Genomic DNA, 72,089 nt, shown 5'->3' with positions numbered 1-72,089 from the left:
TCAAAGAAGAAAGGCAAGATTCAAGGATTCCTGCTGCCCCTCCATCAGAATTCTAGTTTAATATAATCATTTGGAAAGAATGGCTCTCAAATGGAAACCTCCCAATAAAAACCCAATCATTTTAAAATTTGGGGGTATTATTCTATGATATAAATTGGACTCATCAAATGTGACTGCTGGTGTGCCACAAAAACTAATACTGCTATGACACTAATTTGTTCTTTTTTTCTGAAATAAAAGTAAATGTCTTAAAGGAAAGCTACTTAAAGTATAGAAAAGCAAAAGAGCATTAAAAAAATGCACATTACTACTTGTTTGCTTCATTTGCTACATATGAAGTGTGACAGTGTTCTGCAGAGAGTGGGATGAATGGCTCAGTGGAACCTGCAAACCTCTTCCAGTTACTGTTGTTTCTTTTCTCTCTTTCTCACATTTTATTTCTAAACTTCAACTTCTGAAGTCTGAGACACCAGGAGATAGCAATCAGGTCGAATCTAGTTGAAGTGGGACCCTGGGTGAAAAAGTGTTTCATCTTATTTATTAAGCTCCCACTCTGGCAAAACACTGCACTCCCACCAAGTCTCCAACTCAAGGCAAAAGTTGGATGAAGAAGAAGGAAAATCTTTTATGTTAACTGTTCCTGAAATTTTAGCCTCAGAACTCCAGGATCAGACTCTTAGATATTCCAGGAAATTGTCAAATTGTGGTAGAGATTTGAACTCCACCTATTTGTGCCTTTGCCATCTTTTCAGACAGCCACCAGTTTTCCTAGCCCCTAGATCCACACTGGGAAATACAGGTACCTATTAATACACCAGCACAGAATAATGGATGCATTATACCCTGTCAGAGCTTGACATAGGAGGGGAATGCACTCTCAATCAATCAGTGGTATTTATTGAGGACTAAGTGTGTGCAGAGCACTATATTAAGCACTTGGGAAAGTACAGCACAACAGAGTCGGTAGACATGATCCTTGCCCACAATGAGCTTACAGTCTACAGGACCTAAGACCCAAACAGAGACTCAATGGCATGTTGAAATGATGAAATCATAAATAGGGGAGATCAGAAAAAAACTGTTTTGAAGACATGGGAAGACTATCAAGCTATCTTCCCTATTAGTGGGCAGTTGGGAGATAGTATCTTGGAGTCCAGAAATTAAAAATGGATTGATTCTCTTAGAACATCTGCTTCAGAAAGACACAGACACAAAAAGGAAGAAATAAAAATAGTACTATTGTAACAAAAATAGTAGAGCAGCAAGGGATTTCTCCAGTTTTGGTCTACAGGTAGCCACAGGGTTATAGAATGCTCTAATAAACAGGAACTTGAGCTCATAGTGGGCAGAGAATATGTCGATTATATTGTTGTGTTGTGCTCTCCTAAGTAGTGCCCTGCACTCAATAACTGCTCAATAAATACGATTGATTGACTGATTAACTTCATGAGGTCATCTAGCCCAGTCTCCCTAGCCACAATTTCACTTAAGCCACTTCGGGAGAAAGCTACATAACTTTTTCTAGATTATATGTACTCTACCAGTCTTGACTACGGGAGGGAGAGTCTAGCAGAGGCCTACCTATTCCATTCCTAGCTTGGGAAGTGGCTAGCGAGTGGAAGGCAATCTACTACAAGTCAAAACTCACCTGTGCTGGGCAGCAGCGGCATGGGAGAGAGTCAAGGGAGGAGACTCGGGCTTACTGCGCGGAAGGAGGCAATGGTAAACTACTTATGTATTTTTAGCAAGAAAGCTCTACGGATACACTACCAAAAAAAATTGCAGATGGAGGTAGAGCGTTCTGGGAGAGATGTGTGCTTGCTGTCGCTATGGGTTGGACACGACTTGACAGCATAAGACAACAACAAGCTCCTTGAGGGCAGGGATCTTGTCTTCTTATTCTACCCTAAGTTGCCAAGCATGCAGCACAGTACTCTGCACCCCCTAAGTGCTGAATAAATACCATTGATTGATTTAAAACACTTCTATTGGAGGGCAAACCCAGTTGAAGTTAGCATAACTGAGCCAAGTAGAGAAAGGGTCACAATTCCCAAATCCAAATAACCCACTGAAATTTTAAAAAAAAAGTTTATGAGTCAAGCCAGGAATGACTGGAACTACAAGCATCTCCTTCCCATGCCACATCACCTTCTGTTATATAAAGGTTGTAGATAATGCTTACTTTGGGCCCTGACTAGCTGGAACTTAGTCTTGGACACAGGAGGCTGGACAGTTCAATGCCCTGACAACTCTGGACTGTCTGGGTCATATACATGGTAGAGCTTTTCACTGCAGCTTGGAAGAACTTCACCACGTCTTTCATTGGAAAACAGTGTAACCTAGTGGAAAGAGCACAGACCTGACTCTGCCACTTGCCTGCTGTGTGCTGTGGGCAAGTCACTTTAATTTTCTATGCATCAGTTTCCTCATTTGTAAAATATTCCCTCTTATTTAGACTATCAGCCCCATGTGGGACAGGGACAGGGACTATGTCCAATGTGATTATGTAGTATCTATCCCAGCGCTTAGTATCTCTATGTGGATTATTCCCAAATCTATATCTCCAGCCCTGATCTCTCAACTTTCTCTGCAATTTCTTATTTCCTCTTTGCTTCAGGACATCTCTACTTGGATGTCTCACCAACACCTTGAACTTCACATGTCCAAAACAGAATTCTTCATCTTCCCACCCAAACCCTGTCCTCCCTTGACTTTCCCATCACTGTAGACAGCACCCTCATCCTCCCTCTCTCATAAGCCTGTATCCTTGGCATTATCCTTGACTCACCTTGCTATTAAACCCACATATTAAATCTGTCACCAAATCCTTTTGGTCCAACCTTCACAACATTGCTAAAACCTGCCTTTTCATCTCCATCCAAACTGCTACCATGTTAATCCAAACATTTGTCCTATTCACTGCATCAGTCTCTTTGCTGAGCTCCCTGCCTCCTGTTCAGTCCATACTTCACTCTGCTGCCCAAATCACTTTTAAACAAAAAAGTTCAGTCCCCTATTGTTTCCCTCTTCCTCAAGAACCTCCAGTGGTTGTCGACTACCTCCACATCAGAAAGAAACTAAGCACTCGATCACCTTTCCCCCTCCTACCTTAGCTGCATACTTCACTTTTATAATGCCAACCTACTCACTGTACTACCTCGATTTCATCTATCTCGCCACCGATCCTTTGCCCACCTCTTGCCTCTGGAACACCTGGAACTTCCTTTCTCTTCATATCTGATAGACAGTCACTCTCCCCATCTTCAAAGCCTTATTGAAAGCACATCTACTCCATTTAACCTTCATTTCCTCTTCTCTTGCTCCCTCTGCATCATTCTTGCACTTGGGTTTGCACTCTTCATTCACCCCTCCCTATGACCCATAGCACTTATGGGCATATTTGTAATTTAGTTATTCATATTAACAATGGTCTCCTCCTTTAGACTGTAAACTCATTATGGACAGGGAACATGTCCACTAATTTTGTTGTATTGTACTCTCCCAAGCACTTAATGCAGTAAGAGCTCAATAAATGCCGCTGACTGAATGATTGATTGAGCACTTTGTTCAGAAAACTGGCACCTGTGCATTTGGACAGACTTGCTCTAGAATATGTCAACTTTGTTATTCTCAAGTCCTTCCGGACAACTGCATCATAGTCTTGAAATTATTGCTCTAAAGCTCAGTCTCTACAAATTCACCTCTCAAAATCTCACCCATGAAAACACACTTTATCCCTCTTCTTTGATAATTCCTACTGTTAGAAATAGCTGAAGTAGCTGTCTTACACTTCCCCCTGCTGGATGAGCCCTAGTATGGCTTTGCTAAAGTCGAAGTGCAGGCACGGATTAATGATAATAGTAGAAATATAATAATAATAATAATAATAATAATAATGTTGGTATTTGTTAAGTGCCTACTATGTGCAGAAAACTGTTCTAAGTGCTGGGGCAGATGCAGGGTAATCAGGTTCTCCTACGTGAGGCTCACAGTCTTAATTCCCCATTTTACAGATGAGGTAACTGAGGCACAGAGAAGTCAAGTGACTTGCCCATAGTCACACAGCTGACAAATGACAGAGCCGGGGTTCGAACCCATGACCTCTGAATCCCAAGCCCCGGCTCTTTCCCCTGAGCCATGCTGCTTCTCTACTCCACTATCTCCACTAAGTGCCCATTCTGCAAAACACTGCACGAAGTCCTGGGCAAAAATGCAAGAGTGCAAGTAAGACACAGTTCCTGGCCCACAAGACACTCACAGTCTAAGAATTAAGGGGAAGAGGAGATTGGCAACAGACATATAAAGGAAAGATTGAACAGTAAAAATAAAAACAGTCTGAAAGACAAGGACATATGCATAGGAACAAAGGACAGGAAGCGAGAAGTTGAGTTAAGGAGAAAATCTGCAACTTTCCCCTACAAACTGAGTGGAATTCATATCTGCTTTTTAAGCTTTTCATAATCAATAGGAAACTACAAATCTGGTGGAGCTACCACATATTAATAATAATAATAATGGCAATTGTTAGGCATTTACTATGTGTGAAGCACTGTTCTAAGTGCTGGGGGAGGGGATACAAGGTCATCAGGTTGTCCCACATGGGGCTACAGTCTTAATCCCCATTTTCCAGGTAAAGTAACTGAGGCACAGAGAAGTTAAGTGACTTGCCCAAAGTCACAAAGCTGACAAGTGGCGGAGCCGGGATTAGAATCCATGATCTCTGACTCCCGAGACCTGGCTCTTTCCACTGGATAATCAAGTTGGACACAGTCCCTGAACCAAAAGGGGCTCACTATAGGGGAGGCAGAAGAGGTATTCAGTCTCTATTTTACACATAGAGCTCTGTCCCATCCCATGGCTTAATCTGGGCACCTTTCCCAGCTAAGAACTGATAGTCCAGGAAAAATCAAATCATGCTACCTATCCGTATCATCAACAACCCAAATTTCTGCAGATTTGAGTAAGAACAAAACCAGAAGAGAGAAATTGAAGTCATACTGAAAAGGGAAAGTGGTTCTATTTTGAAAGCAACTACTTCCGTTTTATTTTTTAATTATTTGCCTCTCTTCTAAGTATAATATCTGGAAATAAGGATATATATGTAATACTATGAATCAGGGAATATGGGAATCAGGGAATCAGGGAATATGGATCTCAGAGGCTTTCTCTGAGTAACGCTCGAGGTATTTGTTAAATTCTTGTCAAACACCATTCTAAGTTGAGGTAGATACAAGTTAATCAGGTTAGATCCAGTTCCTGTCCTTCATGGGGTTCACAGTGTAAGAAGGAGGGAAAACCCTCTTTGAATGTCCATTTTGCAGTTGAGGAAACTGAGGCACAGAGAAGTTGTGACTTGCCCAACATCACACAGCAGGCAAGTGGGAGAACTGAGATTGGATTTCAGATCTCCCAGCTCCCAGGCCATGCTCTCACTCAGTAACACTTCCTGAGTCGTCACCTCAGCATGCAGTCACTTTCTATTTAATTTGTTGTCTACTGATGTAATTTGTTAAGCATTTATCATGAGCCAATCTATCAGTGGTATTTATTGAGTGCTTTCTGTGTGTAGAACACTCTGACTGTGGTATATAATCAAGTTGGACACAGTCCCTGACCCACAAGGGGCTCACTGTAGGGGAGGGTATTCAATCTCTATTTTACAGATGAGGAAACTGAGCACAGAGATGTTGTCATTTACCCAAGGTCGCACAGCAAGAGAGCTGAAATTGGTACCCTGATTTTCTAACTCCCGGGCCCGTGTTCTTTCCACAAGGCCACACTGCCTCTTTTTGTACATATACACCTATGAATATTTCTTACTCTGAACTATCTTACATTAGCTCCTCACAAGAATGTAAACTCCTTGAGGGCAGGAAACGTGTCTACCAACTCTACTGTTTTGTACTCTCCCAAGCATTTGTACTCTGCACATCGTAAGTGCTGAATAAATACCACTGATTGATTAATTGATCTTATACTCGTAAATTTACGACTACTGCCCTCCCCCCTAAAAAAAGAAAAGATCACAGGCAGATATCACAGCTTTCAATTCTTTTGTATCCTTTCAGGACAGTACTTATACAGTCAGTTCTACCAATAAGTATGTTTGTATTATTGGCTAGAATTCTGTTAAGAAATTAGAAAACATTCTTCTGACAACCTGCTCCTTTTCTTTTGTTAAGTGCTTACTGTGTGCCAAGAACTGTCTTAAGTGATAGGGCAGACACAAGGTAATTAGGTTTAACACAGTCCATGTCCCACATGGGGCTCACAGTTTTAAACTCCATGTTACAGATAAAATAACTGAGGTGCAGAGAAGTGAAGTGACTTGCCTAAGGTCACACAGCACACAAGTGGTACAGCCAGGATTAGAATCCAGTTCCTTCTGACTTCCAGGTCCTTGCTCTTTCCACTAGGCTATGTTACTTCTTTCTGAAGGAAAGCTGAAATTAAGGGTCAGAAGAAACTGGTGGCACAATCACATGGTTTCAGGCATATTGTGAGTACTTCAATGCAATTTCTCCTTAAAGTGGGATTCTTCGAGAATACAGCCATTGCAGTAAGTAAGAACTGACTGTACAGTATTCATATAGTGCTCCCTTATAGTCAGAGATGATGACACTGACAGTAAGGTTTATCTATTAATAAATAATGAAAACTGTTCATAGCACATAGTAAGCATTTAATAAATACCATTATTATTATTAATGTGTGTGTGACCTAAACAACCCAATGTAGGGTCTTCAGGCCTTATCACAAATGCTGTTCTTTGCTGCGTTGTCATGGTTGGTGTTAGCAGGGCCCAGTGCTTTTTTCACTATTGGTTCCTTGACTCATGATCCACTTGATTATGTGTTCTGTACACATTAGGCACTCAATACTGCTGGCACTTATGTAAAATGATGTCCTCTACACTTCCTAAAATACCATTTTTGGACTCCCAGATCCCCCCCAAAAACCTGTTTTAATAATGCAGCTACTGCCCTGTGTTCCTTCTGATAGCCCTTATCCTTCCTTGTATTCTCAATCCTCAAAGTCAGTCACTGAATCCTGTATCCAGAAATGATATTCTGGAAACTTTGGCTATTTTGTTCTAGTTTTACTGACCTTTCTAAGGGAAACTACTTAGGATTAGAATTACGTGCATCCTATTCATTTTTATTGATGTTTTCCTATTGTTAAGCTGACTTTTTAAAACCCATTTTTTTTATCTTCTTTTGCTTTTCCCCTAATCAACCATATTCAAAGGCCCACTGAGCAGACCATCTGTATGTTACTTGGAACAGCAGATGAAACAAAGCTGCTAGTGTGGACTTGGAAATAAATTGTGTTTAATTCTTTATGGTATTGGTTTTCAGCATGAAAACTGAATCTTTCAGTTGAGTGAACCTGCCACTTCTGCTTATCATTTTCCAATTCTTCTTCCAGTGTTATTCCCTTGATCATTTGTGTGTTCATTGTAATACCAAGTTCTAACTGATTGGATTTTGCCTGGTTAAATCATAATCAACTCCTCTTTTGGAGGGGGGATTTTAGTCTCTTATTTTTAGGGCAGAAGTTTATTGCCTTGAAAGTTAGGCAAATCTTGACTTTGGATCATTCTCAGATTACAAAGAAAAGACAGAAGTTGTAATAAATGGATTTAGTCATACATCTGTTCTAACGTTTCTTCTCCAGATTGATTCTTAAGACTCTGAAGAAGGGCAAATGTGCTTCTGCAGGCTGATCCATGAAGCAGTAGTTCCCTTTGCACAAAGAGGGGACTAAAAGGGGAAAATAGAAATGTCCTAGAATTGTTCTGATATGACAAAAAGTAATAATAATAATACTAATGTTGGTATTTGTTAAGCGCTTACTATGTGCAGAGCACTGTTCTAAGCGCTGGGGTAGATCCAGGGTAATCAGGTTGTCCCACGTGAGGCTCACAGTTAATCCCCATTTTACAGATGAGGTAACTGAGGCACAGAGAAGTTAAGTGACTTGCCCACAGTCACACAGCTGACAAGTGGCAGACCTGGAATTCGAACCCATGACCTCTGACTCCCAAGCCTGTGCTCTTTCCACTGAGCCATGCTACTTCTCTACTATGTGCAACCTTGTACAGGATGCCCATTTTTTCCATTTATGTTTATACAGTTGAATGCATTTGAAGAAGACACCGCTGAAATATTTTCAATTTAACTAGTTTGACAAATAACCCTTCAACTCCCCATTTATATTCATTTAAATTGAGAACTGTATTCCAGCTCTAGTTAATGTTTGAAGTAAAGAGGACAAGGATTAAAGGAGTATTTGGAGCTAAAATTGTGGTTGGGCTAACCAACCTGATTTAGATCCTTAGTAGTTTTAAGTTTCCTTCTCTATAATGCCAAAAAATGACCATTTTACTATTAATCAACCAGCCTGCTTAGGTCAAAGAAGGAGATACTTAAAATTTCCTCTGAACTATTTTCCTGACCTTTAGAAGGAATTAGAGTATTCACTAGGTATCAAAAACAATCTTTGAATTAATTCTTGAACCTCCCAAAATGTACATTCATTTCGGCTTTCACCCTCAAGTTAAACAATAATATCCTTAATTCTAACCTATTGCAAATAAATTTCAAATTCGAATAAATGAAGGGTCTTTTCACATTATAAGATCATATTACCCATAGGAATAAGAACTGAACTAGATGCCAGAAACAAATTGCAATTCATTGTCTTCCTTCGACTTAATGGGAGGCCACCCCCTACCTCAAATTAATCCATCTATAAAATGGAGACAGAAATATCTGATACCACTTCACCTCTCCTGGGTGCTGAGGGAATGAAAATGAATGGAACCTTAAAAAGCAATGTCCATCAAGAGTGATGTTCATTTGAAGCCAACTCCTTTTCTGTCTCTCATTCTATAACATTCTATCACTAACTCTGAACCAACTGGCTGGTCCAGACCAGAGAATAGAAGTCTTTTCTAGTGAAAGCTGGCTCACCAAGGTCCAGAATTAAAGAGACGTTGGTATCATCGAGAAAATTAGACTTAGAAAGGGTTCTGAGAATCAACAATCACAAATCAACTCCAGAAAATGAATAAGGGATAAGTAAAGTAATAAGCATCAGTAGCTCTAGCAAGCCTAAGAAAGAACGTAGCTTTAGCACCATGGTTTCCCTCCCAGTCCTGTGCGCATTTCCCATGGACAAAGATATGTTATCCATTTCAGGACTTTCAAAAAAGAACCATGATTCATCTATGGTTTCTGAAAGTCAGGCAGGAGTAAACAGAGGAGATTTTCCAATTTCAAATGGAAAAAAGCCCAAGCTAGCATCAGGAATAAATATAAGTGAGCACCTTCTGATGAATGAGAAGTAGAATCTCCTCTTGTCCTTGTTGCAACTTCCTGGGAAGTCATATAGAGAGTAGAAGTAGCGGTCACTTTAAAAAACACAAAAACAGAGATAGGGAGCAGTCTATTGAGATTGTCAGTATGTTTAAATTGAGGAAGAGTCACTGAGATGACGTAGAGTCAATACTCAAGAAATAGTAGTGGGAACATGAATCAGTAAAGACTCCTGCTGTGAGGAACAATACATCCTATATATTTGGGGAGGAAGCAGCTATGATCCCACAGTCCCGCCCCCACCCCCAGCTCCCAAACCAAGAGTACTTTTCTACACATTTTTAAATTATATATTATGAATTGCTTATTACTTATTTTAATGTCTGCCCGCCCCACCCCCCAGACTTTAAGCTAATTATGGGCAGAAAATGTGACTGCTAATTCCGTTGAATTGTACTCTCCCAAACATTTAGAAACAGTGCTCTGCATATATAGTAAGCACTCAATAAAAGCCACTGATTGATTGTGACAAGTAGCTATAGGCCCAGAAGAAATTAGTTCATATATCTGCTTTGTATTCCAGATCTGAACCTGAGGCAACTGCTAGACACACGGTTCACTCGAATTCTTGGGGTTCTGAATGGGTATTAAACTCTTAATGGAATAATGAATGGCGATGGCTGAAATGGACACAAATGATACACCATTATAATCCCTAGGGAGTTAAAAAATAGGAGAAAAAAAGGCAGCGCACCTTTAGGTGTATGAGAAGTCTCTTCGTCAGGTACCCTGAGAGTTGTCTGAAGAGCATGTGAGGAAAAGGAAGTTACTAATTCTGAAAAAAAAATATTGGTCAAAAAGTTACACAACAGAGGAAATAAAATGGGGGGATTATAAAGGAAATGGGATAGTGTTTTTGTAGTGTGGGCACAGGACCAGGTAGATTTTTTGAAAAGAATTTCCCTTCCCAATTGGAACCCGTCTTCGTTTCATCAGCGATCGTTTTTGTTTGGAAAGAATTTCCTGTTGGATCAGGAACCATCTCTATTCATGTTGCAACCTTGGCATTATCCTCAAATTTTTCCCTCTCTTTTAACCTCCACATTAATGGAGATGGGCTGAGATCCACTCCATTCAACTGTGATCCTTGTAAAGAAGACTCAGGCTAAATAGAGCTGATATTAGATCTTTGTAGACTTTGTGCATTGCGGGCCAGGAACATGCCTAGCAACTCTGTTGTACTGTTCTCTCCCAAATGCTTAGTACAGCACTCTGTGCACAGGAAGTGCTCAATAAATACTGAGGATTGATTGTTATTGAAAGTTGGGTGGAAAGGAATTGGGTGGAGACACAGGGAGGGCAGCATTCCTAATCAACACCCGTCAAACAGCCAGAGTTTTGGACCAACCTGGAGAAACGAAGAAGACACTATCTCTTGGGGAATTTTGTTGTCTGCACCATCTTGTCATAATATTTTGGAGTCTTTCTGTGCTATGTGGCTTCGAAAAATAATCAGCATTCCCTTTCCCCTGCCTAATTTTGCTAACTCCAAAGCAAAGAAAACATTAGTGCCCTTAAGACTCATCCAGCTTCAGGTACACTTTTTAACCCGCTTTTCTAAAGGCCCTTTGCATGTGCAGTCACTAATTTACATGGTCTTAGAGTCAGTTGGAGTTACAAAGGTAATGTTAAAACGGAGAAAATTATTATTTAAGATGTTCAATTTCACTCATGGGAACTGAGGTCACTAAGAGATTGGATTGTTTTTATCAGCAAAAGTACGTGTTTCCATGCTAGCCACTAAGAGGAAATTGTGGTATGAAATCTGAAACAAATTCTCCCAACGATATAGACAAAGCTGAATCATAAAAGGGTTCATTGAAGATCAGAAAAAAGTCACAATAAGATCATCAAACTCTATAGTAAGAGATTGTCTAAAGAGACTGTGAAATCTGTAGATGTTTTTAAATGTAGATGATCCTGTTGAGATTTCTTCCATCTCTAAGATCCTTTAAGGGAATTATTGTGTAATTATACTCTCGAAAATAGCAATAGTGGAAACTGAATTTCTGGGAAAAGGAATGATCTGGTTATACGCTATACCTGGGTTCTAATCCTACCACCTCGACTTGTCTGACTTGTGACCACAGGCAAGTTACTTAATTTCTCTGTGCCTGCTTCCTCATTTGTAAAATGGGGATTAAAACCTACTCCTCCTACTTATCCCGTGCCCCCATGTGAGACAGCGAGCCCCTTGTTGGACTGTGTCTAGGCTGATTATCTATTATCTACCCCAGCACTTAGTACAGTTCTTGGTGAATAATAAGCACTTTAGAAGTACATGGCTATTATCATTATTTATACCTTTAGTAGAGAGGAATGTTTCTGTCCCCAAGGTAGCTGCGAAAAGAGCTGTGGTGATTGCCTGAAGTGTAATTGCAGTGGTAGGCTGAAAAGGAGTTGCTGTGATATTCTGAACAGTGGTTGCAGTGGTAATCTGAAGAGCAGGTGCAGTGGTCCCTTGCAGAATAGTTGCAGGGGTAGTCGGAAGAGAAGTTGCCGTGGTAATGTGACGTGTAGGTGCGGATGTCGTCGGAAGACCAGGTGAGGTTGTTGGCTCAAATTTAGTCGCAGTGGTCGTGTGAAGAGTAGTTGTAGTCGTTGGAGGGAGCGTAGTTGTAGTTGTTGGCTGAAGGGTAGTTACAGTAGTAATGTGACGTACAGGTGCAGATGTTGTCAGAAGAGTAGTTGAAGTTGTTGGTTCAAGGGCAGTTGCAGTGGTCGTGTGAAGAATAGTTGAAGTTGTTGGCTGAAGTGTAGTTGCAGTGGTCGTGTGAGGAGTAGTTGAAGTCGTTGGAGGGAGCGTAGTTGCAGTTGTTGGTGGAAGTGTAGTTGCAGTGGTGGTCTGAAAAGTAGTTGCAGTGGTGGTCTGAAGAATAGTAGCAGTTGTGGGCTGAAGTGTTGTTGGAGGGCAAGTGGTTGTGGTTGTAGTTGTCCTCTTTGTTGTGGTGGTGACTAAAGCAATCAAAAATAAAAGTTAACCAAGTGCGGTGGAAAATAGCAATAAATTCAAATATAGTTCAAATAACTTTGGAATTACAGACTGCTAGTGGCAACCCCTGCCTTCGGGCACATGAAGGCCTAAATTATCTTGCACTGCATTTGGCTATTCTTTCTAAAAAACTTTCAGAGTTTCACAGCTGTGAATTCATTAGATGATGCCACCATTTCCATCAAGAAATTCCTATTGCAATTAGTTATCATCAAGCGTGGCAGCAACACCTGGAAAGTTAGCTAGACTCATATGGTTCCCTTCAGAGTGCAGACTCCATTACGTCCTTCGGGAGCTGTGCCGCATAACACAAGGATTTTCCTCAGTTAAAGAAAATTAACGAGTTGGTACTACCAGAATGGCTTTTCCATCATATATCCTAATTGACTGACATTCTCACTGGGCAGGGATTGTCTCTATCTCTTGCCGAATAGTATATTCCAAGCGTTTAGTACAGTGCTCTGCACATAGTAAGCGCTCAATAAACACTGTTGAATGAATGAATGAACATTCTGACATTTTACTGACACAAAATTGGTTTCTACATGACAGATTTAAAATAATCCAGTTACTGCAAGACAATTGAGCAGTGAGCAGCCAGAACATTCCAGTCCATAGTAGCAATGGGATCCACTGTACACCTTCAAGTGCATTAAAAGAAATCAATCAGTTAATGGTATTTATTGAGCACTTACTCTGTGCAGAGCACTTCTCTAAGTGCTTAGGAGAGCAAAATATAGCAGCGTTGGTAGTCACGGTCCCTGTCCACAAGGAGTTTACATTCTAGAGGGGGAGGAAGGGAATGTGTCTACCAACTCTTCTACGTTTAACTCTTCTAAACTTTTAGTACAATGCTTTGCACACAGTAGTGCTCAGTAAATATGATTGATTGAATGAATGATTTGTGCTTTGGGGCTAAGTATGAGGTGAATATCAAAGTATTAATCTGAAAGAGGGGAGAAAATCCCAACTCCTGAACAGTAGTAGAAACTGGTTTACAAAATGGAAATGAGGATGCTGCCTGTCAAATGGAAGTGAATCTATTTCCTTGGTCCCACTGTGCTGGGAAGGTAAAGCAATCTACAAGATAAATGAACTGGGAACAAGTGGCAGCTTGGATAGCAGTTTTGGCTTAATTTTCCACTGCCCCTAAAAAATGCTGAACTCCATTTGGGGTATTATAGAATTCCTCTCCGCACAGAGAACATTCCACTTACCTTTCCTTATCTGCAGATGCACGTTATTTTTTATGTCATTGAACCATCCGGGGACTTCTATCCGGCAACAGTACATACCACTATCGCCTTCTGAGGCTTCCGTGATCGTGAGGTCCACGTTCCCTTGTCTGAGAGAACCTTTGAGTTGGTATTTCCACGACCTCCTAAAGGTCACCCTTGACCCATCGGTTTGGAGAAGTCGGTCACCACATTTCGAATTGGGACATCTGCCCTTCCCCCAGCATACTTCCCTTCTGCCATTTTGTGTTCTGTAGGAGCAGGGTAATTGTACAGACTGGCCCACGAAGCCTTTTACTAGTTTGTCTCGTTGGGCACAAACTGCAGGGAGAGGAGAGAAAATCAGAAGCATGTCAATTCCATAATGATGTCATACTAGGACCCCAAACTATTTGGAAACTCCAACCAGTTGCAGCAGCCCCAATTGCAAGTGACTTTTTTTTTAAAAAAAAACAAACCTTTTTTCTATTTACCAACTTCTTAGATGCATTCAGGCCTGGAAAATTGATCTGATCATTTTGGAAACCACATCTACAAAAATAGCAATAATAATAATAATAAAGGTGTAGTTCCCATAATAATCATATTGTTATTGTTATTGTTACTGTTTTTATCATGGGATTTGTTAAGCGCTTACTATGCACCAAGCACTCTACTAAATTCTGGGTTAGACAAGATAATCAGGTCCCACTGTCTAAGTAGGAGGGAGACTACTCAGTCAGTCAGGTGTATTTGCTGAGTGCTTACTGTGTGCAGAGCACTACACTAAGCTTGGGAGAGTACAGTCTAACAGTATAAGAGACACATTCCCTGCCCAAAACGAGCTTACAGTCTAGTACTCCATTTCAAGTCTAAATTGCTCAGTGTGTTTCTAGAATAGATGTTGAATCCCCATTTTACCAATGAGAGAACTGAGGCACAGAGAAGTTAAATGACTTGCTCAAGGTCAAGCAGCAGGTACGTGGCAGAATCATGACTAGAACCCAGTCCTCAGACTCCCAGACCTGTGCTCATTCCACTAAGCAACACAGCTTCTTGGTCTGTGAGCCTTAGACTGCTAGCCTTATGTGGGACAAAGACTGTGTCTATCCTGTTCATCTTGTATCAATCCCAGAGCTTACTGCAGCATTTGGCATCTTGTAAGCACTTACAAATACTGTTATTATTACTCTTGTTAGCTGTTACTTTTAAATTATTTTTATATATTTATTGATTTTTATATGGGCCTCTCTCCAGCCTACCATTAACCCCACTACTTCTCCCACTCATTATGTCAAGTCGTCTTAGTTTAGTCTGATGTCAGAAAGATGGACTTGGGAAGAGCTGTACTCACTAGTTAGAAAGCTAGACTCTCCCGATGTACAAAGGGAACAAGGAAGATGAATCTTCCCTCTCTCTGCCACAAACCCAGCAAAGCTTTGGAAGAACTCTCTGCTCACTGACCCAAGTGTGTTCCTGACCAAGTCAATTGAATATCACATGACTGGTTTAAGCAAGAAACCTTATCTTCACTTCCGAATTCGTGGGCTGAGGGCCTCCCTTTCTCCCTTTATCTCCCTCAACCGGTCCTTCAACCTCAGAAGAATAGATCAGATAACAACAATTTTGCCTGCTGGATATTTCCCTCTGATTCATGAAGTCTCTCAAAACAATATATCTCTTTCCTAGCGGGCTCTCAGCGGCTGTCATCCATCACAAATGTAGGAACCAGAATTAAACAAAATGGCTGCTGGAAATTAAAGAGGCACAGACCTAATGTGACCAGATACTTTGCTTTTGGTGAGGTGATCAAGCATTTTGGGATTCCACCCCAAATGAATAAGAGTTGGAAACCAATTGCATATTGATCTTCATCTAATAGAAATATTCAGATACAAACATGAGCCCTACCTTCATCTTTAGTCCAGTGCCCCACTAGCCAAGGGAAATAGAAAATCCAGGCAAATTACTTGGATGGCATTGATAACTGAATTAAGATTTTAGTCAATCAATCAGTCAGTTGTACTTATTGAACGTTTACTGTATCAGAGCACTGTACTAAGTGCTTGGGAGAGTACAATATAACAATACAATGAATACATTCCCCACCCACAACGAGTTTACACTTCAGAGTTTACAGGGATGTTACTAGAGACTAGATTTTCTACTTCCTAGTATGGACCAGAAAGTATTGTTTTCCCTTCTGTGGGTGTAAATGAAGGCTCCACTGAAACTTGATTCTACTCAGCCCCTCTCAAAACCAAGAAAGAAAATTGATGATGACAGCAGGTTTTGCCTAAGTATAACTGGAAACACACTACTGGAAAAATATTGCAGGAAAAAAAAATATTTTTATGAATCCTGACCTTTAGAATCGTCATTGGCAACTAGAATAATGGCTGTTTGAAAGTAACCTCCATTTTACTAATGATATCAGCACACTGATAAATTGTCTCCCCTGTACATCGCATTGCAAATTAAATAAAAGGAACTGCATGCCTTGAAGTGTACCTTCATATGTGTATGCTATATACTATAAAAAGTAGAGTATAAATTTAATGTAACAAGCCTTAAATTGAGAAAGGGCCCTGAAATACTAAGTAGTAGGTTTCAGATCATCAGATTTTTTTTAGAAAAAATCAAATCATAAACATTAGTGTAATGGGTGGACCTGGGCTGATTGAAGATGAAAGAGGCCCGAAGGCAGCATGACCTAGTGGAAAGATCATAGATCTGGGAGTCAGAGGTCCTGGGTTTTAATCTTGGTTCTGCCAATTGTTTGCTGTGTGACCTTGGGTAAGTCACTTTACTTCTCTGGGCCTCAGAGGTCTCCAAAGACTGTGAGCCCCATGTGGGTCAGGGACTGTGTCCAACCTAATTCACTTATATCTACTCCAGTTCTTAGAACAGTATTCAATATATTGTAAGCGCTTAACAAATACTATTAAAAGGCGAACCAGTTAACCAGCAGCAGGCACTGCATTCTCCCAACGGAGTTGACAAAGAAGAAGCCTAATCGGGATCCGTGTTGTGCTGCTGTAAAAAAAGAAGTCCCAAACACACCAGACCCCAGAACAAAATTAGAATCTATAAAACCTATCTCATGCTTTGCCCTCTGTTGTGCTTTGCCCTCTGTTGCTCCCTCCATCCCCGCACCAGACACAAACACACACACACACTCTTTCCAAATTGAACCTGCTGAATCCTTTTCTCAAAATAATTTCCTATATGTTAGCTAAATGAGAATTCTAATCTGAAAGAGAAACATTCCACTATAAAATTACCCACTTGAGGAAGCACCGCTTAAAAGCAGAAAAATTGAAGAACGATAAGGGTGATAGTAATTTTGACTCTCTAAAATGTTCTTTTGAACACAATAACAGTAAGTGACAAGATATTTTCTCTTTTCAATTCAATTTCACTCCCAGTTTATGTCCTGGTAGATCAGGACCTCTGATCTTACTGAAATCAAATGCCTTCAGCAAATCACAAAGGGAACCACAAGGATGACTAACGGCAAAGAGACAGGGAAAAGCCAATGATTCAAAACACCTCACATTTGGCCTTATCCTTCAGGAATCAATCCTTAGAACTATCTGACATTTTCTACAGAGATGGATCTGTAAAATCTCTGAACACTTACCTATGGAGAAGTGCCCCACGATCCACAGAAGCATCACCCACTTGGACATTTTGACTGGTCCCAGTTGCCATATGTTAGAAATTCCAAAATCAATTTCTTATACACAGCTGTAGTGCTGACTGCGCTGGACTCTTCAGTTTCATTTCTCTATTTGACTTTTACTCTTTTCCCCCCACCCTCTATGAACAATAGAGATTTTTAACTGCACTGTTGAAATTTGCTGAACTCACTTTCCTCCCCTTGGGGATTTTTTTTCTGCTGCTTTTCTTTTTCCTGTTTGTGTATTTTGCCAGCTTCCAGATTATTCAATGTTCTTGGAGGTACCATTATTATTAACTTCTATATTTCGGAAAGGGTAAATTGGTTCCATCTAGCATTTTGGACATTCCCATCTCCTTGATCCTTCATAATGACCCACTTTAATAATAATAACTGTAGTCTTTGTTAAGCATTCTATGTGCTAGAATGGTACTAAGTGATAGAGTAGATACAAGATTATCGGGTTGGATACAGCCTTTTTTCATATAGGGCTCACAGTCGAAGTGGATGGGAGAGTAGATATTTGAACCCCATTTTACAGATGAGGAGACTAAATCATAGAGAAATTAAGCAATTTACCCAAAGTGTCACAGCAGGAAAATGGAGGACCTGGGATTAGAACTCAGATCTTCTGACTCCTGGGTTCATGCTCTTCCACTAAGCCACATTGTTTTTCACTTTTAACACTGAGTTAAAACTGGAGTTTTTACTCCAACGTTGGAATGTTTAAGTCACTGGAGTGACTTGCCCAAGGTCAAACAGCAGACAAGTGGAAGAGCAGGCCACGCTGCTTCTCAATGTAACTCAAAACATCTTAAATTGATGACTGGCTATAGCTGAAACACCTTTGGTATAATGGACAACAGGACTGATCGTTATGGACTGACTTTTCTATGGCCAGAACCTCTCTAGGTGGCCTCAAATATTTTGAGAGCTCCTTTATATATCCCTTTTACCCATGTTAATCTGATTGCCCCACAGTCAATTTTTTTAATCCCTTGCAATTTATCCAAATTCCTATTCTCTCTTTGGTTCACATTAATGATTATGATGATACTAATCAAGTGCTTTTGTGCTTTTTATGTGGTAAGAACTGGGCTAAGCACTCCAGTAGATTCAAGATAATTAGGATGGACTATGTCCCATCCCATATGATCTAAACAAAAGTAACAGCAGTGATCTCATCCATATTAATCTGAGAAAACTGAGGCAAAAGATGTTGTGACTTGCACAAGGTCACCCAGTAGATGAGGGGTAGAGCAGGCACTAGAATCCGGATCCCCAGTTCTCCTGACTTGCAATTCTGTGCTCTTTCCACTTGACCATGCTGTCTCCTCTGCTCTTTTTCTTCAAAATAAAGTGGATTGTGCCTCAGTTACCTCATCTGTAAAATGAGGGTGAAGACTGTGAGCTCCACGTGGGACAACCTGATTCCCCTGTGTCTACCCCAGCGCTTAGAACAGCGCTCGGCACATAGTAAGCGCTTAACAAATACCAACATTATTAGTGGATAGGTCACAGGCTTGGGAATCAGAAAAACTTGGGTTCTAATCCCAGCTCTTCCACTTGTCTGCTGTTTGACCTTGGGCAGGTCACTTAACTTCTCTGTACCTCAGTTACCCCATCTGTATAATGGGGATTAAGACTGTGAGCCCCATGTGGTACAAGGACTGTGTCCAACCTGAGTAGTTTGTATCTACTCCAGCATTTAGAACAGTGCCTGGCACATAGTAAGGGCTTAACAAATATCACAAAAAAAAATGTCACCTAGGTGTCTAAATTTACAACTAGCTTCAGCTTTATAACTCATCAGTTTTGACATTACAAAATTACAAAATTACAACATTGCATTTTGACATTACTGTTCCTTGATACTAGTTCTGGGGGCATGGGCAGTGCTTGGAAGAGGCAGAGAGGTGTTATGGGGAAATGGAAAACAATTTTAAAAGCAGGCTGTGACAATGGCGAGAGAGGGAAGAGGATAAAAGTTTAAGGAGAAGTGGTGGACAGAGGAAAAGAGACCAGGGAGCAGAGAGACGGGGGCTTACCTAATCACCAGACCCACTCACCAAGGAGCTGAAGTCAGTTTCCCTTTTGTGGAACTTCACTGACGGTACAAATACATTCATTTAGATATACTTCTGACCTATAATTGAGCATACAAATTCTGTGTCATTTTGGTTAGAATGAGAGTATTCAACCTTGGTTCAAGAACCAATGCCCTATTTATAACTTAAAAGGCAGTGTGGTCTAGTGGGAAGAGCACAGGACTGGAAGCCAGGAGTCTCTGGTATTAAGCCCTTGGTTTTGCCACTGGCCTGTTGTGTAACCTGACCCAAATGATTTAAAGTCCCTGATCTCAGTTTCCTCATCTGTAAAATGGAGATAAGAGAGATTGTGAGTTCCATGTGTTTGATTGATATTCTGGTATCTAATCTAATGCTTATCACAAAGTGCCTAATGAATGTCATAATTATTATTACGACAGTTGGATAAAATGTTCCAATTTACAATGTTTTGACAACAGTTTTCAGCAACCAACCTTCATTCAGCAACCTTCATTTCTGAGCCACTAAATTTTACTGAATCCAATTATTTGGATAGTAGCAACAGAAGTCACGATATCTATTAAGTATTTACTGTTTGCAGAGCACTGAACTAAGCACTGGGAAAGAATATACAGGTGGAAATTAAACCCAGTACCTGGCCATCAAGGGCTCACAGTCTGAAATTATAAGCAGAGAGAAGGGATTAATGACAGACACATAAGAAAAAAGAAGCATTAAAACCCCAAAACAACCTGAAAGGCAAGGATAAATGTACAAAACTAAAAACAAGTCGAGCAGAATTTCAGCCTCCCTATGACTGCTCTTCTCCTTCCTGCTGGGGTGGAACATGGCAGGTCAAGAAGGAGGTACCTGGATGATGCTGGAGGGTTGTTGGTGGAGCGGAGGTGCAGGGGGACCAGAGAGGTGTTCCTGGGGAGGTAGCATGTTCATTCGTGCATTCATTCAATAGTATTTATTGAGTGCTTACTATATGCAGAGCACTGTCCCAAGCTCTTGGAATAACTAATGGCATTTGTTAAGTGCTTACTATGTGCAAAGCACTGTTCTAAGCACTGGGGAGGATACATGGTGATCAGGTTGTCCCCTGTGGGGCTCACAGTCTTAATCCCCATTTCACAGATGGGTAACTGAGGCACAGAGAAGTTAAGTGACTTGCCCAAAATCACACAGCTGACAAGTGGCTGAGTCGGCATTTGAACCCATGACCTCTGACTCCCAAGCCCGTGCTCTTTCCACTGAGCCAAACTGCTTCTCAATTCGGCAACAGATAGAGACAATCCCTGCTCAATAACGGGCTGACAGTCTAAACGGGGGAGACAGACAGCAAAGCAAAACAGAACAAAACAAAACTAAACATCATCAAGATAAATAGAATCCTAGAGCTTTGCACATCATTAACAAAATACATAAGATAATAAATAATATATACAAATATGCACAGTGCTGAGGGGAGGGGAAGGGAGAAGAGCAGAGGGCGGGAGGGGGGGAAATGGAGAGGGGAGGGGAAACAGAGGGAAAGGGGGGGCTCAGTCTGGGAAAGCCTCCTGAAGGAGGTGAGCTCTCAGTAGGGCTTTGAAGAGGGGGAGAGAGTTATTTTGGCAGACGAGAGGAGGGAGGGCATTCCAGGACAGTGGTAGGTCGTGGGCCAGGGGTCAACGGCGGGATAGGTGTGAATGGGGTACAGTGAGGAGGTGAGTGGCAGAGGAGAGGAGTGTATGGGGTGGGCAGTAGAAAGAGAGAAGGGAGGTGAGGTAGGAGGGGATATGGTGATGGAGAGCTTTGAAGCCAAGAGTGAGGAGTTTTTGTTTCATGCAAAGGTTGATAAGCAACCACTGGAGGTTTTTGAGGAGGGGAGTGACATGCCCAGAGCGTCTCTGAGGAAGATGATCCAGGCAGTAGAATTTCGAATAGACTGGAGTGGGGAGAGACAGGAGGAAGGGAGATCAGAGAGGAAATTCAATCAGTGGGGAATGTCCATTCAATGGGGAAAATATACTCTGTAGGAGTCCACTTTATTCAGGAAAACTAAAAATTAAAAAAACACTGAGAATTCTGGGTGGGTCAGACAAGAAAATTTCATTTTTTTTTCTTTAAAATGGCATTTGCTAAGCACCGGCTATGTGTTCTAAGTGCTGTTCTAAGTGCTGGGGTAGACACAAATCAATCAAGTCAGGCACAGTCCCCGTCCCACATGGAGCTCACAGTCTAAGTCTAAGGAGGGAGAAAAGGTATTGAATCCTCATTTTTACAGTTGAGGAAATTGAGGCATTGAAAAATTAAATGACTTGGCTAAGGTTTACACAGCAGGCAAGTTGTGGGAGCTGGGATTAGATCCCAGGTCTTCTGACTCCCAGGCCTGTGCTCTTTCCCTTGGGCGTGCTACTTCCCACTTGCGGAAAGTGAATGAGCCTTCGTAGATGGACTTGAGGAAACAAATCTCTACATGACCAGTACTAGGTTTTACACTAAAAGTCACCTCAAAGAAAAAAGCTTGGCTTTGAAGAGCTGCAGTGTCAACCATAGTTTACACCTGGGCTGAATTGAAGTGACCGCTTTTTCATTTTGGGTAGAGAGGTTTTTCCTCTCATCCCTCACTCTACACCTAAAGTCTGTGGAGTGGGGTGGAGAGGGGAGGGGGAGGTTTTCTGTCCACAAGGCAGTTTTCGGAAAGCTGCAATAGTTACCTGAAAAGAAGTTATAGTTGTCGACCAAAAATAACATCTCTTTCAATTTTAGAATTAGATTCTGACAAAAACATGTTATTCTCTACATTGTTGTTGCAGTTGAAGCAAATAAAGGGAGAAGATATCAAATACCAAGTTAAAGAGGTAAAAGAATATCAAATCTAAAATGAACCCATATTTCATCCCACAGAATGATATTTTGATCCATTTAAAATAATTCAAGAGTTCTGGCCACACAGGGTAAATCAATACTATTTTAAATCAAGGATTCTGAACATCCACCCCAGCATGTCTAGTTCCATTTTCACCAAACAGAAGGGCTGTGACATTGGGGATTTTGGTGAGCTCTAAGTTTGAGGACACCGCTTTAATTATGAATATTCTTCATTTTCACACACTCAGATTTGGGGATCCATTTGGCATTGGCCCCTAGCAGGTGCTCTTAAGCTTGACTGGTATTTAAAAATATATCTGACAAAGCCCAAAGTGGATAATGATAAATTTTGGACCTCCCAAACCATCTGTCCTTGAATAAACTCAGAGATCATTTCAAAACTCAGTTTGAGTTTACTTAAAATTTCAAACACAACTAAGAATGTAGACATGGCATTGCTAATTCCATAAGCTTATAAATACCTTTCCCCAGAAGAAAAGGGCATCAAACCAGAGAATCAGGTGGACCATTTGAAAATTTTCACCTTTCGGCCCTTGGTCACTTGCCATGAATGCGATCTCAGACTGGCTATAGGATCTTTATTTATGCTTTTGGAATAGTGGTGAGGGAGAATCTTTCACTGTGTGTTTCTGTTCTGTCAAAGGACTGGGGAAATTCAGAGTTCTATTTCTGTGTGTTTAATGCAGTTTTTTTAATGATCTTGAAAACAAATATGATGTACATTTTCAGTCTTTGGTCTACCTTTTTTTCTAAATCTTCCCTCTGGTTTCTGAACTATGTGCTGACCAGAGACACTGCATTGGTATATTTGCAGAGTTTCTTGCTCCAAAACAAGTCTGATCCCTTTGCACCTGCAGCGTTCTGCTCTTTTGTTTATCACAATATCATTCAGAAACCTCTTGGCAGCAGTACACATTGGAAACTCCATTATTTGCATTTACAATTTTGAGGATTGCATAGTCCTGCCTGAGAGAGCCAATTAAGCAATCATTGGTATTTATTCAGCACTTATTCTGTGCAGAGTCCTACACTAAGCACTTGAGAGAGTACATCAGACTCAGTAGACATGATCCCAGCCCTCAAATAGCCTACAACCTAGTTGGGTAGACAGACATTATAATGAGTTACAGATAGGGAAAGCAAGGGGGTAGAAAAATATGTAAATATGCGCTATTGAGGGGAGGATGGAGTGAATACCACAAATGCTTGGAAGTATGGATTTAAGTGCATGGGTGATGCAGAGGGGAGGAAAATAGGGTAGGGGGATTAGTCAGGTGGAGATGTGGTTTTAGTAGGGCTTCAAAAATGAGAAGGTAAGATAAGGAGTTCAGTTTTGGACATGTTGCATTTGAGATGTCTGCAGAACATCTAGAGTTGACCTGAGAGCAGGAGGAAATGTGAGATTGCAGAGAAGAAAAGCAGTCAGAGCTGGAGAAATTTGGGAGACATCAATGTAGAGGTGGTGGATGAGCTCCCTAGGGGAGCAGACGTTAATGGAGGTAGGATGGAGCTAAGAACTGAGCTTTGAGGGATCTTCTAGCATTGCATTTTCTGATACAATGAAAGGTGAGAAAAAGCCTTCTTTGGCAATTCCACTGATCTGTCCTCAGTCTTGAAAGTAATTCTCAGATTCAGATTCCCATCCAAATCTAAGATTCTCAGATTCCCAGATCCCTTCTGCATCACCGTTTCATTTAGCTTTGAACCCTTTATTCACCCCTCTTAGCCCTACATCACTTCCGTACATATCCATAATTTAATTATTTATATTAATGTCTGTCTCCTCATGTAGACTGTAAACTCACTGTGGGTAGGAAATGTGTCAACTAATTCTGTTAGATTGTACTCTCCCAAGCGCTTAGAACAGTACTCTGCACACAGTAAGCTATTAACAAATACGGTTGATCGATTCATTCAAAGATTGCGATGGCAGCAGTAGGATGAAACTGGCCAACCTGGGTGACCAGAAAATTCCGGTTATGTAGACAGTCTTAGTCCAGATGCGGTCTGGCTCAGAGCAACCTCTTACTAGCTCTGAGCTTGAAACCAACAAAGGGTGGCTCAGGGGTGGTTAAGACAGCAAAGGATGAAAACACAGGTATTTCTACTCCTCAAATTCCACCTCTGCCATCAGATCAACTCCTTTCCATAGAAAATTACATTGTAATCACAAACTGGCTCATCTCTAAGTGACTTCAGTTGAAGAAGAGATCAGCAGATTGAACTGCCCCTTGCCATTAAAAATAATACCACCAGCAAATATGAAAGAGATGAATTACCTGATTAAAGTTGAGGAATCCTATTTCACCTATAACTCGTCTAAATGTTTTCACGTGGATGAACAACTCACTGTTGTTTAAAAAGGTAAATCCCCAAAAGACAAATTCCCAATATTAAAATAATCAGAGGAAATGGTTTAGGTTTCAAAAACACTAATGAGGACAAGAAATGGAGGAAGCAGCATGGCCGAGAGGAGAGAGCACAAACCTGGGAGTCAGAGGACCTGGGCTCCAATCCCAGCTCTCCCAACTGCTTGCTGTGTATCCTTGGGGAAGTCACTTAACTTCTCTGTGCCTCAGTTTCCTCTTCTGTAAAATGTGAATTCAATAGCTGTTCTCCCTCCTACTTAGACTATAAGGATAGGGACTGAGTTCAACCTGATTAGCTTGTATCCACCCCAGTGCTCTTCACAAGAGCTCTTCAGCTCTTTCTGCTGATGTAAAGTTGATTCCTGTATTTTGATTCACAGGGATTGTGTCCATCTGTTGCCGAATTGTAAGTGCTTAGTACAGTGCTCTGCACACAGTAAGTGCTCAATAAATATGACTGAATAAGATATAAAGAGATTCATTGATTTTCCCAAGACAACCCTGCAAACCAAACAATCCCCAGTGATTCCAGTGTTTTCTTTGTTTTTAGAAAGACTCACGGGTGTTAGAGAGTGCTAGAAAATGCTTGAATCAACCAATCCGTGTATGTTTTGAGCATTTACCCTGTGCAGAGCATTGTACGAAGAGCCTGGGAGAGTACAACAGAGTTGGTAGACATGATCTCTGCTCTCAAGGAGTTTACAATCTATAAGATGCTAGAAAATACTAGAAGATACTTTCTATAATAATGTTGGCATTTGTTAAGCACTTACTATGTACCAAGCACTGTTCTAAGCGCTGGGGTAGACATAGGGGAATCAGGTTGTCCCACGTGGGGCTCACAGTCTTAATCCCCATTTTACAGATGAGGGAACTGAGGCACAGAGAAGTTAAGTGACTTGCCCACAGTCACACAGCCGACAAATGGCAGAGCTGGGATTCGAACTCATGAGCCTTGACTCCAAAGCCCGTGCTCTTTCCACTGAGCCACGCTGCTTCTATACTAGTAGTGGTCTTTAGTGGGGACAAAGAGAAAGAAGAGGGATTTGAGAAACAGCCATATTAGCGCCGGTGGGTCGATATCACAAAGTCACAATGAGGAAAATACTCAGAAGCAGTGAAAAGCAGCTTTATTTTTGTCACATATCAAGGAAGAGTGCTACACCTGTTGTGTTCCCAATAGATAAGGATGAACCTTTTGTAACTACTGGAGAATGCACACCAATCCACCCATCTACATAAACCCTCCCTCATTCCCGTTGGTTGTCTCTGTCCCAGCTGGGGATCCATTGGTCCTCCTGCCATCTGTGTCTTTCTGAGGTTGGTTGGTCGGATTGTGTTGTCCCCACGCCCGATCCTCTCCTCCAGTCAGTTGGGTGATGTATGATCCCTCATTCCGGCCTCTGTGCCTTGACATGGTTACACCTTTGTTGCCGCCATAAGTTTTAAGCAAACCTTGTTCCCCTGCCACCGGTCCCTTATGTTATAAATAAGGGATTCACCATTATGTAGAGCCTGGAAAGACTAGGTGTCCAAGCACTAACTCCCCATAAAGTATAGCCTAAAGTTAAAAACTACGCAGCATACCACAGCATACAATTGCAAAGCATTGTTAGTGCATACCCCTGCATTCCTTCATATTTTATTGTTGTTGTTTCTCTAGGTTTCCCTCTCACTCAGAACAACATTACCAGCCTCTTAAGTACATACCCCAACAGAAATTTAAAGAAACAACACTGACTGAAGGTGGAAGGGAAGACTCACACCAAAGAGGCCTCCACAAGAGAACCTGGGAATAGACAAGGGCAGAAACAGCAAGTTAATCTTTGCTAATTAACATGCTCAGTACTATTTTCTGCTATAACATATGTTTACATTTCATGTTTTGGGTACAACACAATGAAAGAATCAGGGGGAGAATTATTTCCACAGCACAAGTCTATTCTGGAGAAAAGTGATTCACAGATTGGTGCAGGAAGATTGGTTGTAGCTTGCCTCTGTTCAGGCCTAAAAGTGATATGTAACCTGCAGTTCTTTGGGTTCCTTTGCCTTACGCTAATTTACATTATTTAACACATTGAATTAACAATGAGTAGATGCAGTGGTAGTCTTCTCTGTTGCATTAGGAGCTAAATCAATCAAAGAACATGTAAATCAAGGGCAAATGAAAACACCAAGGAATTCAACAGTGATTCAAGGAATCTAGGAATGATACATTCTTAATGCCACCGCCTGCTTCTGGGCACATGGAGGCCTAACCTACCTGGACTTTGGTTTGGCTATTCTTTTCTTAAAGGCTTCCAGACTCTTATGCACTGCAGCTACTAAGGCATTTTGGTTGCTGCATCTCCCAGCAAGAAACTGCCTCTTGTAAAAATTAGCTAATGTCAGGCCCAGCAGCAGTTTCTAGAGTTTGTTAACCTGGCAAGGAACCCCTCCAGAAGTCCTGATTCCAACTCCATTGGCAGTTTTGGAACACAAAATTAGAATTTAATTAAATGAAACAAAGTTAATAAATTGGTACAATTCATTCAGTCATATTTATTGAGCACCTGTGCAGAGCACTGTACTAAGCACTTTGGGAGAATATAATATAACGATAAAGAGACACAATCCCTGCCAACACTGAGCTTACAGTCTATCAGGGAGGCTCTCCCACTAAATTCCCTATTTGGCAAAGATTCTGACATTGTGTTCATAAAAAAAGTTGTATTCACTTGTCCCTGATTAAAAATAGCCTAGTTATTTCCTTAATTCCACTACACTTGGAAGGAGAGATAATCTACAAGATCAACCAACTGGAAACAAGTGGCAAACTGGGTAGCATTTTTTAATTGATTTTCCACAGCTCCTTAAGAAGTCTTCCTTCTCCAAAATACCACAATTGGAGTATTACAGGGCTCTCCTCCAGATGAAGAACATTCCACTCACCTTTTCTTATTTGCAGATTCACATTATTTTTTATGTCATTGAACCATCCAGGAACTACTATCCGGCAGCAGTACACACCACTATCATCTTCATTGGCATCCATGATCGTGAGGGTCACGTTCCCTTGACTGAGAGGACTGTTGAGTTGGTATTTGGATGACTTCCTAGAGGTCACCTTCCACCCATCAGTTTGGAGAATTTGATCACCGCAATTAAAAAGAGAGCATCTGCCCCTCCCCCAGCATACTTCTCTTCTGCCATCCTGTCTTCCGTAGGAGCAGGGTAATTGTACAGACTGGCCCACTACACCTTGCACTAGTTTCTCAGATGCGGCACAAACTGCAGAAAGATGAGAGAAAATCAGGAGAAGCACTTCAGTTCCATAATGATGCTAAATCGGGACCTTAAAACTGTTTTAAGATTCCAACCTGTTGAGCAGCCCCACTTGCAAGAGATTTAAAAAAAAAAATTCCTCTTTTCTATTTACCAACTTCTTAATGCATTTAGGGCTGGAAAATGGCACTGATGGTTATGGAAGCCACATCTATAAAAATAACAATAATGATAATAGTAGATGAGTAGTTCCCATAATCATATTATTATTGTTATTATTACTTTGGGATTTGTTAGCACTAACTATGTGCCAAGCACTGTATTAAGAGCTGGAGTAGAATCAAGATAATCAGGTCCCACAGTCTACGAAGGAGAGAGAATGGGTATTGAATCCCCATTTTACAGATGAGGAACCGAGGCATAGAGGAGTGACTTTCTCAAGGTCAAACAGTAGGTACATGGCAGAGCCAGAATTGGAACCCAGGTCCTCTGACTCCCAGACCGATGCTCTTTTCTCTAGACAACACTTCTTCTCACTCTGAAAGCCTTAAACTGTTAGCCCTGTGTAGGACAGGGACTGTATCCAGTCTGATTACCTTGTATCAATCCCCAGAGTTTATTGCAGTGCTTAGCATCCAGTAAGTAGTTAACAAACATCATTATGACTAGTATTGTTATCTGTTACTTTTTAAATTATTTTTATATTTTTAATGATTTTTATACTGGCCTCTTTCCAGACTACCGCTCCCCCACCCCCACACGACTTCTATCACTCAGCATTTCAAGTCAGCTTAGTTTAGTCTGGTGTCAGAAAGGTGGTCTTGGGAACCGCTGGGCTCATTAGTTAGACAGTTTGCCTCTCCTGATGTACAAAGGGAACTAGGAAAATGGATCTTCCCTCTCCCTGTCCCCAGCCCGGCACTATTTCAGAAGGATTCTCTACTTGCTGACCCAAGTATGTTCTTGAGAATCACATGACTGGTTTAAGCAAGCAATCTTATCTTCATTTCTGAATTTGAGGGCTGAGGGGCTTCCTTCTCCCTTATCTCCCCTCTCCCAGTCATTCGAACTTGAAAGGTCTGTCCAGTCAGCAACATTTTTAGTTGCTGGATTTTTCCCTCTGATTCATGAAATCTCTCAAAACTATCTATTTCCTAGTGGGCTATCAGCAGCCACTGGAAACTAAAGAGGCACAGTCCTAATGTGATCAGATATTTTGCTTTTGGTGAGATGGTTAAGCGTTTTGGGATTCCACCCCAAATGAATGAGTTGAAAACCAAATACATGTTGATCTTCAACCAATAAAAAGATTGAGGTACAAGTATGATCTTCACTTGCCCCATTATCCCAGAGCCCCATTATCCTAGAGAAATAGAGAATCCAGGCAATTTATCTGGATGGCATCAGTAATGCAATCAGGATTTTACATTGCTTTAATACTAGAGAACCAGATTCTCTGCTTCCTAGGATAGAGTCAGGAAGTATCTTTTTTCCCCTTCCGTGGGTGTAAATGAAGGTATTACTTAAACTTGATTCTATTCATCCTCTCCAAAATTAAGAATAAAATTGGTAGTAAAAGCTGGCTTGGCCCACATACAACTGGAAGCATCCAGCTGATATATTTTTGCAAGAAAAGAAATATTTATTTGAAAGCTGAACTCTCCATACCATCAGTGGCATCTAGAAACAAAGGTTTCTTTTGGAAATATTCCATTACAAGCATTAGGGCCATGGGTGGACTTGGACCATTCGAAGATGAAAGAAGTCTGAGGCCCTTCTTCAGCCAACTCAGCAGGTGCTGCTTTCTCCAACAGGGTTGAAAGAGCCCGTTGATCATTCATTCATTCATTCATTCATTCATTCAATAGTATTTATTAAGCGCTTACTATGAGCAGAGCACTGTACTTAGCACTTGGAATGTACAAATTGGTAACAGATAGAGACAGTCCCTGCCCTTTGATGGGCTTACAGTCTGATCGAAATCCACATTTTGCTGCTGTAAAAAAGCAGGCCCCAAAACACCTGGTCCTCAAATGAAATGGGAATATATAAAGCCTTTTTACAAGTGAAAAAGTGTTTGCTCTTTACCTGCTCCCCACCAATAATAAACACCCTTTCCAAATTTAAAAGATGTCTTGTCATATTTATTGAAATAATTTCTTCTTGATAACTAGATCGCCTATGAAACAAAGCTTTACTTTGGCAGGAGAGTTTGTGTATTCTAATGAAGCTTGGAGCTATGCCATTAAGAGATACTCTCTCGTCAGGGTTATCCATAATGGAAGGTTCTAAGTCAAAGCATCAGACAACGTTGATTCACCTGTGCTGGGCAGCAGGGGCATAGGAAAGAGTCAAAGGTGGATGATCAAGTGATAAAAGACAGTGACAGAGACTAAAGTTTTTCCTGCACAGAAGAAGGCAATGGTAAAGCACTCTTGTATTCTTTACCAAGAAAACTCCCTGGAAAAAAAACCACAGAGTCACTAAGAATCATAAATGATTGGGCAGCATCTAAGAAGAATGATAACTAGATGAGGAAATGACTGGATGGCATTTAAGAAGAAGCATGATAACTAGATGAGAATTCCAATCTGAAAATGTATGTAGAATGTGCAGACACATAGAATGTGCAGACACTTCTTGATGCATCAGCTATTTCTGGAAATATAAATTATGAAAGAGAAATGTCACGCCAGAAAATTACCCACTTAAAAAAAAAAAGATTAATTGAAGAACAGTAAGGTGATAGTAATTTTGACCCTCTAAAATGTTCCATTGATTCTGGCTATGGTAACAGTGACTGCCAAGATATCTTCTCCTTTCAGTTCAATTTAGCTCACAGTTTATTTCTCCTGGTAGAACAGGACCTCTGATGTTACTAAAATCAAATACTTTCAGCAAATCACAAAGGGAACAGCTTGGATGACTGACAGCAGAGAGCCAGGGAAGAGCCAATGTCCCCAAAACACCTTGTGTTTGGCTTTATATTTCAGCAGCCTATCCTTCCTAACACTACCAATCACAGTCTACAGAGTTGGATCTGTAAAATCTCTGAACACTTACCTGTGGAGACCTGCCCCACGATCCACAGAAGCATCACCAACTTGTACATTTTGTCTGGTCTCAGTTGGCATATGTCAGAAGTTCCCAAATCAATTTCTTATACACATCTGTAGTGCTGACTGAGCTGGACTTGTCAGTTTCATTTCTCTAACTTTTACTTTTTTTTTTGCCCCCCATTCCCCCCCCATTCCCCCCCCCCCCCGCCAATGAAATTTAGTGATTTTTAATTACCCTGTTGAAATTTGCTGAACTTAACTTTCCTCTATGGGGATTTTTTCTGTTGTTTCCTTTTTCATTTGTGAGCCTAACAATAATAAACACATTTGTATCAAAAAATATCAGCTGTGGTGGCAACCTCATACTATCTACTCTCTAACCCATTAATTTTCATTGACTAAATGGTTTTTATAATGTGATTTTCTTATAACAGTGTTCTTTAGGAACACAACCCGCCTGATATAAGAGAATCGTTGGTACTTGTCATATATCAATTAAGCAAGCAGTGGTAATTATTGAGCACTTACTTCATGTAGAGCACTGAGCTAAGCGCTTGGGAAAGTACAGTACAATAGTGTTGGTAGACACAATCCTCGCCCAAGGAGCTTACATTCTAGAGGGAGAGACAGACTTAAAACAAATTACAGGCAGAGGAAATAGTGGAGTAGAAGATATGTACATTAAGTGTCACAGGAATGGGGTGAATATCAGAGTGTTCAAGGGTACATAGCCCAGTGCATGTATGACATAATGAGTGGGTAGAGGAAATGAGGGCTTAGTCTGTGAAGGACTCTTGGAAAAGATATATTTTTATGAAGGTTTTGAAAGTGAGGAGCTTGGTGAACTGCATATATAAGCAGCATGATCTAATGGATAAGGATCAGGCCTGGGAGCCAAAAGGAACTGGGTTCTAATCCCATCTCCACCACTTGTCTGCTGTGTGACCTTGGGCAAGTCACTTAACTTCTCTGTGCCTCAGTTCCATCATCTGTAAAATGGGGATTAAGACTTTGAGCACTACCTGGGACAATAACTGTGTCCAACCTGATAATTTTCTATATACGCCAGTGCTTAGAACAGTGACTGGCACATAGTAAGCACTTAACAAATAACATTTAATAAATATATATAAGCGGGAAGGAGTTCCAGGCCAGAGGGAGGATGTGGGCAAGGGGTTGGGGTGGTGAGTTAGATTGAGATGGAGGTATAGAGAATAAACTGGTGTTAGAGTGAAGTGAATGAGTTGGTAATAGGAGATCAGTGGGGTAAACTAGGTAGGAGAGAGATGACTAAGTTGCCTTAAAAGTCGATAGTAAGGAGTTTCTGTTTGATCCGGAGGTGGTTGGGCAACCACTGGAGGTTTTCGTGGCATGAGAAGATATGAACTGAATGTATTACAAAAAAATGATGAAGGCAGCAGAGTGAAGTATGTACTGCAGATGGGTAGAGACAGGAGGCAGGGAAATCAGTGAGGAAGCTGATGCAGAAGTCAAGGAGGAATATACCTAGTGCTTGGATCGGCATGGTGGTGGTTTGGATGGAGAGGAAAGGGTGGATTATAGAAATATTGTAAGGTAGAGCCAACAGAATTTTGTGACATACTGAATTTGTAGACTGAGTGAGAGAGGTGAGTCAAGGATAAAGCCAAGGTTACAGATTTGTGAAACAGGGAGGATGGTGGTGTTCTCTATAGTGTAAGGAAATTCACAAGGAGGGCCAAGTTTGGATGGGAAGATGAGGAGTCCTGTTTTGGACATGTTAAAAAATTTGAAGTGTCAGCAGTACATTCAAGTAAACATGTTCTGAAGGCAGGAGAAAATATGAGACCGCAGAAATGAAAGAGAGGTCAGGGCTGGAGAATCAGACGGGGGCCTCATCTACATAGAGATGGTAATAGAAACCTTGGGAGCAAATTTGTTCTCCAAGGGAATGGGTGTAGATGGAAAATATAAGGGGATTCAGAACTGAGGCTTATGGGTTCCCCACAGTTAAAGGGAGAGAGGCAGAGAAGGAGCCCAAAGGAGACTGAGAAGGAGCTGCCAGAGAGTTTGGAGGAGAGGCAGTGAAGTCAAGGGTAGATAATGTTTCCAAGAGAAGGGACTAGTACACAGTGTTGAAGGCAGCCGAAAGGTAGAGGATGGAGAAGAGGCTATTGGACTTGCAAATAAGAGTTCATTGGTGACCTTAGAGAGGGCTGTTTCAGTGGAGTGAAGTGGTGGAAGCCAGATTACAGGGGTTCAAGGAGAGAGTTGGAGGAGAGGAATTGGGGGCAGTGAGTATAGCCAACTCGCTTAAGAAGTTTGGGGAGGAATGGTATACATAAGTTAATGCAGGATAAGTACTAAATAAAGTAATGGTGAGATGTGGGGAATAAATATTCTATTTCTAGGAGATTATAAAAGGGAACACCAAGCTCTGCATGACAGAATGGGTATTTTTCTGAAAATTTCGAGGCAGGTTTTTCATTTGACAGGGGCTGTAAAGGAAACTATGCTCTGAAGAAATTGCAGAATTCTGAGGAGGATTCTGCTAGATAATTCATTCAATCATATTTATTGAGCACTTACTGTGTGCAGAGCAATAATCCCCCCAGATACACTGCAATCACTCAATAACAGCTCTGCTTCTTTCTGAATTTAGAAACTCCTTACCATCCGCTTTAAAACACTCATCACCCCCCTCCTACTTTACCTATCCAATTTCCTACAACCCAACCTGCAAACTTCACTCCTCTAATGACACTGTCCCTTGATCTCATCTATCTCTCTGCCAATCTCTTGCCCATGTTCTGCCTCTGGCCTGGAACCCCTTCCCTTTTCCTTTCTGACAATCACTCTTCCCACCATCAAAGCTTTATTGAAGACATATCTTCTCCAAGAGGCCTTCCCCGACTAGGTCCTCATTTCCTCTTAACCCACTCTTCTGCATAGTCCTTGCACTTGGATTTGCACCCTTTATTCACCCCCTCTCTCAGCCCCACAGCACTTATTTACACATTCATAATGCGTTTATTTATATTAACATAATTCTCACCCTCTGGACTGACTAAAAGCTCGTTGTGGACAGGGAACACATCTACCAACTCCGTTATGTTGTACTCTCCAAGTGCTTAGTATAGTGCTATGCACACAGCTTTCAATAAATAGGACTGATTGCTTAGAAGGTGAGCTCTTGATTGGATGGTTCTTCATGTTTTGGCACATTGAACAAACAAGAACATGTATATTTCCAGGCAGTATACTACAACTGTTTGGAATGCCAGAGATATCATTCACAGAGTTCGTCAGAGATGCCAGAAAGATCATTCAGAGGGTTCAGCAAAGATGACACAGAAGATCACTCAAGGAGCTATTTGCTCCTCTAAATCATTTATAGAGAGCTTTTATGACTCCTTCTGAGCTCTGTGGGAAAATCATCTTCCTTTGAATCCGAATCTTAATCTAAGGGCATGGTAGGGAAGATATCTGATTACACAGTAAACTATAGCAGGACATCTTGTTTCATCCAAACTGTGTGCCACTGGCATGTAGCATAAAACCTAAATAATAATAATAATAATAATAATGTTGGTATTTGTTAAGCGCTTACTATGTGCAGAGCACTGTTCTAAGCGCTGGGGTAGACACAGGGGAATCAGGTTGTCCCACGTGGGGCTCACAGTCTTAATCCCCATTTTACAGATGAGGGAACTGAGGCACAGAGAAGTTAAGTGACTTGCCCACAGTCACACAGCTGACAAGTGGCAGAGCTGGGATTCGAACTCATGAGCCCTGACTCCAAAGCCCATGCTCTTTCCACTGCGCCACACTGCTTCTCAAGCAAGAGCACTCCAACCAAGTTTGAACTGTGAAGTCTAGCAGCCAAACAATGACAATATAGAGGAGACAGCCCTGTTTGAGCCAGTTTTTAACGAAAATTACCACTGACTTACCAGTCTTTTGGACTGGGTTATAGAAAACCCATGGACTCCTTCTGGTTGATCCCGAGCACTGTTGGCCTTTAGGTAAACTGGACACTCTCTTACTGGAAGTAACGGGTACACATTATGTTACGAGAATACACAGGTTAAGCCTTACAAGATAATGACTTCCTGTGTAATTTTTGGGGAAATCCACTGGACCAGAGCTTTTCACGTAGGGAACCCTGGGACCACCCCCTTGCTCCAGGTTCATCATGTTCCTCTCCCAGATCCCTGTGAAAATGGAGTCACTTCCAAGCCAGAAGGAAGGGACTGGCAGAAGGAGGAAGGCTGAGTGTTTGGAATAAAATATGATGTAAAAGGGACAAATGTAGTGTCCTCACTGGAAATGTAGTGTCCTCACTGGACAGGGGACAGACCAGCTGAAGCTTGTTCTCTAGACTTTAACCTTGTTGTGGGCAGGAAATGTGTGTGATATAATGTTGAGTTGTAGGCTGGCCTAGTGGATAGAACATAGGTCTGGGAGTCAGAAGGAACTGGGTTCTAATCCCATCTCCACCGCTTGAATGCTGAGTGACCTTGGGCAAGTCACTTCACTTCTCTGTGCCTCAGTTCCTTCATAGGGATTAAGACTGTGAGCACTTTGTGGGACAGGGACTGTGTCCAACCTGAATATATTGTATCTACCCCAGCGCTTAAAACAGTGTCAGGCATTTAAAAATCACTTAACAAATACCACAATTATTATTATTAATATTATACTTAGTATTTAGTGCTTAGTACAGTGCTCTGCACACAGTAAATGCTCAATAAATATGATTGTTTGATTGATTGATCAATTGAAAATCAAGCCACTGGACGTAAAAGCAAGACAAGTAGGACCTGAAATCCAGGGTAGTGTGGCTTAGTGGGTAGAGTATGGGCCTGGGAGTATGAAGGACCTGGCTTCTTACCCCAGTTCCACCACTTGTCTGCTGTGTGACCTTGAGCAATCCACTTCACTTTTCTGTGCCTCAATTACCTCGTCTGAAAATGGGGATTAAAACCATGAGCCCCAAGTGGTACATAGGTGCTAACCTTCTCACTGTGCCTCAGTCTCTTCTGTCTTGCCTCAATCTCTCCTGTCCCTTTGCTGACCCCTGGCCCATGTCTTACCTCTGGCCTGGAATGCCCTCCCTCCTCAAATACACCAAACAATCACTTTGCCCCCAGCTTCAAAGCCCTACTGAAGGCATACCTCCTCCAAGAGGCCTTCTCAGACTAAACCCACTTTTCCTCAGCTCCCCATCCCTTCCGCATCACCTCGACTCACTCCCTTTGCTCTTCCCCCCCTTTCCCCACCCCACAGCACTTATGTATATTCTATTTATTTCTATTAATGCCTGTTTACTTGTTTTTATGTCTGTCTCCCCCCTCTGACTCTAAGCCCGTTGTGTGCAGGAATTGTCTCTCTTTATTTCTGTATTGCACTTTCCAAGTACTTAGTACAGTGCTCCGCGCACAGTAAGTGCTCAATAATACAACTGAATGAATGAATGAATGAATTACAGGGATTGTGTCCAACCTGATTTGCTTGTATCCACCCCCACACTTAGCACAATGCCTGGCACATAGTAAGCACTTAGCCAGTCATATTTCTTAAGTGCTTACAATTCATTCACTAACATTTATTGAGAACTCACTGTGTGCAAAACACTGTACTAAGCACTTGGGAGAGTACAATATAACAACAAATAGACACATTCCTGCCCACAACAAACTCAGAGTCTAGAAGGAGAGATGAAGCATTAATATAAATAAATAAGTAAATAAATTACAGATAAATACATATGTGCTGAGGGAATGGGAGAGAAGATGAATGATCGAATAAGAGTGGTGCAGAAGGGAGAGGGAGAAGAGGAAAGGAGGGCTTAGTCAGGGAATGCTTCTTGAAGAGGTGCAGAACACTGTACATGAACTATGTGGATGAACTGAATACTGAACAATGAACTATGTGCAGAACATTTTACCAAGCACTTGGAAAAGTACAGTATAACAGTCTAGAGGGCAAGACTGGCATTAATATAGGTAAATAAATTACAGATATGTACATAAGTGCTGTGGGCGGGGGGTTGGGATGAATAAAGGGAGAAAGGGTGATGCAGAAGAGGAATAGGAGAAGAGGAAAAGAGGGATTAGTCAGGGGAAGTCTCTTGGAGAAGATGTGCCTTCAGTAAGGCTTTGAAGGTGGGGAGAGTAATTGTCTGCCAGATATAAGGAGTGAGAGTTTTCCAGGCCAGAGGCAGGACATGGGTGAGAGATTAGTAGCAAGATAAATGAGAAAGTTAGCATTAGACAAGTGAAGCATGCAGGCTGGGTTGTAGCAAGAGAATAGTGAGATGAGATAGTAGGGGGCTAGGTGACTGAGTGCTTTAAAGCTAATGGTGAGGAGTTTTTGTTTGGTGCGGAAGTGGATGGGCAACCACTGGAGGTCCTTGAGAAGTAGGGAAACATGACCTGAACTTTTCAGTAGAAAAATATCTGAGTTGCAGAATGAAGAATGGACTGGAGTGGGGAGAGACAGGAGGCTGGGATGTCAGCAAGGAGGCTGATTCAGTAAACAAAGCAGGATAGGATGAGTGATTAGATTAACATGGTTGCACTTTGGATGGAGAGGAAAGGAGAGATTTTCATGATGCTTTGATGCTTCGTGAGGGGATTTAGTGATGGATTAATATGTAGGTTGAATGAGAGAGAAGAGTCAATGATAATGCTTAACAAATACCACAGTTATTATTAACTTTACCTACAAGGGAGGTGTGTTACAATTGACTTGAATCAAATCATCTTCCATCCTATCCAAAGACGATTCAGCTGATGTGTGTGGGTGAGGCTGGAATATCCCCTCACCCCTATATTCTCGCCTCATTTCCTTTAATTACTGGCTATGGTATAGTTTTCAGGGCCTGCCATTCTGCCTCCTGTGTCACTGGGTGATGAGTTGGCTGAAATTGCAACCCCACTTTTTTGATAGCCACAACTGCCTGATACTCAAGTCAACAATAGCCCAGATAAGAGAAAATCAAATGGAGCCAATTGTAGTCGCTAAGTAGAAGAAACAAAGATTGAAAGTAACAAGGACTGAGTTGGCTTTCTGTAGGAACAGAAGCAGCAATGCTAAGCTATCAAATAGAATAGAGGAAATAGGTCATAGGTGGGATAGAGCCAGGGCTGGTCCTAATACTCATCATAACATTACTCTCACCCCGGAGATCACATTTCCCCTTTGAATAAACATGGGGAGAGTAGAAATAATCTCAGTATAACTCTACCATGCCTTTGAAATGTCAGAAGCTCTTATCATGTGAAATTCAGTCGTATTTATAGAGCACTTACAGTGTGCAGAGCACTTTACTAAGCACTTGGAAAGCACAATTCAGCAAATCAGCATATGTGGAATGAAACTGAGTTATGGACAAAAACTTAGGGGCCTCGCCATTCTCCCCAAGAATCACCCTGGAGGTTTCGAACTGTCCTGCCATAGCAGAGCTGAGAAAGACCAAAGCTTCAGAGCAGCATGTGGCCTTGACCATCCCACACTGCCTGCCCTCTGGCTCATGCTGCTTGGAAAAAGAACCATCCTCTGATCCACTTTATTATTAATAATAATAATAATGACATTTGTTAAGTGCTTACTCTGTGCCAGGTGCTTTTCTAAACACTGGGGAGGATATAAGAAAATCAGATTGAGCACAGTCCCTGTCCCACATGGGGCTCACAGCCTTAATCCCCATTTTACAGATGAGGTAGCTGAGGCACAGAGAAGTTAAGTGACTTGCCCAAGATCACACAGCAGATGTGACAGAGCCAGATTAGAACCTAGGTCCTTTTGACCTCCAGGCTCATGCTCTCTTCGCTGGACCAAGCTGTTTCCCTACTTCATCTTGGGTAGGGTCTGAATTGCTTTGTCAAAGCAGGGCAGGGGGCGAGGTTGAATTGTTGGGGAGGCTGGGGTGGTTGTGACTACTTGACTATAAACCTCCATGTGTGAATGGCATCACAGATCGCTCCAATAACTACACTACTCTGGGTTTTTATTGTGTTTTGCCCACTGCCAACCCCTCAGCCCTCCCTTTAGAGATTCTGAACCCACTGAGGGCCAGAGACAAAGTCTTATTCCTACTTCATTGTATTCTAGCCCACTGATGTGCACTCAGTTAAATGCTTAGTGAATGAATGAACTATTTTTATAATTGCAATACTAATAATTATGGTTTCTGTAAGCTTCACTGTGGGCAGAGATCACATCTACAACTCTGTTGTACTGTACTTTGCCAGGCACTTAGTAGAGTGCTCTGCACACTGTAAGTGCTCAGTAAATACCATGGAGTGAGTGAGTGCTTATTATGTGCCAAGCCCTTGGGTAAATGCAAGATAATGTTATCAGACACAATCCCTCTACCATATGAGATTCACAATCTACGGGAGAGAGACAATAGGTATTTCATTCCCATTTTACTAATAAAGAAAATGAGGCACAGAGAATTAATCAATCAATCAGTGATATTTATTGAGTGCTTACTGCACGCAGAGCCTGGTACCAAGCATTTGAGGGAATACAATACAATAATAATGATAGTATTTGTTAAGTGTTTACTATGTGCCAAGCACTGTTCTAAGCACTAGGGTAGATACAAGGTAATCATGTTGTCTCGGGTGGGGCTCACAGTCCCCATTTTCAGATGAGGGAGCTGAGGCCCAGAGAAGTTAAGTGACTTGCCCGAGGTCACACAGCAGACAAGTGGCAGAAGTGGGATTAGAATCCACAGCCTCTGACTCCGAAGCCAATGCTCTTTCCACTAAACCACGTTGCTTCTCTAGTTGATCGCCACATTCCCTATCCACAGTAAGCTTACAGGCTAGGGAAGTTATGTAACTTTCACAGGCAAGTGGCAGAGTCAGAATAAGAACCCAGCTCTCCTGACCCCAATTCCTGTGCTCTATCACCTAGTCCACATTGGTATTCAGAATTCTGTGCACTGTAGATACTCATTTGAGAGGTTAGGTAGGTATCATTTACCATCCCAATAGGATATCTGTAGGAAGGTAAGGGAATAGATCATGTTCCATTTGAACTCTGTGTCCAGAGGAAGAAGTCACTCTTTAGAGCAGGCAAATTAACACTGATGCAGTGAATCATTTAGTTTCTAAAAAACTGCTCTTTCCAAATAAAACTAAAGGAGAGCTAGTCCTTCGGCAGTGCTATTAATCTGATAGAAGAGGGTAAGTGGGAATGCGATCCAGACTTCTTTAGGTTTTTGCTGAAGGTAGGTGCAATGAAGTTCAGCTTCAAAAATGTGGCCAGTTAGGGATTTAACTAAGAAAACCAGAGCAGACTCATCTGATCGTTGCATGACAGTCAGAAAGGGGATCAGATGCTTTGGGAACATGGCCAAACTGGAGGTCTAATTCCAAAACAGCCCCTACTAAACAGATAGCAAATTCAACAGTATTACCTCCACCAAGACTTTCCCACTTAATTCCCAATATCTTAAGTCAAACAAACTCATCAATTATCACTAGCCCTCATGAACTTACTTATGTCCATCTCCATTATTTTTGAATATTGTCACATTTAATTATTTATCATATTTACTATATTTGCGACTAAGCACCTCGTGAGCAGGAAATGTTCCACTTCTTTGTTTTACACAGCCAAAGCCCTAGCAGTGCTGCTTATTGGATAGAGCACAGGCCTGAAAATCAGAAGGACCTGGGTTCTAATCTGAACTCTGGCACTTCCCTGCTGTGTGGCATTAGGCAAGTCACTTCACTTCTCTGTGCCTCAGTTACCTCATCTATAAAATGGGGACTGTGAACCTATGTGGGACATTCACTATGTCCAAACTGATTAGCTTGTATCTACCCCAGTGTTTCCTCCCTCAGGGTCGCATATCACTACTATAGGAGGGAGAGTCAAACAGAGGCATACTCATTCCATTCCTAACTTGGGCAGTGGCTAGTGAGTGGAAGGCAATCTGCTACAAGTCAAAACTCACCTGTGCTGGGCAGCAGCGGTCTGGGAGAGAGTCCAGGGCAGAGACTTGTCTACTGTGCAGAAGAAGGCAATGGTAAACCACTTCCGTATTTTTACCAAGAAAACTCTACACATATGCTGCCACAACGACTGCAGATGGAAGTGGGGTGTTCTGGGAGAAAAGTGTCTAATGGGTCACTATGGGTCAGATACGACTCGACAGCATAAGACAATAACAATAACAACCCCAGTGTTTAGTAGGCCGGGCACATAATAAGTGCTTAACAAATGCCATAAAAAAAAAATCTAAAGTAAGAGATCAGCAAGTATTAATACTAGAAAAGACATGTGGCTAGGTATTCATGAAACAGAGGATACTGTTGGTTACCAACCAGCATTTTCAGCCCCGTCTACAAATATGGATACAATTTCATCATCAGTGGAGACAACTTTCATATGAGCCAGAAAGAATTCACTTCTCCTAGAAGTGACTGAAGTTTAGATTTCCACATTTACCTACATATCTGTTTTTCCTTTCTCTTTTGTGTGTCTGCCCCACTAGACTGTAAGTTCCACGAGGGTAAAGATTGTGTTTTCTAACTCTACTGTGTTATCCCAAGCAGTTTATAAAGTGCTTTTCCTACAGCATGTGCTCAATCAATGCAATTGTTAGATTGACAAAGGAACTCCACTAGAGTTAGTTTTATGTAGCTCAGTAGGAAGGTGAGTCAGATGCATTACTCATTATCATTAGCATTATCACTAATAGTAATAATATCGATAATCATGGTATTCGCAAGTTTTTACTATGTGACAAGTACTAAGCTAATCCCTGGAGTATTTACAAGTTACTCTCATCATATCCCAACTGGATTACTGCATCAGCCTCCTTTCTGATCTCCCATCCTCCTGTCTCTCCCCACTTCAGTCTATACTTCACTCTGATGCCCAGATTTTCTTTCTACAGCTGCACTCTGGGCCTGTCACTCCCCTCCTCAAAAATCTCCAGTGGTTGCCTATCAACCTTTGCATGAAGCAAAAACTCCTCACTATTGGCTTCACAGCTCCCCATCAACTTGCCCCCTTTTACCTCACCTCCCTCCTCTCTGTGTACATCCCAACCGGCACACTCCGCTCCTCTGCCTCTAATCTCCTCACTGTGCCTTGTTCTCCCCTGTAGCACCGATAACCCCTGGCCCACATCCTACCTCTGGCTTGGAATGCCCTCCATCCTCACATCCGCCAAACTAGCTCTCTTCCCATCTTTAAAGCCCTACTGAGACCTCACCTCCTCCAGAAGGCCTTCCCAGACTGAGCCCCCCCCTTTTTCCTCTGCTCTTCCTCCCCTCCCCATTGCCCCTACTCCCTTCCTCTGCTCTACCCCCTTCCCCTCCCCACAGCACTTGTGTATATTTGTACATATTTATTACTCTATTTTATTAATGATGTGTACATATCTATAATTTTATTTAGCTGTTTTGATGGTATTGATGGCTGTCTACTTGTTTTGTTGTCTGTCTCCCTCTTATAAACTGTGAGCCCATTGTTGGGTAGGGATTGTCTCTATCTGTGGCCAAATTGTACTTTCCAAGCGCTTAGTACAGTGTTGTACACACAGTAAGCGCTCAATCAATACAAGTGAATAAATGAATGAGTGAGCAAGTTAAGCAGATTGGACAAAGATCATGTCTTACGTGGGCTCACAGTGTAAAAGGGAGAAAGAAGAAGTATTAAATTTCTATTTTGCAGATGAGGAAAGTTCAGATGCTCCTAGAGAAATAAAAACTGGCCCTTTGATAGCAACCCCCTTGAACATGAATGGCTGCAATATAAAATTTTATTTCTGACTTCTATGATGTTTATCCCATCTACCTTAATTTTTGTCTGTCAATTTTGCTATCAGAGGTACTGAAATAATTCACATGAAATGTCCTAAAAGGAAAACTAAAGTAAATGGAAATAAAATAATGTTATTAAACTTTATTTAAAGATGAAGAAATTGAGATTGGAGTAGTGGAGAAATTTGCCCATCAAGCAAGTCAACCAAGTGACCTTTTAAAGGATGTTCCTTATCTTGAAACTTTTTTGGGGGGAAGGTAAATGGCAAAAACAAATCCAGTTCACATCCTCTCTTCTGTAAAAGAGGAACTTAGGAGTGGAAATATGACCTGAAATATCCAGCTTCCTTAAGCACTGGCCAAATAGAATGCTACTCTAGGAGTTTCACTTCTCCTCTCCCTCTCTTTATTCTTCACTGGAAAACTTTTAAGATTAGAGACTCCAGCTGATATTATGTTAGATAGCAGCTTGGAAATGTTTACAGCCATTTGTAAGCTAGTTATTGGCAGGGAATGGGTCTGCTAATTCTCTTGAATTGTACTTTCCCGAGGACTTAGTACAGTGAAATAACAAGATGGCTGGATTAATATCATTTCACTTCCAAACAGCCTATCCATACATGCTTGCAATGTCTCTTTGGCTCTGGACATTTTCATCCAACCGTAAGCTCATGTGGGCAGGGACTGTGTCTGTTTATTGTTATATTGTACTCTCCCAAGTGCTTAATGCATTGCTTTGCACACAGTAAGGGCTCAATAAATATGATTGAATTAATAAAGTCACTGAACTTCTGTGTGCCTCAGTTTCCTATCTGTAAAATAAGGATTCAAACTCTCTTCTCCCTCCTACTTAGACTGTGAGCCCCTCATAAGCATTTAACAAAATTACAGTAATAAAAGGTACTGATTTGCCCCATTCCCCTCTAGCCCCACCCGCTGTTGACAAGTGGGTAGGGGCAAAAACCGTGACTACTGTCTTTGGGTCCAGAAATATTTTCAGTTGCCCCAAAATCACCATACCATGTGTGGAAAATTAGTTTTGAACTGTTTATGGCTCTGCAGGAAGTGTCTAGACTCACAGTAATGCTCATTTAGCTCTAAGAATTACACTATCAGTGCTGAAATTTAATAAAGCAAAAGCTCGAATATGTGAATTTATGCAGTTACCCCAAAAAGTCTAAGTCAGCTTTCTAGGCCGAAGTAGAATATGAGAAACCAACAGTTACAGTCCCATATGTCAGGCTTACAGTCTCTAGACTGTAAGCTTGTTGTGGACAGGGAGTATGTCTGTTTATTGTCATATTGTACTATCCCAAATGCTTAGTACAGTGTTCTGTGTACCGTAAGTGTTCAGTAAATATGATTGAATGAATGAACGAAAACAGTTATGCAAGTTTTCAAGAATGACATCATCAGAATTACTAGAGGTGTTTGGTTTTTAAAGACTGCACAAGTAAACATTTATTGATCGTCTCCTCCATGTGATGCACTATGCTAGGCACTTGGCAAGTACAGAATAAGTAAGTGACTCATTCCCTGTTCACCAGGAACTTATAGCCTTATGGGGGAGACAAATATAAGTAACGGGAGATTTTAAGAGTTCTAATAAGTGAGGGACATGTTGCTTTATTTCCCCCTTTATCCTTTATCTCTGCATTGTCTTTACTTTTGTTCATTCCAGTGTTAAAAATATCAGGTCTTTGCCACTAAATAACCTAACCTTTGGACAAAAATCTTGGGATTTTCCATTTATCTTCTATACCATGGCTGTTGGTGGCCATCACCTTTGCACAAAGTCATAGAGCCCAAATCAGTACACCCTCACCTCCTCAACTCTCACCATATATCTGTATTCCCCACAGAAGGGTAAATGACTCAAATAAAAGAGAGAAGGGGAGAAACATTCCAATAATAAGCAAGAGCAGCATGATAGTGTATGATATTTCTCCACCCACGTACAGCTCCACCTAAGCAGCCCCACTTCCTTCCAAGTAAAGAAGGTTTAATCTGGTTGGAGAGGAAATGATAGGAAGTTAATGGAGCGAGGCTCTGTAGTTTTCTGCTCAGGAGTGCATGCTGCTAGCACCATCCTGTGGTTAAATGAGAGAAGCAAGCATGTGTGTTTTGTCTTCTGGGGCTATTTCAAACAGAGAGAGCAATACGATCCAGTAAATGCCCAAGGGTTAAAGTCTTGGGTAACCACTGTTGGATCGGGTTGTTAACCCCTCAGGTCCTATGGGATGAATCCATTCATTCGATCATATTTATTGAACCCTTACTGTGTGCAGAGCACTGTACTACACACCTGGGAGAGTACAGTATTAGAATTAACAGACACCTTCCTCATACACAACGAATTTACACCCTAGAGGACCTGAAGCTGGGTGAAATACCCCTGGACAGGAAGGGTTAGGAGGTGAGATTCCCCTTTAAATAATGTCGAACCCCCAGTTTACAACCAGTTGTGAAAATTCATCCCCCTCTCTACAGTAAGTCCAAGGACAATGTTGGTCAAGGCACTGGACTCAACTGGGTGTGGTCAGAACTCTTGTCCTCAGGCCACTGTTCAGGAAATTTTGTCCATCAATCAGAAATCCCCTCCAAGTGTCATCATAGGTTGTAAGTGTTTTGAGGACAGGGACCGTGTCTACTAACCCAAATTTACTCCCCCCAAATGCTTAGTACAGCGCTCTGCAAAGAGTGACAGCTCAATAAATATTCTTGATCCATTGATTTGGAATACAAGAAGCATGTAATAAATACCGCAGTTCTCCAGGAAACATCAAACAACACAGAGAGAGGCCCTTACATTCTAATAACCACAGAACACCTCGAGGGAAACTGAAAGGCATACCTTCAGATGCAGGAATTTTTTTTCCACTTTAGTGTGATCCTTTAAATCAGTGGTATTTAGTGAGTGCATACTGTGTGCAAAGCACTGGACTGAGCACTTACCTCAGGGGTGCATCACTTTGCCAGAAAAGAGGAAGTGAAGGCACAAGGATGGTGCCAGAAGGAAGTTACCCAAAATACTGGGACTACATGTTCCATGCAAGGTCTTGGAACTGCAAGATGAATTCCGGGGAGAGCAAGAACTGGCTCAGCCCCCGCATAAGTCCTGGTATCCAAACCCCCAGGGTTGCACTTCCCCGCTCCTTCCATACATCTCAGGTGAGTGAAGGATCTACTTAGAGTCTGTATTCCCAGGATATGCACAACTCTCAAATCCATAGAACAGTTTGCCCAAACGTCACCCTCCCTTTCATCATTCATTCATTCTTTCATTCAATTATATTTATTGAGCGCTTACTGTGTGCAAAGCACTGTACTAATAATAATTCTGGTATCTGTTAAGCACTTATTATGTGCCAGGCACTGTACTAAGTGCTGGGGCACTGTACTCAGTGCTGGGAGTGCTTGGGGGAGTACAATCTAACAATAGGTGAAAAAGGGTTGGGAGTAAGAAGATGCAGAAGAGAAGGAGGGTAGAGGAAGGGTTAGTCTCTTAATACTATGACTAATTGTGGTATTTGGCCCCTCTTCTAGACGCTAAGCTCTCTTTGGGCAGGGGATGTGCCTGTCAACTCTGTTGTATTAGTACAGTGCTCTGCAATAAAAATAAGATAATAAGATTTGATCATATTATATCTACTAAGCATTAGTATAGTGTTCTGCACAGTCATCACTCAATCAATCAATCAATTGTATTTATTGAGCACTTACTGTATACAGTGCACTGTACTACAAGTTTGTAGGCTGGGAATGTGTCTGTTATGTTGTACTAATTCATTAAGGAAGCAACGTGGCTTAGTGGAAAGAGCACAGGCTTGGGAGTCAGAGGATGTGGGTTCTAATCTCAGCTCTGCCACTTGACTGCTCTGTGACCTTGGGCAAGCCATTTAACTTCCCTGTGCTTCAGTTACCTCATCTGTAAAATGGGGATTAAGACTGAACTCCCATGGGGGATAACCTGATTAGCTAGTATCTACGCCAGTGCTTAGAACAGTGCTTAACACATAGTACATGCTTAACAAATACCATAGTTATTATTATTATTCTTCCAAGTGCTTAGTACAGTGCTTGGCACACAGTAAGCGCCCAATAAATACGAATGACTGACTAAGTGTTTGGGAGAGAACAATATAACAATATAACAGAGTTGGTAGACAAGTTCCCTGCCTACAATGAGCTGATAATTAATGATTACTTACAAAGTGCCAAACACTGTACTAAGTGCTGGGGAAGTAATAGGACAGTCAGATCAGACACAGTCCCTGTTCCGCCTGGGGCTTCCTGAGAAGCAGCAACCTACCGGCAAATTATTAGAGGATAATCCATTTATTGAGACATTTGGGACACCTTAACAAAGTTTTCTTTAATGAGGATTAGAGAAAAACTGAATCATGGTTCAAAATTAGTCATTATATACCATTCATTATTTACTGTACATGAACAGCTGCCACCCTGACCAAGATGAGCTGCATACCAATACCCTCTCCATTGTAGAAACACCACTGAGCCATAAACTGCCTTTGTTATAATGAACAATTAAATGCAGTACAAAAATACTCCTTAAGTGTATCGATCTCCTGGATGAAATATCCACCCTTCCTAAAAATGGGAAAACCCGATATACTTTAAATCACACGGCTCATTACCAAGGGAGATCAGTCACCAATGATCTATGAAAAACACCAACATGTGAAACCACATTCTGATCTGCGTAGACGGAAGACAATATTCACTGTTAAAGAAGACACTGTACAAAATTGCTATTGTCTAAAACACTTCATTCGGAAAACAATTTCAAATGATTAAAATATGCTCATGGAAGTTTTTTTGCTCCCACCTCATGAAGAAGTGATCGCCATTAATCAAAGTAATATCACTGGTTGGTTTGAAGGAAAGGATCTATAAAGATCAGAGAAAGAACAATTAGCAACTTCACCCTGATGAAGTCATCACCATCATCACTATCATTATTAAAATCTTAAATGATCATATACTGTATGAGGAATCCTTGGTCTGACACTGAAGTATGTAGACCCTAAAATGTTGTTTCTGTTGGGGTTCTGAAATAAACAACATTCATCCTGGGGTACTGTGACATTTCCAGGGGGAAGTAAATAGTAGGGGGGTGGGGGGGGCTAGATAATTAATGCATTCTAGCACTCACTGATACCACTCTCTCAACCCTGAAGGAGGGCCAGTGGAGCTAAGGTAGGGCATGGGGGTCCGTTTGTCATAATTAGCACCCATTAATGCCTCCCCTCCCTCCATCCCCCATCCCAGAGGGATGTATTGACAAATTTGTCTGGCTGCAGATAGGGATTCCAGGTGTCCAGGGGCCCCGTGGCGCCTGTTGAGGCAGCCAGACAATGGCCCTGGGAGACCGAGTTGTTCTTCAGCTACTCCCGTGCCACCTTCTGCATGGCTACCTGGCTCCCACTGCCAGCTCCAGTCTTGTCCCTGTTCAGCTCCCACTGCCACGGCTCACACCATGAGATACTGCAGAGATGGGCAGTGCCAGGAGATGGTGGCTTGGGACCAGGCTCGGGCACCCACTCAACAGGACCTCCCACCCCAGTGGATTTTACCGTGATTTGTGGTGAGGAAGGATGCAGAGAGGGGATCCCACAGTCATGCCTCATTCAGAGCTGGGGCTGAGCCACATGATGAGTCCACCTTTCTGACCACCAAGAGTTTGTGCAGATAGCAGTCTACACCGATCAACTTGGCTACCCTTCCTTGGGGCTTGCGCTCAGCTGGAAGGATACGGGGTGGTTGAGGGCGACAGAGCCAGGACAGTCCCAGAGAAGCACCTGAGAGCATGAGCTGAGCTCCATGCATGTGACCCCACTAGGTTCTCTACCACCGTCCTACACTTTTTCATCAGCCTCCCTCTCCTTTACAGAGATGATAATTTTTAATGGCTTCTCTGCATTCATTACATCAGAGAAAGAGGTAGGGAGAGAAGGAGCAGGCAGCAGGATCTGCAGGCCAAAGTCACTTCTACACTGATCCATCTATGTTGCATTTGTGCCAGTGGCCATTTTTAAAAAGTCTACTTTGGATACTGTCTTTGTAGTGTCCCAAATGATTGTGATGTTTTTAGAGTCAGGAGGTATAAGATTACTATTTGAAGTTAGAGCAGCTAAAGTTGCACATATCTGGGAAGTGACTAGGGTCTCCTTTAGGGTACTGGGTACTGGAACTATGGCTCCTAATGTCTCTACATTAATCTGGCCCCGGGGAAGGGACTTAAAAATAAGCCACAGTGATATTTTCAAACCTCTACCCCATAACCTATTGATTCCCATTGAATCAATGGTAACTAGAGTGGTTTTCACATAACCTGGGATTCTTTGAGAGCATAACTACCAAATTATAGCAGAAATTACAGTATTTGGTTTAATGTTTGCAGACACTATCATCTCTTGCAAGAGCTGTTACAAACAATTTTGCTCCAAAATTCTTCCAAATTTTAGTTGAAGATATTTCATTTCAGTTGAAAAACATCTCAGGGGGAAAATTCTAAGGAATTATTTAGGAATGACCATTTGACATCAATCTAACCAAAGCTATCACTACAATTGAAAAGAAAAATTCATAGCTGCCTGAAAATGAGCCAATTCCAGGACTATTCCAAAAGAACTGCCTTTCTAAAATGACAAAGGGTAGTCATCTAAGGTGAATTTTTCACACCTGGAAGACAGGATGGGGTAAGATTCAATTTTCTTGAATCCTACTATATTCTTCCACATAAAACCAATCACTTTTTTCCAGAGGGGTTATATAGGATGTACTGTGGGCACTCAACAAGAATTGTTGAGTGACTGAGTGAATGGATTCTCCAAGGCAAATAGGATTTTCTAGTTCCCTATAATTCTGGAAATGAGCTATCCTGTCTTTTAGGAAAAGTATGTCATAAACCATACTTTGAAAGTCATAAGATGTGCTTTTGTAGAATAAAATAAACAGTCATAGCCAGAGGGAAAAATGAAACTTGAGCAGCCATTTGATGAATAAAGAAATCAATTAGCTTCTAAGAATAATGAATTTGGAGTTTTCAACAAAGGTGACAGTTTAAAGAAGCAGTTATGACACAGAAACTTCATGCTAGTAATAGCTTTTGGGCTTTAGGATCTGGAAGGGATGCCAAGTCACCAGGAGTTCATCTGCGAATCCCACAGAACACATTACTGTCCGACGGAATTCAAGTTAATAAGAATTGCAACATGTGGTGGCTGCCAGTTCAGGAACTGTTTGAGGGTTCTGATGGTTCAGTCCATTATTCTAGAGATTGTTGACTTTGAGCTTTTATATATATATCAGTTTTAGAGAGGTCTCTGCATTGTCAAAATTGTAGATTGTACATGCGTTTATCCCAGTCTTGTCCATCTGTGTTTAGGTGTTCACAGAGTTTTCTGTCAGATGCAACATCCCCTGAAAATCATCAACTAGTTTGAAAGGGGATAAGTTTAGAGATGAGAGATTCGCTGTTTGCTCCTGATGGCACCTCTGGTCTTCATTCGATAATATAGGCATTTTCCTCTGTGGTGAACTCATTTTCCTCAGTGGTATAAACATTTTCCTCAATGGTGTATGCATTTTCTTCCGCATGAATGCCTGACTCCATTGCGGTCCGTATTCCAGTGGGTGGGGGGCTATAGAGTGAAATTAAACTGGGAAGTGAAAGCATAAATCGGTATCAGAAGTGAATGTTCACAACAGGAGAGGAAGGCAGATGAAATAATTCACCATAAAAGGATGTTATAAAAAAATAAAATTGGAGATGTATACTCAAGCCTTGTATCCTTAGAATGACAAACAATGCAGCTTGAAATGTTCGATTTTTTATGATATTTGTTAAGTGCTTATTATGTGCCAGGCATTGTACTAAGTGCTGGGGTAGGAACAAGCTAATCAAGTTGAACACAGTGAACTGAGGCACAGAGAAGTTAAGTAACTTGGTCAAGATCACACAGGATACAAAGCCGGGATTAGAAGCCAGTGATGGGGTAGATACAAGGTTCACAGTCACTTAGACTGTGAGCCCCATGTGGGACAAGGACTGTGTCCAACCTAATTAACTTGTACCTACCCCATCCCTTAGAACAGACCTTAACAAATGCTATAAAAAAAAAAGATAATCAGGTGAGAAACAGTTTTGGTCCACTGGTCCATATCAGACTCACAGTTCCATATCAGACTCACAGTTTAAGTATGAAGGAAAACAGGTATTGAATCACTATTTTGCTGATGAAGAAACTGAGCCACTGAGAAGTTAAGTCACTTGCCCAAGGTCACACAGCAGGCAAATGGCAGAGCCAGGATTAGAAGCTGTGTCCCCCAATTACCAAGCTTGTGTCCTTTCCATTAGGCAACAGAGCTTCATTCATTTATTCATGTATTTATGTATAATAATGTATTATGTATTCTATGTATATTAATGTATATTAACTTTTATCAATGCCTGTCTCCCTCCATCTAACCTGTGAGCTCGTTTTGGGAAGGGAATGTGACTATTGTACTTTCCCAAGCACTTAGTTCAGTGTTTTGCACACACTAAGTGCTCAATAAATATGAATGAATGAATGAATGAATGAATGAATGACTGAATGAACGAATGCTTGTAATGGACATGTAGAGAAAGGTAATGGACAGGTGCAGAGGGCAGCAGCAAGCTGTGACAGGATTCAACCATGGAAGGGTGAGAGTCATGGAGCTCAATATAGACAGTTCTGCCCCAGTTCCTGCAATGCCCAGTTTGGCCCAGTACTGTGTCCACCAGCACTGTCCTGGTCCAGGTCAATGACAACCGTGGTGATGGTGGTGCTGCTGAAATGGAAGTGGCCAAAATTTTCTTTCTGGAACCTGAATGGCTTCTGTTCACTTCTGGTTCAGTGCCAAGATCACCTAGTTTGATACCACCAAGCCTGAGCCCATCCTAGGGGCTGTGGTGGCTCTGGGGGCTATCTGAACTTGACCCAAAACAGCCTATCTAAATCAGTCCAGAACTCAAGCTCCAAGGACTTTCGTCAGTCTGGCTAAAGCTTCCTTGCTCTCCTCAGATCCCCTCATCCTCACCAAGAGGGGGAGGAAGTAATCCTAGCCAAGGGCAGGGCTCTATGGACAACCTGAGCCCCTGGGTCTCTTGTTCCATTTTTGGCATATAAAAACCCCAAAGGAGCCAACACTCTCAAGCTGAGTCAATATTGGCAAGCAAGTTTATTGTGAACTTTAATAACTGGTCTTCATGTTATTCCCCTAACTTGATTATGTACAAAGAGAAAAACATTTCATCTGATTTCTTCCCTCACCACAGAGCTTGCTCAGCAATTATACTCTCCTTAGTAAATTGTGACCACCGAATGACTTGTGCAGCTGTTTATAGCTGCAGTGCCAGGCAACTGAGAAAGCTAGGGGATAGTCCTGAAAGGGCAGGTTACTGGGCAAATTCCTCAAGAAGAGTGGGAGAAGATAAGAAAGATTAACACTCAGCAATTTTCACTGATGAAGGAAAGCAAGAAACAAGAAACTGTTTCAACAACAAAATAAAAATCTAGCCTTCTACACTTAGGATAGGCACAGCCTCTCAAATAATCATTTTAATAGAAGCCACTTACCTTAAACTCTGCATCTTCTTGCGGTTGTGAATATGCCCTAAATAGAGGGAACAAAATGAGATTTAAAATCCCAAAGGCAAAAGTTGAGCATCTCAATTATAGTTCCAAGTTGACAAAGCATTTTCGATGAAATTGTTAACCAATACCCTCCAAGCAGGCAACACATTTGTAATCGAAGAATAATGTAGGGAAAAAGAGAGGGCTGTGGGGACTCTAAATTAAAAAGAATGATTCCTGATAACATCAAATCACTACTCATATTACTCTATTAATGTCCTTTTATAATAAAAAAAATATTTCTGGGAGATAAAAGTTCTGGGAAAGCAGTTTCTCATTTCACCTGTGGGCTTGGGGAAGACAAACAACACTTCACTCATTTGGTCAGTGGAATAACAAGGCATTGAGAAAAAATAGACTTCAAATGCATAGAGGCTTTTTATATCCTGGTTGGTGTAAGCATTCATTGAATTCCAGGACATGAGGGATTTGTCCAGATGATCTACTGAGGCTTTTCTAGCTCTAAGATTCTGTGATTTTTCATTCATTCATTCATTCAATCATATTTATTATGTGCTTACTGTGTGCAGAGCACTGTACTAAGTGCTTGGAATGTAAAATTTGGCAACAGATAGAGACAATCCCTGCCCAACAATGGGCTCACAGTCTAAAAGATAATTTTCCCAAAGATAATTTGCCTTCCAAAGAGAGAGCTCAGAAATAAGACCAAGAATAAAAGTCTCCAAGGCTCTGTCAAAGAGTAGCACCCATTATTGCTCTTTGACAGACCCAACTCCCAAATACAGCTGTGTATCTGAAACATGTGAATATCCCTTTACACTTTTCTGATGTCCAGGATGTATGGTTGATTACCCTAATATTATGCAACCTAGGAAATGGATTCCCAACTGTTGCAATTTCAGGCAGAAGATAGTGCTCTTCTGGGCCAAAGATTGGAGCTTAAGAGGGACTAAGGTAAAACTGGCTTGTGAATTGTGAAATTGTGTTTTCTAATTTACACCTGTGGAAATCTTCACCTCCAAGAAGCCTTCCCTGACTAAGCCCTCCTCTCCTCTCCTCCCACTCCCTTCTGTGGAGCCCTGTCTTGCTTCCTTCATTCACCCTCCCTTCCAGCCCCACAGCACATATATATCGCTCTGGGCATGTCACCCCCACCCCCTCAAAAATCTCCACTGGTTGCCTGTCAACCTTCGCATGAAGCAAAAACTCCTCACAGCAGCTTCACACAGCTTCAAAACTCTCCATCACCTTGCCCCCTCCTAACTCATCTCCCTTCTCTCCTCCTACAGCCCAGCCCGCACACTCCATTTCTCTGCTGCTTACCTCCTGTGCCTCGTTCTCACCTGTCCCATCGTCGACCCCTGGCCCACGTCCTACCTCTGGCCTGGAATGCCCTCCCATCTCACATCCACCAAACTAGCTCTCTTCCCCCTTTCAAAGCCCTACTGAGAGGTCATCTCCTACAGGAGACCTTCCCAGTCTGAGCCCCCCTTTTCCTCTGCTTCTCCTCCCCTCCCCATCACTCCTACTCCCTCCCACTCCTCAAACCCCCTCCCCACCCCATGGCACTTCTGTATATTTGTTTATATTTATTATTCTATTTATTTTATTAATGATGTGTCTATACATCTATAATTCTAGATTATCTATTTTGATGGTATTGATGCCTGTCTACTTGTTTTGTTGTCTGTCTCTCCCTTCTAGACTGTGAGCCTGTTGTTGGGTAGAGATTGTCTCTATCTGTTGCCGAACTGTACTTTCCAAGTGCTTAGTACAGTGCTCTGCATATAGTAAGTGCTCAATAAATACGATTGAATGAATGAATATATATGTATATATAATATATAAATTATTTATTCATTTATTCATGTGTATTAATGAATAAATAATTTATGTCCATCTCCCGCTCTAGACTGTGAGCTCATTGAGGGCAGGGAGTGTGTCTATTGTTGTGGTGTACTCTCCTAAGGACTTAGTACAATGCACACAGTAAGCACTCAATAAATGACTGAATGAATTCATTAATCTAAGTTCAGTCTTGTGTACAGATGAGGGAACTAAACTAGAAAATTCTTATTAATTTTGTGATTCAGAAGACACAAAATGACCTAACCTACCTGAGATTTTATGAACATCTTTATGGTCCAATTTTGCCAAAGATTCTTCTAGACAATGGAAATTATTATATTAAAAATCCACCACATCATGTTCCATATGCAGATATGCTCTTCTACCCTATTTGTTCCTCTAACTACTCCCTATAGAGAAATGTTCGGTCCAGAATGGTCCTTCTCAGTGCAGTATGGAGAAAGTTTCTCTGGTGACTTACATTTGAAAATAAGGATAACTAAAAGGAGACTGAGAAGGGCTCCTGCAAAAACACTGACTCCAATATATAGCCCCTTGCTGCTGGTCATCCACAGATCTGGTGCTGTTGTCATTTCCTATAAAACACAAACACAAATGAAAGGAAATAATTAATGGATAAGAATGGAAACAGCAGCACACGGGAAAAAAAAACACTGAGCATCCACTGTACTGTTTTATGGAGAGCATAAGAAGCAGAGGAAGATGTGGTTTCTTATCTGTATAGCCTAAAAAGAAGATGTACAATACTTCTCACTTCCTCTCCTCAACCCTACCTCTAAAATAGCAACAACAAAAAGTAGTCAGAAACATGCAGTCTGATTCAGAAGTCCATGTTCCAGACATAAATTCACGCACATATATTCACATATATTCAGCACTTCCATAGCAGGAATGGAAAAGTCCTAAAGCACTCTGGGCCAGAGAAAATGATATGTGAAATGACTTGCAGGTGAGAAACTCATAAGTGATACTAAAAGGTTAACATGGTACCATAAAAGAATACGAGCACTTTCAAGGAAACGATAGAGGTGGAAGAGATATGGTACCTGCCTTCAGAGAGCTTACAAACTAATGATCATATTTAATGAATCACTGTCATATCTCTAAAGGTGTCGCTTGCTTCCATGGAGTATTACATATTCTGGAAAAATTAATCGGCAAAATGAAACTAGAAAACCAAAATGCTTACTGTTTGATTTCTATTTCGAAGGCCTTCCGAAGTCTGTGTTACTGTTACATTCACAGCTGCACAGAAGAAAGAAAAATCACTTAGATCTAGGAAACATTCCTCCCACACGCACACACACACCCAGGGGATATGGCAGATCTAAAGGAAACTGGGAATCACTTTCTCAAGATGAATAAAGGGATTAATAGAATGAGGCAAAATAGGAATAGTGCTTAAATTATTACTTAGCACATTTATTGTCTTTTAAGGTGACTCTTTTTCACTGACAGAAAGGTCACTGAAATCTAACAAGCTGTGAGAACAAGGTATGCTTTTAGACTGAACACATGACATACAGAAGCAATGAGTCAGAATGAAAGTGTATTTTGTCAGATTGTGTTTATAGAGGAACTGTCTTAACACTTCTCTAAAGTAGGTGAACGGTAACCGTCACACCACCAGTGTCACACACCGGTGAATGCCGGTAGTACTACGTTAGTCTAGTTTGACTTTTAAAAAGACAAATTATATTAAATCGACCACATTGCAAATACCACAGGGATAGGCATTTACAGGTCTCACCCACAATACACAGTTTCTGTGAGCATACAAATTAAGAAGTCACGCAAATCTTTCCTCTCCCCAGTGAATGCTTAATATAGCCCTCTGCTGCTGAAACTTTAGGAATTTAACTTCCAAACAGTTTGATGACACTCAAAATATTAGTGATCCAACTTCCCTTCTAGTTGAACAAAGATTCTGGGCATTTATAAAATTCTCTAAACACTGCAACAAGTAACTGTATGAAGCTGCACCAAGCACATAAAAAGTGATTTTTCAGTTCACTATGAAATTATTTCTTGGTGCAGAATTATTAGAGTACGTAGCTGATTTGAGCATTCATGTCTCTCTCTGGTTAGTAGGGAATAATGTCAGAGCCCAAGAGACTTAACCTGTTAAAGTGCTAACACTTTATAGATCTGAACCAAAACAGAAGCCTGACTCACTCAGAACATAGTCAAAATTTCAGTCAGGCCTATGCTTTCAAAGCAGATTTTGTATCCAGATAATATTTTAAAGAGAATTTTATTCATTGCATATGTTAGTATGGTACTGCCCTGTTTGTTGTCCTCTACCAGTTTATTTATTAGGATATTTTAATGTTATATTGTACTCTGAAGTGAGTCCATAAAAGGGATTAGTTTTCCAAAACAGAATGAGTACAATTAAATCAAACCCCACAAATTGTTAGTCTGTTGTTATCTTGAAATACTACTTAATTTGATCAAAAAACAGATTGATAGGATTGACTTGCATTTCAGCACATCCTTAATTAGACCAAAAGGTTTCCCTTCCCCCAGTCAGCTATCTGAAATTACACATAGTGTGAAAAAAAAAGACAACCATTTCTTCTCATCCAGGATATTTGCATGTAAGCATACCAGCAATACAGAGGCATAAATTCTCATGTTAGTATGCAAGGCATGTGGGTTCTGAAAAGAGTGAGCAAAAACCTAATTATACTGTGTTAAGCTGCTCTAACTTCTGTGGTATCTAAAATGCAACAATAATATTTACCTATTGGGCAACACTGTCCTCCCTGGTTGCTGGACTGGGTCCCATTCATTTGAACTGATGTTTCAGAGGATCCTGCCACCTCTGTTCTCAGAGTTGAAATAAAAGGGGCTTCCAAAAGGAAAGAAAAATTTCCAAGTTACTTAAGAAAGGCTGATGTGAACTGACTAAAACGAATGATCTCTCATCCCCTGAACTGAGAACCATCTAAGCAGATAAAGGGTGTAGGGAACCAGCTGCTCCAAAATAAAAAAGCCAAAGACTATCCTGAGACCAGGGTGATATCTAGAAGGACTAGGGTCTGGTCCACTCTAAATCACCTAAATATAAACAAATCACTGAAAAGCCATATTTTCTTTCCTTCTTCTCTGACCCCTCTCATCTCTGAATTGCTATAGAAATATATCTCCTGAAGCATTCAAACGGAATCAGTAGATCTTTATGAAATGTGCTCCAATTCTTTTCTGACTAGGGAAATTTACACATATGTTAACTTTCAGCCGCTTCTATTAGCTGACCATTCCATAGCCAAATTTAATTACAGACAGAGTGCAAATTGCTTCTACTCAGAACACCCTGGGCAGGGTGAGTGAAAGACATTTTGGTGCCCTGGGCAAAAGGGAGGGAAGCAGGAGGCGGTTGAATCATGAGGAGAAAAGTGGAAGTAGAAAGGAGGAAAGAAATATCAACCAAATATGGTAGGCATTTGCCTCGCTGACCCCGGGTCACATATTGCCTTGCTCGCACTATGAAGTCTGCCAAACTCAGAAACAAGAAGAGAGCATCTCTGTCCAGTACATTACCTGAGCTGTATCGTTCCGTGGAGGCATGTGTTGGAATTACTAAAGGGAAGTCCTTGACTGACGATAGAGTAGTGGAGTTGCTGGCTGGTGTTAGAAACAAAACAGTGCATGTGAGGAAATCTCAAAAAAGTTACTGTTGCTTTGAATTATCCAACAGAGTACAGTAAAATGAAGATCAGTTTGTAAGCAACAGTTAGTAAGAGGAAACCCCACGAAACCCCCATTCCAATATCAACCTCTTCCACACAAGGCACCACCTTACAGCACTTGAGCGGCGTGGCTTAGCAGAGAGAGCACAGGCCTGGGAGTTAGAAGCTCCTGGGTTCTAAATCTGGCTCTGCCATGTGTGCTGTGTGATCTTGGGCAAGTCACTTCACTTTTCTGGGCCTCAGCTACCTCATCCGTAAAATGGGTATTAACAGTGTGAGTCCCATGTGGGACAGGAACCGTATTCTACCCAATTAACTTGTATCTACCCCAGGGCTTAGAACTGTTCTTGGCACATAGTTAGCTCTTAAGTATCATAATTATTACTGAGTCCCAGTATTTTACCATTCATTCATTTGATTTTATTTACTGAGCACTTACTGTGTGCAAAACAGGATATTTACTCTCGTGGACTAGATTCTAGAAGGGCTTAATGAATGAATAACTTATGAACTAATAACTAATAACTAATGAAGCCCCCTTCACCTCCCAATATAACAGCCTGAATAGGGTGGGTGGACTGTCAGGTGAAAATGCAGAAGAGGAAAGGATGAGAAAGAAGGAAGAAAGGCTTTAGCAGTAAGCCTTTCCAGGAAAACCTAAAGCAGTGTGTAAAATGGTAAAATGATGAACTGAAGGGATTCCTGAGGCTATAGAACATAAATGTTCAGTAAGGCCAAAAGGAACATATTGGGTTCTCTTCATGGCGGGGCTGATTTATAGTGTCCCTGACAGAGGAGTGGCCTGCATACCATTATTCCTGGGCAGTGATAGGATTACCTATATTTAAAGCTATTTCTCTGGGATTTTCTCCTTATTCCAGTTTATTCTTCTGTATTTTTACCAGGTAGATACAAACGAAGCAAAGTAATATTCTCCAGCTACCTATTTCTCTCCTCCCTTTCCTTTCCCAAACCCCGCTTCTAGTTCCCAAACCTGAGGGTAAGAAAATATGAAACTAAATTTTCTAGAGGTACCTAAATGTCAAAGAACTTCCCAAAATTCATGGGTTTCGTTAAAAAAATCAATTGATGAATGTCAGTTATATTTATTGAGCACCTATTGTGTGCAAACAATGTAATAAACAGTTGGAAGAGTACAGCAGCAGCAAAACATGTTTCCTGTCCTCAAGAAGCTTCCCACAATGATAGTAGCCCAAGTCTCCTGAAGCTTACCCCTTTATACCCCTCTCTTCTTACCCCTAGGTCCCTGCTTTTTCACTCTTTTGACTCACTCTGAAACAGACTATAATTCCTTCCCTCCCGACAAGATGTTGTGGATGCATCGGATAGACTCTTCACGCCCATTAAGCTGCAGACTCCTTGAGGGTGGGGACTGCTTTTTATGCTTCTGCTCCAATTCCAAGTCCCTGATACAGTGCTCTGTTCCTAGCCAGCCTGCAAATGCTACTAATTATTTCCCATCTTTGGCCTGGGATTTTCATTTCTATTTGCTATAACAAGGTTGCTGTGGGAATGGAATGTGTCTGCTTATTATAATATTGTACTCTCCCTAGCTCTTAGTACAGTGCTTCACAGACAATAAGTGCTTAATAAATACAACTGAATGAAGGCTCTCATTATAATCCATCCTAGATAAATAATATGCTTCCTTTAAACTTACATTATGAGAATGAATTAAGGTGCCCAAAATCTTAGTTGGAATGAGGGAGGAGTCCTCAGAGCATGGGAACAAAAAGAGGGGGCAGAGTCAGAAATAGAAAGCGGGGACAGAGCAAGGAGAAACCAAAAGTGAAGGAGAAAGAAAGAGAAAGAGTCACTGTTTCCTTCAAGTAACCACAGCTGTCCCAGAAGGTTATCTTATTAATCAAAATAATAATAATGTTGATATTTGTTAAGCGCTTACTATGTGCCGAGCACTATTCTAAGCGCAGGGGTAGATACAGGGTAATCAGATTGTCCCACATGAGGCTCACAGTCTTCATCTCCATTTTACAGATGAGGTAACTGAGGCACCAAGAAGTTGTGACTTGCCTAAAGTCACACAGCTGACCGGTGGCTTAGCCAGGATTAGAACCCATGACCACTGACTCCTACACCCATGGTCTTTCCACTGAGCCACGCTGCTTCTCACCAATCACTAGGGCTACTGCCACTTCTGTTTCTACTTCAACCACCTCTTCCACCCAGGTAGCTGTAGCAACATGGCTTAGTTGAGAACTAGCATGGCTTAGTGGATAGAGCACGGGCCCGGGAGTCAGAAGGACCTGGTTTCTAATCCTGGCTCCTCCACATGTCTACAAGTCAAGTCACTTCTCTGGGCTTCAGTTCCCTCATCCATCAAATGCAGATTAAGAGTGTGAGCCGCATATGGGACAGGGACTGTATCCAACCTGATTAACTTGTTTCTACCCCAGCACTTAGAATAGTGCTTGGCAATAACAAGCACTTAACAGGTATCATTATTATTATTATTATTATGGCTACTAAGAGCTGGCTAAATGGATGAAGAATGATGGGAACAAGCTGCTCCGGAATAACCAAGCCAATGTCTATTCGAGACCAAGAAGATATCTCGAAGATCCAGGGTGTGATCCACTCTAAATCTTTTACATGGCACCGAAAAACCATATTTTCTTTCTTTTTTCTCTTTCAGTAAATCAGTCAATCAATAATACTTGTTGAGCACTTACTACGTACAGAGCACTGTACTAAGCACTTGGGAGAATGCAATATTGGAAATATATCCCTCACAGCACTCAAAACGGATCAGTAGGACTTTATAAAATGGGCTTCAACTCCTTCTTGACCATACCAATTATATGCTAACTTTTAGCTACTTCATTAACTGACCATTCCATGGCCAATTTTAATCACTGATAGAAGATAAATTGCTTCTGCTCTGAACACCCTGGGCAGGATCAATGAAAGTAATTTTGGTGCCCTGGGCAAAAAAGGAGGGATGTGGAAGGCAGTTGAGTCATCAGGAGAAAAGCGGAAGTAGGAAATAGTAAAGAAGTGCTGAACAATACAATTGGCAATTGCCTCATTGCCTATGTGGTAGAACTGATCCCGGGCCACAGTGTTGTCTTGCTCCCATTTTGAAGTCTCCCATACTCAGAAACAAGAAGAGGGTTTCTCCCTTCAGTATATTACCTGAGTTGAAGCCTTCCGTGGAGGCATAAGTTGGTATTTCTGAAGGGAAGTCCTTGGCTGGCAGTAGAGCTGTGGAATTGCTGGCTGTTAGAAGCAAAACACCATATGTCAGAAAATCTAAAAAAACTCATTATTGCTTTGAACTATCCTACCTAAAACAGTGTGAAAGTGTTTGTACGATGATGGACTGAAGGGATTTGTGAGGCTTTGGAAGGTAAATGTTCAGTAAAGCTAACAGGAACACAATGGATTCTGTATATAGAGGGGTTGATTTATAGTGTTGCTTCTAGAACAGTGATGGAAGTGCTTGCTATCCCATGGGATTATCTATATTTAAAATTAGTTCTCTGGGATTTTCTCCTTGGTCCAGTTTATTCTTCTGTAGTTTCCCACTTAGAAACAAAACATGGAAAGCCACGTTCTCCACCTCCCTATCACCCTTCCTTCCCCTTCCTCTCTCCCCCCTTGCTACTAGTTCCACACATAAGGGCAACAAAAGTGAATCAAAATTTTCCAGGGATTCCATAGTGGAAAAACCTCCCAAAGATGCATGGGTTTCATTCAAAACTCAAATAATCAACCATTCAGTGATATTTATTGAACACTTAGTGCAAAAATGGTACTAAACAACTAAACACTTGGGGGAGTAAAACAACATCAAGGCAGAGTAGAAAGGAGCACAGGACTGGGATCCTAATCCAGGTTCTTCCCCTTGTCTACATCGTGACCTTGACAAGTCACAACATCACTCTACCTCAGTTTTTTTTCTGTTAAATGGCAATTCAATATCTGTTATTCTTCCAAAGCAAAGTGTTTGGCATATAATCATTATTATTTTACTAATACATGTTCCCTGTCATCAAGGAGTTTCCCACAGTGATTGTAAATCAAGCCTCCTGAAGCCCCTTCATACCCCTATTATTTCACTCTTGCTCAGGAGTTTGGTTTTGACAGACTCTAACAAACTGAAAACTACTTGAAGTTGGGAATCACATCTTTTGCTTCTGCAACACTCCCCAGGTCCCTGGTATGATACTCTGCACTTAGTCAACCCAGGAATACTATTGATTATGGTGATGACTGAGTTTGCTTCCTATCTTTGGCCTGGGCTCTTCATTTCAATTTGCTATAACAAGGTTCGTATTGCAATCCATCTTTATTAAATAATATATCTCCTTTTAACCTACCTCAAACGAATGTTATAAATGAATTACAAAAGCTTTTAGTGCTTTGATCTCTTTAGGGAAAGATTTAGGTGAAAGGTTTAGAGAAGCAGCATGGCTCAGTGGAAAGAGCATGGGCTTTGGAGTCAGAGGTCATGAATTCGAATCCCAGCTTTGCCACGTGTCAGCTGTGTGACTGTGGGCAAGTCACTTAACTTCTCTGCGCCTCAGTTACCTCATCTGTAAAATGGGGATTAACTGTGAAACCTCACGTGGGACAACCTGATTCCCCTGTGTCGACCCCAGCGCTTAGAACAGTGCTCTGCACATAGTAAGCGCTTAACAAATACAAATACCAACATTATTATTTAGGTGTCCAAAATCTGGTTACCTTAGATGAAATGAAGGAGGGGCCTTCAGCCTCTGGGAACAAAAAGGGGCCAGAGCCAGAATAGGGAGGAGCCACAGACTGAGAAGAGACCCAGGATGAGGTGGTGAAGGGGGAGGGGAGAGAAAGAGAAGAGTAACTGCTTCCACCAAGAACCTCAGCTGCTCTGGCAGGTTAACATAACTCTGACCACCATGGCCACTTCCACTTCCACCACCACTTTCACCCAAGTAGCACTGACCTGGGTTGGTGATGGTCCCTGATGAACCAGCCCAACCAGGGCAGCTGGGCAGCCAACAGAAGTGGTAACAAAGCAGCAGCACAGGCCACGACAAATCAGTTTATCCAGGACCACCATCAACACTCTCACCACTACTGCCAAAGCCCTTAGTTGAAATGATCTTTGCTGGGGTCAGCACAACCACTTCAGCAACAGGGCCTGCTTCCACCAAAGAGGAGGAGAAGCTCTACCCTTGGGCTCATGTCATCACTGCCACAAAGTAAAAATGGGCCCTCGAAGAATTCTGCCCTTCCTCGTTTGTGATGTGGGACCAAACTCCACAAATCATGACCATCCTACCTAGTGTGGGACATCTGGTCACAAGATGTTCTCCATCCCTAGAATGTTCACTTGCCTTCAGTCATCTTATTCCTTCTTTATAGCAGCTTTCCCAACATTACCCTAAGGATACTTTCCCTGACAGAGGGTCCTAATAATGACACTAATAATTGTGGCATTTGTTAAGTGCATACTTAACACATGTGCATATGTACAAAGAGCTGTACTAAGAGCCTGAATAGATCCAAGATAAATGCAGTCCATGTCCTACATGGGGTCACAGTCTAATGGCTCACAGTCTAAGTCCTACCCTGTCCTGTTCCTATTTTTGCATCCCCATGTTAAGAAAGTTTAATAAATTACAGGAAATGGCAAAACTTAAAGACACCATGGTCTCTTCCTCTTTTTTCCTCATCAAAGATAAGCAAGGGAGAAGAAGAGTCAGCTTTTGGGAAATGAGGGCAGAGTTCTGTGAAAAAAGAAAAGATCCTTTGTTACTCAAAATATCACCTGAGTGAGATTGAGCAATTGACACAATCCTAGAGATCCAGAGGACATGCAGGAAGTTCAGACAAAGACCTGAGAAGAATTAGCAAAGGAGAGTTCCCTAGAGGCCTTTCAGGCTTCAGCTAACCATTTCCTGAATTAGTCACTAGGGGATGTCACAGTTTGGAGAAGTGGGCTGTAAAAAAACACTACTTATGATTTACAAAAAGTCCCAACTCCTCCCTTGATGGTCATAGGATCAAGAAAGCCTCCAGGAGCAATAGCGAATACTGAGGAGAAATGAGGGATGTTCCTGTACCTATCAGAGGAAGTGAAGGTTGTAAGATGATCTCAGAAGAAAGAAAGCTCACCTTGCTCAATCACCAACTGTAGGTTAACTTTCTTATCATTAAACCAACCAGTACACTCCACCCGGCAGCAGTACATTCCGCCATCTGCATCGGTCACATTTGCTATAGTCAGGGAGACCTCCCCTTTGAGGAGATCCCCTTTCAACTGGTATCTGCTGCTCCTTCGGTAGGTCACTTCCCTCCCATCGGTCCAGATGATTTCATGCCCACATCTATTCAGAGGGCACACTCCACGACCCCAGCACATGGATGTGAGATGTGTTTCATCAGGAACTGAGTAGGAACAGGGTAAGGTGACAGAGAGACCCATCACCCCTACTGTTTGCCCAGATGCTGCACAACCTGAAGGGAGAGAGAAAATGTTTTCAGCCAAAATTCAGATGCCAAAATTCAGAGGCTATTCATGTAACCTCTCCACCTCCACAACACTTACGTACATATCTTTGCACTCTACTGTTTCCTTCTACCTGAAGTTTATTTCAGAGTCTGTCTCCCCTGCTAGTTTGTAAGATCATATCTCCTAATTGCACTCTCCCAAGAAATTAGTTCAGTGCTCTGTACACAGTAAGCATTCAGTGAATACTATTTGGTTGATTGATGGATGGATGTCGCAGGAGATGAGGAGAAATCGAATTTTAGTTAATTCCATTAGAAGAAAAAAATAAAAGAGCTGTCTTTAAGCGGAATAATCGATTATCATCTTCTGAGCATTGGTGGTAAGGAATTTCAGGCGCTTGCACTTGAGAGAAAAACCTCATTGCTTCAGAAGTAAAGAGATGGTGAAGGACCCTGTCAGAATTAGTGAAAAGTTCAAATTGAAAAATATTTACTAGATAGCATACCTTGTCAAGAAATGGGATCTGATATCAATTTCACAACTCTTCTCTGTCCTTATTCATGCCATTGGCATTCCATCAAACATTTATTGGATCACTAATAATAATAATATTTGTTAAGTACTTACCATGTGTCAAACACTACTAAGCATTGGGATATATATAAGATAATCAGGTCAGATACAAGCTCTGTCCCACATGAGGATCCCAATTTAAGTAGAAGGAAGAACAAGTATTTAAATCCATTTTACAGATGAAAAAATTGAGGCACAGAGAAGTTAAGTGAATTTCCCCACTATCATTTATTTCACCACTATGACCATTAATTTGTCATCCCAGAACATCATCAAGCTGTATTAAGATATTCTAGCAGCAGCATATTTAAAACTTCCTTTCTCCCCTGCAAACTAATTGCTTTTTCCAAAAATTTACCCACCTCTTGTTGTAATCAATCAATCAGTCAATCAGTGGTATTTATTAAGTGCTTACCATGTACAGAGCACTGTAAGTATCTTCAAATTATACAGTACAAATTATTTATTTATATCAATGTCTGTCTCCCTCTCTGGATTATACGCTTGCTGTGAGCAGGAAACAAGTCTGCCAGCTCTGTTGTACTCTCCCAACTGCTTACTGCAGTGCTCTGCACATAGTAAGTGCTCAATAAATTCCATTAATCAATTGATTATTTAGGAGAGTACAATTCTCAAATTGGTAGACACGATCTCTGCCCTTACAAAGCTAACAATCTATTAATATGCAGTAACAATCTAGAAGATAAGAATGCCTTAAGACATGTCTGAATTACCATGAATTCCAAATTGGTGGGGTCAGAATAAATGAGATTATAGTGTAAAATCGTTGATTAAAAATCAGTGCCAAACTCAACAAAACCAGAGGAAAGAGAATCAAGACAGAAAAAAATGGTGGAGTCACATATTAGTTACACAACTGCACATTTCTGTGCTACCTCAAGGCTTGGAGAAACACTGACTATGAAAACTAGATTAAAAATACTAAAGCACCTCCATTTTTCTTTCATGCTTGAATCTCTTACTGACTTGTTTTCTCTCCTAAAATGTTTTGCCATCAGTTTCCAATGAGATCGGCAGCCTCATCCAATATGAACTGAAATGACTTTCTCTTCAAAACTAAAATAATTTTTGTGCCCTGCTGGATTTTCCTCCCCCCATTCCCTTGTCTGTAATATTATTTTTGTGTACCATCACCTCATTTCCTTTCTTACCTACAAGAAGCAGCATCAGGATCCATCTGAAGAAGAAATGAATAGACATGGCATCCGCTGAAGAAAAACCAGAGGGCAGAATGGTAAGTACTTAGTAAATACCCCTCACGAGTCACATGAGCCGCTCACAGCATTCACCAACAAGGGGTCACAGTTCAAATAACATTGGATCTGCCTTTGCTTTGTTAGTTCATGAGTGCAGGGTCTGCAGCTTCAGCTAAGGAGGAATGAAAAACCACTCAACCAATCAGTGGAATTTATCAAGCACTTTACGGTGTGCAGATGGCTTGGGAGCACTTCATAAATATATTTTAGAGACCCACCTTTCTTCCATCAGAAATAGCGTGCCCATACCAAGGATTATGATTCCACGATAAGCAAAAAGGAATAGAACAGCAGCGACATCAGAATAGTGCTACTAAATTAAGGAAGCAGCATGGCCTAGTAGATCGAGCATGGGCCTGGAGTCAGAAGGGCCTGGATTCTAATCCTGGCTCTACCATTTGTCTTTTGAGTGAGCTGGTGCAAGTCACTTAACTTCTCTGTGCCTCATCTGTAAAAATAGAGATTAAGACTATTAACCCCATATGAGTCATGGACTGAGTTCAACCTGATTAGCTTGTTATCTAATGTACCAGTTCAGTGACTGGCACATAGTGAGCACTTAGCAAATACCATTTTAAAAAATTGAAATCTTATATCATATATAAGTTCCCTTTCCCTAAGAGCTAGCTGGATGCTTTTGCTCTTTCAATTCCAAAGAGTAATATTCTGCCAACCCATCACCCACTTTAGCACTCTTGTATTTATCTGTTCATTTACCCCTAACTAGGCTATATGCATATATTTAGTTAACTATTTCTCCTATTTATTTACACTGCAAGCTTCTTGAGAGGACAGGAAATTTTTGCTTCTTTTGTCTGTTCACAAACAGTGAGTGAAGTCTTACAAAATAGACACCCAATAAATACTCTTAATACTGAGACTCTTAGTATTTTGGCAGTCTAAAAGAGTTAGTGCATATGACATAGGTCCCTAACATCCTTCCAGGATATAGATTAGAACTAGTAGACATCGCTAAATTTCAGCATCCTGCAGCATTCAACAAGAATTGCCCCTTTACCTAGAGTTAAAAGGCCTGTGTTCCCTTTGCTCTATAGAACTAATAGAGAACTTGCTTTATCCTACTTCAGCACCAGATTTGGATATGTGTTTGTTTGTTTTATGGTACTTGTTAAGCACTTACTCTGTGTCAAACACTGTTCTAAATGCTAGAGTAGGTATAAATCAAGTCAGACATAGTCCCTGTCCTCCATGGAGCGCATTGTCCCAAGAAGGAGGGAGAACAGGTTACAGTTTACATTTTAGAGTTGAGGAAACTGAGGCACAGAGAAGTTAAGTGACTTGTCTGAGGTCACAGAGCAAGCAATTGGCAGAGCAGTTGGCAGATCTGAGATTAAAACTCAGGTCCTCTGACAGACCCTTGCTCTTTCCACTAGGCCACGCTGCTCAAGCCTAAAGAACTCACACCAGACTCTTTTTATCTATGTTCTTTGTGGATGGGCTTCTTCACCAGCAGGCTAGTTCAAAACAAATGACTCCAAAGCATTTGGCCCTCAGAACCCTTTCTAATGACGCAAGCGTGTATATTGAGACATCATCATGGAATAGTTGGCCCTAGCTAAATATCTACAATGAGATCTCTCACCCCAACTCTTTTTCAATTCTGTTTAAAAAGGGGTAAACTTTGCTTGCATTAAACCCTTTTCAGACCTTCCATTGACTCTCTCGTACACCATTCATGGTTTGGGAATAATAATAGAAATTATGGTATTTGTTAAGTCCTTATTATGTGCAAAAACATTGCATTAAGCACCTGGGTACATTCAAGACAATCTGGTCAGAAACAGTCCCTGGCCCACATGGGGCTGATAGTCTGAGTAGATGGGAGTACAAGTACTGAATCCTCATTCCTCATCGGGATACTGAGGCACAGAGAAGTTAAATGATTTGCCCAAGTCCACAGAGCAGGCAAGGGGTGGAGCCAGGATTAGAACCCAGGCCCTCTGAATCTCAGGCCCATATTCTTTCCACTAGGCCATGCTGGGGGAACAGCTGTGATTATTCCCATTTTGCAGCTGGGAAAACTAAACCATAGAAAAGTTTAGCCATTGGATTACCCCAAAATTTTGTAGCCAAATAAGAATTTTCAGTCCTGGACTGCTCAACTTTGTTTTATTGTACTTACCCAAGCACTTAGTACAGTGCTCTGCACACAGTCAGCGTTCAATAGATACCATTAATTAATTGATTGATTCCATGAAGGGGATGAGAGGATTTTTCTGCAGAATATAAAGTGCTAAATGACTCTGAAGCAGTCATTCAGGAATCTGCTTAAGCCCATTCAAATAAACACATAACAGTGTCTCACGTAGAGAATAGTTTAACCTTTAGAGGTTAGGCATAAAAGCCTCATATACCCAGGATGTTAAGCTTCATAATGAGTCACTGTGGGTAACCAACCACAGTGAAACACTAGTATAAAATGCTCCAGTTAAAAGATACAGCTATTTCTGTCTCTGTGACTCTATTTTTGAAGCTAATCAACACAGCTTGAGCAGTAAGAAAAGGAGCCTGGTCTAGATACCTGCACAGATATTATATTTTGCACCAGTATCTGACAACTGACAACAGCAAATCAAGCATCCATGCCTGCAAGAAAGTCTACCTACTAGACTCATGAATATCATTATATTACTAGAATATCATATATTACTAGACTCATGAATATCACTGTGGGTACCACTGGTCAAACTAGGTGTATTGTGGGTCTCTACAGTAAGGCAGGCAAGGTGGTCATTCATTCATTCATTCAATCTTATTTATTGAGTGCTTATTGTGTGCAGAGCATTGTACTAAGCGCTTGGGAGAATACAATATTACAATAAATGGATACATTCCCTGCCCATCGTAAGTTAGTGTAGAGGGTCACTTATGTACCACCCCTACAACTGTTCCTGTACCACTCTGTATAGCCTGGCATCTTCTCCTCAAGGCAGAATGGGGCAGGTCAGGAGCCAGGGCACGATAATAATTGCAGTATTTGTTAAGTGCTTCCATGTGCCAGGTACCGTACTAAGCACTGGGGTGGATACAAGCAAATCGGTTTGGACACGATCCTTGTCCCATGTGGGGCCCACAGTCTCAATCCCCATTTATAGATGAGGTAACTGAGGCCCAGAGAGGTGAAGTGACTTGCCCAAGGTCATAGAAGAGATAAGTGGTAGAGCTGGGATTAGAGCCCATGCCCTTCTGACTCCCAAGCCCTTGATCTACCCACCACATCATGAGACAGGATGGGAGAAAGTCTGGTGAGGAAAGGAGGAAAAGGTGAAACAAAAGTGGGATGGTGGGAGTGAAGGAAGGCAATGGCGGGGGAAGGAAAGCGTTGGACAACTTCAGCCTGGTCTTTAGCTCAGTTCCAGTCACAGCTTACTTGGAGCATCTTGATGGTGGTGGTGGTCTCAAAAGCAGGTGTCTACAGAAATTGACTCATTATTCAGTTTAACAGCATTTACTCACATCTGACCAAGGCCCACATCCTTCATTGACTATCTGATGCAACCTACAACTTGGCTGAAGGCACCCCTGGGTCAGGTTGGGTAACTAGCAGCTCTCAACCTAGCACTTCTTCTTTCTTGTATCCACCCTGATGTCAAAAAATGGTAGAAAACTTGGGCTGTATGGTATCTCGTGAGAATTAACTCCATTAACTTCAGAGGGTTTGAAGTGAACTTTGAAACTGATACTGTCAATATCACCCTCTCTACTAAACTCAACTTGCTTGTTGCCTTATCCCTTCCTTGATCTCTTACCACTAACCCACAGCCCTGTATCACCTCCACATTCTGCCTTCTTCTCTCTTGTGCACATGCCACAGAGTGCTGTTGGAGGAAGTCTAGATATTGGGCCAACCACATCCACTTAAGTTTACCTTCTATGCTTTAACTTTTCCCTCTCCTGCGTCTGGCAAAATTATTTCTCCACCCTCATTGACACACATGCCCATTGTCCTCACCAGTTGTTCCAAACACCTAACTCCCTCCTCTAATCACCTGTCCCCCTGCCTCCCTCATTCCTTGCCCCTAATAACCTGGCTACCCACTTTATTTAGAAAATTGAAACTATCGGGCGTGATCTCTCTCAAATCTCCCTGGTCCCTCTCCAGGTCCCTCCCTTCTCCTGCCCTTTCTTCAACTCAGCAGTACCTCAAGAGGAAATCTCCTGCCTTCTCGCAAAATCCACCCCTTTCACCTGCACATCCAACCCCATTCCTTTATACCTTATTGAAACACTTGCCCCCTCCCTTCTTTTCCCCATAACTACCATCTTCCACTGTACCCTCTCCAATGACTCCTTCACCACTGCTTTCAAACATGCCTAGGTCTTCCCTATCCTAAAAAAACCCTCCCTTGACCCCACAGCTCCCTCCAGTTATTGCCCCATCTCCCTAACATTCCTCTCCAAACTCCTTGAGCAAGTTGTCTACACCCGCTGTCCTCAAGGTTCAGTTCTGGGTCCCCTTCTATTTTCCATTTACACCCACTCCCTTGGAGAACTCATTCACTCTTATGGCTTCAACTATGACCTCTCTGTAAATGACTTTACATCTCCAGGCCTGATCTTTCTCTCTCTCTCTCTCTCTCCCTCTCTCTGTCTCTTCAGTCTCACATTTCCTTCTGTCTTCAAGACATCTCTACTTGGATGTCCACCATCACCTCAAACTTCATATGTCCTTATCTTCCCACCCAAACTCCGTCCTTCCCCTGACTTTCCCATCACGTAGGTGTCCCCGCCATCCTTCCTGTAACTTTGGCGTTATCCTTGACTCCTTTCTCTCATTCATTCATTCACTCAATAATATTTATTAAGCACTTACTGTGTGCAGAGCACTAAGAGAGTACAACTCAACAATAAACTGACACAATCGCCACCTACAACAAGCTTACAATCAACCCACATACTCAATCCTTTACTAAATCCTGTTGGTTCAACCTACACGTCGCTAAAATCCGCCCCTTCCTCTCCATCCAAACTGCTACCACATTAGTCCAAGCACTAATCCTATCTCTCTTTTATTACTGTATCGACCTCCCTCCTGTCTACTCTGCCTCCTGTCTCTCCCCACTCCAGTCCATATTTCACTCTGCTGCCTGGATCATTTTTCTACAAAAATGATCAGGCCATGTTTCCCCACTCCTCAAGAACCTCCAGTGGTTGTCCATCCACCTCCACATCAAATAGAAACTCCTTAAAATCAGCTTGAAAGCATTCAATCACCTTTACCCCTCCTATCTTACCTCACTACTTGCCTATTACAACACAGCCTGCCCACTTTGTTCTTTCAATGCTAAGCTTCTCACTGTACCTCTAGCTCTTCTATCTCGCCTTCAGCCCCTTGCCCACATCCTGCCTCTGGCCTGGAACGCCCATCCTTTTCATATCCAACAAACAATTAATAATGTTGGTATTTGTTAAGCGCTTACTATGTGCAGAGCACTGTTCTAAGCACTGGGGTAGATACAGGGTTATCAGGTTGTCCCACATGAGGCTCACAATCTTCATCCCCATTTTACAGATGAGGTAACTGAGGCACAGAGAAGTTAAGTGACTTGCCCACAGTCACACAGCTGACAAGTGGCAGAGCCAGGAGTCGAACTCATGACCTCTGACTCCGAAGCCCAGGCTCTTTTCCACTGAGCCACGCTGCCTCTCCCCAACTTTAAAGTTTTATTGCAGGCACATCCCCTCCAAGAGGCCTTCTCTAATTAAGCCCTTCTTTTCTCTTTTCCCACTCCCTTCTGTATCACCCTGACTTGCTCCCTTTATTCATCCCCCAGCCCAGTCACAAAGCACTTATATTCATTCAATAGTATTTATTGAGCCTTACTATGTGCAGAGCACTGTACTAAGTGCTGGGAATGTCCAAATCG

At 41.5% G+C, this 72,089-nt stretch overlaps 3 protein-coding genes across 4 annotated transcripts in view; all 3 read right to left on the bottom strand.

Moving 5' to 3' along the window:
- Nucleotides 1-17,362, bottom strand: part of LOC100076027 (T-cell immunoglobulin and mucin domain-containing protein 4-like) — a 25,212-nt gene extending 7,850 nt beyond the window's left edge. The window contains exons 1-5 of one of the 2 annotated variants that reach the window (XM_007655301.4): nt 17,230-17,361; nt 13,590-13,928; nt 11,685-12,335; nt 10,075-10,155; nt 9,332-9,415 (exon numbers count right to left, since the gene is read on the bottom strand). In XM_007655301.4, coding sequence (XP_007653491.1) covers nt 9,332-9,415; nt 10,075-10,155; nt 11,685-12,335; nt 13,590-13,928; nt 17,230-17,278 — 1,204 coding nt within the window. In that variant the 5' untranslated portion in view covers nt 17,279-17,361. Of the gene's footprint in view, nt 1-9,331; nt 9,416-10,074; nt 10,156-11,684; nt 12,336-13,589; nt 13,929-17,229 lie in introns of both variants that reach the window. The other variant, XM_007655302.4, reaches the window with a different exon arrangement.
- An 8,311-nt stretch (nt 17,363-25,673) lies between these two features.
- Nucleotides 25,674-30,997, bottom strand: LOC103164703 (T-cell immunoglobulin and mucin domain-containing protein 4). The gene is made up of 3 exons (XM_007655299.3): nt 30,893-30,997; nt 27,497-27,835; nt 25,674-26,354 (listed from the first exon to the last, which is right to left on the bottom strand). Exons 1-3 carry the CDS (start codon nt 30,939-30,941, stop codon nt 26,326-26,328), a joined length of 417 nt encoding a protein of 138 aa, XP_007653489.1. The 5' UTR covers nt 30,942-30,997; the 3' UTR covers nt 25,674-26,325.
- An 18,010-nt stretch (nt 30,998-49,007) lies between these two features.
- LOC100075993 (hepatitis A virus cellular receptor 2-like) lies at nt 49,008-66,145 on the bottom strand. The gene is made up of 9 exons (XM_039910175.1): nt 66,097-66,145; nt 64,015-64,356; nt 61,048-61,131; nt 57,632-57,808; nt 56,925-57,032; nt 55,368-55,423; nt 54,639-54,753; nt 52,292-52,328; nt 49,008-50,347 (listed from the first exon to the last, which is right to left on the bottom strand). The coding sequence occupies exons 1-9, from the start codon at nt 66,143-66,145 to the stop codon at nt 50,191-50,193; spliced, it is 1,125 nt and encodes a 374-aa protein (XP_039766109.1). The 3' UTR covers nt 49,008-50,190.
- Nucleotides 66,146-72,089: the final 5,944 nt, after the last annotated feature.

This window comes from Ornithorhynchus anatinus, chromosome X1 (assembly GCF_004115215.2).
Source record: "Ornithorhynchus anatinus isolate Pmale09 chromosome X1, mOrnAna1.pri.v4, whole genome shotgun sequence".
In the NCBI taxonomy this organism is placed as follows: Eukaryota; Metazoa; Chordata; class Mammalia; order Monotremata; family Ornithorhynchidae; genus Ornithorhynchus; species Ornithorhynchus anatinus.
Note: the sequence above shows the minus strand (reverse complement) of the source record. Positions and strands in the feature narration are given on the sequence as shown.

Coding starts and splice junctions, on each gene's coding strand:
- LOC103164703 (XM_007655299.3), bottom strand. CDS start 30,941: ATGTACAAGTTGGTGATGCTTCTGTGGATCGTGGGGCAGGTCTCCACA. Junction 27,836..30,892: donor CGTGGGGCAGGTCTCCACAG/GTAAGTGTTCAG, acceptor ATCTTTCTGCAG/TTTGTGCCGCATCTGAGAAA. Junction 26,355..27,496: donor GAATCTGCAAATAAGAAAAG/GTGAGTGGAATG, acceptor GTCTATTCCCAG/GTTCTCTTGTGGAGGCCTCT.
- LOC100075993 (XM_039910175.1), bottom strand. CDS start 66,145: ATGTCTATTCATTTCTTCTTCAGATGGATCCTGATGCTGCTTCTTGTA. Junction 54,754..55,367: donor TTCGAAATAGAAATCAAACA/GTAAGCATTTTG, acceptor TGTGTTTTATAG/GAAATGACAACAGCACCAGA. Junction 52,329..54,638: donor AGTTATCCTTATTTTCAAAT/GTAAGTCACCAG, acceptor CCCTCTATTTAG/GGCATATTCACAACCGCAAG.